At 40.2% G+C, this 54,399-nt stretch overlaps 2 protein-coding genes across 3 annotated transcripts; one reads left to right on the top strand and one right to left on the bottom strand.

Annotated features, from left to right (window-relative positions):
* The first annotated feature begins 3,998 nt into the window (after window positions 1-3,998).
* Window positions 3,999-6,385, top strand: LOC143022005 (uncharacterized). The gene is made up of 3 exons (XM_076179938.1): window positions 3,999-4,117; window positions 4,810-5,881; window positions 6,080-6,385. Exons 1-3 carry the CDS (start codon window positions 3,999-4,001, stop codon window positions 6,383-6,385), a joined length of 1,497 nt encoding a protein of 498 aa, XP_076036053.1.
* A 6,614-nt stretch (window positions 6,386-12,999) lies between these two features.
* On the bottom strand, window positions 13,000-50,616 carry LOC143021827 (uncharacterized). 2 transcript variants are annotated; one of them, XM_076179593.1, is made up of 6 exons: window positions 50,474-50,616; window positions 46,133-46,258; window positions 43,303-43,468; window positions 27,429-27,649; window positions 15,560-15,797; window positions 13,000-13,674 (listed from the first exon to the last, which is right to left on the bottom strand). In XM_076179593.1, the coding sequence occupies exons 2-6, from the start codon at window positions 46,240-46,242 to the stop codon at window positions 13,426-13,428; spliced, it is 984 nt and encodes a 327-aa protein (XP_076035708.1). In that variant the 5' UTR covers window positions 46,243-46,258; window positions 50,474-50,616; the 3' UTR covers window positions 13,000-13,425. The 2 variants fall into 2 exon arrangements, with proteins under 2 accessions (XP_076035708.1, XP_076035709.1); XM_076179594.1 differs by lacking the exon at window positions 50,474-50,616 and adding an exon at window positions 50,072-50,090.
* Between the last annotated feature and the right edge of the window lie 3,783 nt (window positions 50,617-54,399).

The following is a 54,399-nucleotide window of genomic DNA, read 5'->3' as shown; positions in this document are numbered from 1 at the left end:
CACCCATTCCATCCCTGAATAGACTCCATACCCCTCCACCCTCCCTCTTATCTGAGCACCTCCTGAATGACGGGTGATCCCTGCACCTTGTCCACTGCCCTGGGTCAGAAGCAGTGTCGCAAGACACAGCACATCTACAGCAAGGCCGCTTCATTAAATCGGCGACCCCCCCTCTCCATCCCCCCCATTCCATAAAATGAGAGGACGGGGAGAAATCCCTTTGGGCTGCGTCAAATTTTGCTCACACATACTACCTCACCCCCCATCCCCCCGTCCATTCCACCTCATGCAATCACAAAATCATCCATATACAACCATTCTACATTCACCTCTGTCTTCTGTCCTCTCCCGTCCTTCCTCAACTGACATTCCCCTCTTCCCCAAAGCCCCCTTCACCCCATCCATCCACCTCATCCTAGGACGTCCCCTCATGTTCACTCCCTCCACATCTGCCTTCCACACCTTTTTTACTAGTCTTTCTTCACTCATTCTTTCCATGTGTCCAAACCATCCTAATATTCTTTCATCAACCCTATCTCCCAGCTCCTTTTCCACCTCTGTTATCCTCCTCACCTCCTCATTTCTCACTCTATCTAGCCTAGTAACCCCCATCATACTTCTCAGACACCTCATCTCAAATACATTCAAACTCCTTCTCTCTTCTTCTTTTATATTCCATGTTTCTGCCACATACAGTGCTGTTGGCACAATCACTCCTTCATACAGTCTCCTCTTCGCATCCATTCCCAAATGTCTATCCCTCATTACACTTTTTAATCCACCAAGGCATTTACTCGCTTCTCTCAATCTACATTCTATCTCCACTTTCACTCTACCTTTTCCTGCCACATTTGCACCCAAGTATCTAAAACTATCCACTTCCTCCAGTCGCTCTCCCTTAATGCTCACTTCCAGTCTACTGCCACTTCCACCTCTTGTACATCTCATCACCTTACTTTTACCCACATTCATCTTCAGCTTTCTTCTATCACATACTCTCCCAAACTCTGCCACCAACTTCCTCGATCCTTCCTCCGATCCTGCCACAAGTGCAGTGTCGTCCGCAAACAACAGCTGGCTCACCTCCCACTTTTCTCCATTTTCTTTAACCATCTCCAATCCCTTGCCCACTACCCTTGCATTTACCTCTCGCACCACCCCATCCATGTATAAGTTGAACAGCCAGGGCGACATAACGCATCCTTGACGAAGTCCCACCTTTACCTCGAACCACTCACTCTCTCCATTTCTAATCATGACACAAGCTCTACTACTCTCATAAAAACTCTTGACAGCTCCTAGAAGCTTTCCTCCTATCCCGTATATCTGCATAACCTCCCAAAGTGCCTTCCTGTCTACCCTATCATAAGCCTTTTCCAGATCCATAAAAGTCCAAAAAACATCCTTCCCCTTTTCTATAGCTTTCTCACATATCTGTCTTACCACAAAGATCTGATCTACACAACCTCTACCTGTCCTAAATCCACACTGTTCCTCACCAATTACTCCTGTTCCTCTCCTAATCCTCTCAATCAAGATCCTCCCATAAACCTTCCCAACTACACTTAACAAGCTAATCCCTCTGAAACTACTACATTCACACTTGTCCCCTTTTCCCTTGTAAAGAGGAACTATACAGGCACTCCTCCAGTCCTCCGGCACTCTACCCTCTCTCCAGCAAACATTAAATAACCTCACCAACCAGTCCACCATCACTGTACCTCCCTTTTTCAGACATTCTGCATGGCATCCATCCAGACCAGGTGCCTTACCTGCTTTCATCATCTTAACAACTGCCTTCACCTCATCCTTCCTTATTTCTCCTCCATTCTCCTCAGTCATCACTCTCATTTTCTTCGCAATATCCCACTGCAGCTATCTTTCCTCCCCTATCCTCCTTCACATTTAGCAACTCTCTAAAATATTCTGCCCATCTTCCCCTTACTGCCTTCTCTTCCATTATCATCTCTCCATCTGCACCTTTTACCTTTTCTTCTCTACTTGATTCGCCTCCTCTTCCTCTCTTAATTTCTTTCCAAAACATCTTTTTATTACTTTCAAAAATTTCTGTCAAACTCTTACCTCATTTCACATCTGCTCTCCTCTTTGCAACCTTTACCTTTTGCTTTACTTCTCTTTTCTTTTCTTTGTACCTCTCATATGACTCCCTCGTCCTATTTTGTAACCAATCTGTGAAAGCTCGCTTCTTCTCTTCTACAACCTTCTTTGTTTCCTCATCCCACCATTCACTACCCTTTCTTCTATTTCCCCCTGTCCTTCTTGTTCCACACACCATCCTTGCACACTTTATGACTCCCTCCGTGAACCATCCCCATTCCTCCTCCACACCCAGCTCTACTCTACCCTTTACTCCCTCCCACTCCTCCTTCAGCTTCTTTCCGTACTCCTTTTCCTTTCCATTCAAAGATATCACTCTAAGCACCTCCCTACCTTTTGTCCCTTTCCTCTTTCTCCATCTATCCTCCACTCTCAACTTACCTTCCACCAAAAAATGATCTGATATTCCCCCACCCTCTCCCCTTAGCACATGTACATCCTTAACTCTTCCTATCATAATCCTATTTACCACTACATAATCCATTAGCTCTCTATCTACCACCCTTCCCTCCACCACCCTCTCCCATGTGTACTTATGCTTGACTTTCTTCCGAAACACTGTATTTGCTATCATCAACTCTCTTTCTAGACACATTTCCACCATCAACTCTCCACTACGATTTTTTCCTGGAACTCCACATTTCCCAACCACTCCATCGATTGGACCATATCCTACCCTAGCATTAAGGTCTCCCAGTACTATTACATTGACATTTCTTCCTAAATCCTCTATGCACTCATTTAGATCTATCCAAAAGGCCTCCCTTTCTTCTACACTCTTCTCACTGCCAGGCCCATATGCACTTACAAAGACCCACATCTCCTTCCCGAGTTTCACCTTCATCCACATTATCCTTGAGGAAACCTCCTTCCACTCCACTACCCGTTTACCTATCTCTTCACTTACTAGAATAGCCACCCCTTCCCTCCCTCGCCCTCTCTTCACTCCTGATAACCTCCCACTTACACTCCCAAACTTACACTCACCCTTCACTCTCAACTTAGTTTCACTCAAAGCCAACACATTCATCTTTCTTCTCACAAACATACTACCTATCTCTTCCCTTTTACTCTCATCTGTACCACATCTACGCACATTAAAAGACCCAAACCTTAGGGTGCTGGTCCGAGAACTTCCAGACCCTCTTATGCCTTCTCTTTTTCTTTTAGGAATATCCCCTGTGGGGCTACAAGGAGAAGGATGCCTAGTCCCAATCCCCGTCCCTTTCTTCTCGCCTCTTACGATCCAAGTGGGAATACTTGGTGGCAGTATTCTTTTCCCCCACCACAGGGAATTCCCCCCATCACAGAAAAAGAATACTCAGAGAAATGGTACAGGACAGCAACAAGGGGTTGGAGGACAGCATAGCGGAGGGACAGTCGTAGTATAATAGTGTCATCATTTCTCTATGAACAAAGTTTTCCTCCATCATAGACAAAATGATGTATGGCTCTGGTCCGTAGGGGCGCCCCATATAGAGCCACAATAACAAGCAGTCAATACCCCAGACGGGTATATATATATATATATATATATATATACATACATATATATATATAAACATATATATATATATATATATACATTATATTATATATATATATTTCGCAAAAAAACACTCGGGAAACAAGACACTATGATCCGAACGTTTTCGTCTATTCAGACATTTTCAAGGAATACAGAATGACAATGGGTAAGAATATATATACAGAAAAGTAGTAGACAAGACGGGAACATGTGAGGTCACACAAGACAATTTTTCACCAAAGTGTGTCAGAGTGGGGACACCGTGAGCTGCTACATAATCAAAAATTTTCTTTACAATGAAATTATCAAGTGTTTATAAGCCTAAACTTACGTTCATAAAGTTATCAAAAGAATGTTTAATGAAACTGGGTTCAATAATGTTTCTATCCAATATAGAACTGCAAGAGACAACTACAGCCCCATCAAGAACAGACACTCATGCCGCGATGGACGCTCAGGCCATAGTAATTGGTAATTTGTAGTAATCCTCTCCCAGGGTTACTGATACCCTCTCCCAGTATTTATGGGTTACCTTTCCCAGTGTGATATGTACCTTCTTTCAGTTCTAGGCCACAGCACGGTCAAGTCTATATGATCTCTCCCAGTATTCATATGTACCTTCTGTCACGTATCCCGATGTCACGTGGTTTTCTTTTGTAGTGATGGTCAATCGTCGGCCAGCACTCCCCCCCCCCCCTCCCTTTCGGCCACCTGTCAGCTGTGTAGTCTGACACACAGGGTTAGGGGCGTTCTTTTGTTAAGGCCTTGCGCTCAGGTCAAAGTAGCCGTGACCGTTAGTCTTTTTGCCAAGTTGTATCATTTTATTACTTTGTGGTTATATTTCTTTCTTTGTAGTTTACAATGTTTAATTTATAACGTAACCTGATTTCTTGCAACTGGTCCTTTTTGAATCTCAGATACCATTTGTCAAGATGTACGCTGCGTCGTACGGATGTATTTGAAATTTTATTTGAATGATGTTCGTATGGCAGCAGTTATCAATTGTCGGCCGGACATGTGTGCTTCGCGCAATGTCAAGTTGCCACATTTGTAGTTTTTCTTTCTTGTAACCCTTTCTACTATGTTGTGATTAGTATTAAGGTTTTTATTTTTGTTACGTGCATTTCTTGTGTGTGTAATTTTAAGTTTTGTAACTGGGTTAGGCTTGTTAGCTACCAGTTGAAGTGGGATAGAAAAACAGTTCCCATTGACCTTTCGGCCTCTGGCTCCAGTGACCATCAGGTCAATTGGCGAGCCTATATAGAGAGGGTCAACCCGTTGGTCCCCCAAGGCTCCGTCGTTGCCCCCCTCCTCTTCACTTTGCTACTAGCGGGAGTGGGGAAGGGGGTACGAAGCGACACAGTCGTCACAGCCTACGCGGACGACATAGCCCTCTGGAGGAAGTCGAGGCACCGACGGCCACAACAGAGCTCGGCGAACCACCAGGCGGAAGTAAGGACATTCCAAAAACAGGTGGACGTAGTCGTGAATCACCTCTCAAATCTTGGCTTCACCCTCTCTGCGACCAAGACGGTATACATGCCCGTCCACGGCATAGGCCTAAACCGAAGACAGTACCCGGAGTGGAACCAAGTCACGGTCTGCGGGATGGCTGTAAAACCCTCAGCCTCCGTCTGCTACCTCGGGGTCATCTTCCAATGCGACGGACGATGGAACAAACACCTGCAACAAGTCTGTCTCAGTGCCCGATGGGCCCTCAATCCCATCAGGGCCATCCGTCGGGAGAAATGGGGCCAACGCAGGGAAACTCTGATTCCTATCATACAAAACCTAATGCGCTCCCGCCTCCTCTTCGGCGCTCCTGCCCTCCACGACCTCCCCAAGACGGCTGTGGAAAAAATAGCACAGGGTGTACCTCAAGCCCAAGTGTACAATGAAGCCGGCCTCCTACCACTGTGGCACCGCCTAAAGAGGGACGCGTGTACCTATCTCCTCAGCTCCGCGAGAGTTCCAAACTCCACCGACGAGGAGATGTATGAGATATGGAACTCAGCCTCCACCCCCGTACCCATCCATGGCCTTCCCGTCTCAGTGAGGGAACTCTGCAAGACGGCCAAAATACAACCTGACGAGCGCCGTCAAATAGCCCAATGCCAAGTAGACCCTTTCCCCCCGTGGGCCCTTACTCCCCCTGAGGTAGAGCTAGACCTCCCAGGACTTAGCCGCCTAGACGACCCCCACATGCTAGCAGCATGTGCAAGGGAGATGATTACTGTAAAGTACCCCCATTATTTTCTGGCATACACGGACGGATCGGTACGAATCGACGGCCGCACAGGAGCAGGTATCTACTTGCAGGACACCAGGGAAACCTTCTCTTTGAAGCTCCCCCCCCCCCACCATCCTCACGGCCGAGCTCATTGCCATCCGTGAGGCAATGCGAAAAATTATCGCCCTACCTCATCCGCTAAGCAAGCAACGGTGTTCTCGGACTCGATATCCAGTCTAGCAGCCATCCAAAATGCAAGCTGCCCGTCACGGCCCGACATCCTTAAAGACGTCCTGAGCCTCTCAACCGAGGCCGACAGACTGGGCGTCCTCTTCCGATTGCAATGGATCCCCTCGCATGTGGGCCTCCACGGTAATGAGATGGCAGACAATGCTGCCAAGCTAGGTGCTTCATCACCTGAAGACGGGGTCATCCCACTCCAGCCCTCAGCAAATGACATCTTCCGAAGGATTGACCTTGCTGCCTGGGACCTTTGGAAGCTCCCTTAAGAACATGTACATTCAAAACTTTCTTCTCTTCTCCTGGTGACCACTATATAGTCCATTACAGCCCTATCTACCACCCTTCCATCGAGCACCCTTTCCCGTGTGTACTTATGCTTAACTTTCATATATATATATATATACAGCCACTATCCGAGTTACGACCTAGATAGGTTCCGACCAACCAGTCGTAAGTCGGATCCTATTCAAGATGGCCGACACGAGGGTTCTACTCTAGGATACATGATATCAATCTGTTGCGTTTTTAAGTAACTTTTTCTATTGAATACTATTAAATACAAGCTGTTTACTGTTTATCAATGCTTTTTAGTTTAATTTTTAAGTTTTTTAAATTGTAGTTTCATTTTAATAATTTTTTCTTAATTCTTCAATTGTTGTATGTACTCTAAATATATGTGAATTTCAAGATCTATTTTTCTCATCCATTTCAATCCATTCTAAGTGTGAGATGTAGGTATAGCAACGACTGCAACAGCACTGTAGGAGAGAAGCCAAACGCAGAGTATGGGATCCAATGTATTTAACGTTGCGCCCAGCAGGGCTTCTCCCGAAATAACATAGTGGACGTTTTTAAGGCTATTGACCCATAAGGGGGTCATTAAGCCTGGTGTGAAGTTGTTCAGTCTCTACCTTTTTTTTTTATTTTTTTTAAACACCAGTTTCATGTTCGTTTCTCCCCGCAAGCTCAGGTTATATAAGGAGTCAGATGTTTGTCCACTATGTTATTTCTGAAGAAGCCCTGGTGGGCGAAACGTTAAATACATTGGATCCCATACTCTGCGTTTGGCTTCTCTCCTACAGTTGTATACAGTATTGTTTTCAGTTGCTTAGTTATTAATATGATATGGTAAGTTAAAGAAAGAAAATACTTATTATAGTGTATTCATATTAGTAAACTCATAATAGGCATCAGCTAGACGTGGTCATAAGTACGTAAATATCCTTCATCCATAATTTATCAAACTCTTTCACAAATGCCTTAGCTGCAGGTGCATCACTGCTAGCAGCCTTACCTTTCGACAACACGTGGTGAACCTGGTAACGCTCTCGAAAGCAACGAAACCACCCAGCACTCACTATGATCTCATGTGAAGCGTATTCTTCACCTGCACGTTCTTTCAACATGTGAAATTAACTTGTAGCCTTACTTTGCACTGCTTGCAACGTCACTCTCACATTTCTTTGCCTATTATCTTCTAACCACGTGTATAGCAACTCTTCCATCTCTGCCATAACTGCCGTACGCGATGCCGGTTGCCATAACTATCTTACGTGCTGTGCTGCCAGACATGTATAGTAAACTCATAATAGGCATCTGCTAGATGTGGTCGTAAGTACGGGTGGTCGTAACTCGCGTACGTCGTAACTCAGATAGTGACTGTATATATATATATATATATATATATATATGTATATCAGCATATTCTGGCAGTCAAATTTCTTGTAGACATGTCATGTTAAAGACCAAGGCTAAGTCAGTTTCAACAATCTCCTTGTTTTTTTTTCCATTTGTCTTATATACTTTCTATATTCCAGGGGTAGATTAAACACAAGTCTACCAAGATCTATGGTATATTAACACTAGTTATATAAATACAAAGGCAAGCTTTCGGTTGTTACATATAACCATCTTCAGGTGAATAAATTGACAGGAAAAGGTCCATATAAAATATATTAAGGTTTTTTGAGTTCACAGGGCTTTTATAGTTCAAACTGAGGTTTAACTAGGAGAGGTTTGGGTCAAATCAAAGGACTAGGAAGGGGGGAGTTACAAGGATCTAGGATAGGCTACCATCAGTTATGTGCCATATTGTCCTGGAGTTTTTTGCCCAGGTGCAATGGAATCTTCATTATGTGCCACATTGTCCAGAGGATTTTGTCCAGGTGTGATGGATTGTGTATATATGTATATGGTGAAGGTGGGTGAAACTAGTCAGAAATAAACTTGGACTCTGATTTATGTCTTCCTCACCCACCTTCACCAACCTGTCACAATGCCTCAACATATATATATATATATATATATACACACATATACATATATATATATATACACATACATACATATGGGGAGGAGGTATTCATGAAAGGTGTAGCTAACTCATGAACAAATAGATGTAGCTCATGAAACTCTGTACAACCTCGGAACCAGGATGTATGAATTGGAGGTGAAAATAGAATCGTTTAAAAGACAATGGTAAGCAATATGTTCACAAATTTTAGTGTAGCCCACTAAATGTAGGAATGTTTAATGATAACTAAGAGAAAATAGTTGACATGATGAAAAGAAGAAAAATAGATATGCACTGATTATCAGAATCTTACTTGGGAGTGAAGGAGTTGGGGAAATATATGGGAGATATGAATTTTTTTTTTTTTTTTTTTTCAGGTTTGCAGGGCTGTCACCAGCTTGGACCTCTATCTTGTGGGGGGCGTCTGGAACAATTCACACATGAAACAGGTGTCCACGTGATACCACTGTTAGAAGTGGCGGTGCTTAGATGAGATTAGAAAGAAAGGTCACCCCTCAACCTTGGGTGGTGCCCAGGGGAGGTTGTGCCCCCAAGAAACTTAGGATTGTCTTGGAAGGGAAGATGGTGAGGTGCTGTGCCATCCCTGATGCCAGAGTGAGTGGTGGGCTCTGACCTGGGCAAAAAATGAAAGTGGCTAGCTACATTATAGCAAGTAGTGGTGGAGGGGTTGTTGCACTGTGGCCCCACAGAGTGAGGGGAGAAAAAAGAAAAAAAAGTTTTGAAGATATAATTGCACAAATGAGGGAAGTGGTCATTCTCTTGGGATCATTGGATATGAGAAAACCTTCAGAACCAGATGGGATCTCAAACAGGATACTTAAAGAATGTAGGGAACAACTAGCAGACAAGATTCACAGTCTTATTACAAGCTCATTGAAAAAAGGCATAGTGCTGCTTGATTGGAAAAGGGCAAATGTGGTGCCAATTCACAAAGGTGGAAACAAGGAGACACCACTAAATCATAGGTTAGTGGACTGTAGATTGCGAGAAGCAAGTAAATGCCTTGGGGGATTAGAAAGTGTAATGAGAAATAGACATTTGGGAATGGACTCTAAGAGGAGATTGTATGAAGGGGTGATTGTGCCAACAGCACTCTATGGGGCAGACTTGAAACATAAGAGAGGAAGAGTTCAAATGTGTTTGAGATGATATGTCTGAGAAGTATGATAGAGGTTACAAGGTTGGATAGGGTGAAAAATGTGGTGAGGAGGAGTCCAGAGGTGGAAAAAGGAGATAGGGTTGATGAATGTGTATTTGGATGGCTTGGACTCGTCGAAAGAGTGAGTGAAGAAAGATTAGTAAAAGTGTGGAAGGCACAAGGGGATGGAGTGAACATGAGGGGGTGATTGAGGATGAGATGGACAGATGGGGTGAAAGGAGCATTGAGTAAGAAGAGGATGTCTGTTGAGGAAGGAAGGGAGAAGGTCAAAGAGTGGAGAATGGCTGTGTATAGATGATAGTGTGATGCATGGAAGGGAGTGGGCAGGGGATGGGGGGGGGGTTAGGGAGTGGTTACGTGTGAATATTTTGATGCAGCCCAAAGAGATTTCATTTTGTCTTCAATGTTTCTGCATGAGGGGATGGAGAGTGGGGGGGTCCCCGATTAAATGTAGCAGCCTTGCTATGGATGTGCTGTCTTGCTGCATTGCTTCTGGCCCCCCAGGGCAATGGGCGAGATGCAGGGATGACCCATCATCCAGGAGGAGCCAAGATGAGAGGGAGGGAAGGAGGGGTGGTGGATGGGAGTGGAATGGGTGGGGATGAAATGGCTGGAAGTAGAATTATGTCTTTTGAGTTTCGCTACCTTCCTGGTATGGGGGGAAAAGCCCTTGGTATATATATATATATCACTGACCAGCACAATAGTGAAATTAAGTGAAAGGATTGTGAGAGATCGATGGATCAAATATTTTGAAAAGATGAACATTCTGACAGTCAGTATGGCTTCAGATCTTGAAGTGGTGTATATCAAATGTAGGGCTATAAAAAAACTAAAATAAAAAATATTAGCTACAGGTAGAGCCCCCAAGGAAGAAATGGCACAAAACCTCTGCATCATTTGAGGAGCACAAAGTGAAGGGACACAACTATCTCCATGCCAAGTCAAAGTCAGAGGTAACATGGAGTAAGAATAGCACATGGAAGTAGTGCCATGACACTTACAAGTACATATGTAACCAAGCAAGAAATAGATAGGTAGCTGATGAGATATTGTATGCCTTATTCATAAAAAAAGTGAATGTGTGAAGACAGACATATAGGAATAGACAATTTTTATACATATAGAAATTTATGGCATCTGTGGCAAGTAGCACCGGCGAGTGTCAATATATTTAGAGGGTTGCATGCCATTTTCTCTCTCTCATGCCCTTGCTCTCATCTTAATTATGTAGATGTACATACATACATATATTGATTTTCCCCCTTACAAGGGAGGTAGCCAAAAACAATGGCATAAAATCCACTCCCACTCATTCCATCCCAACATACTCCACTCCCATTCAACCTCCTCCCTCCATCTTATCTTGACTCCTCCTGGATGACAGGTAATCTCTGCATCTCACCCATTTCCCTGGGTCAGAAGCAATGTAGCAAAACACACTACATCCACAGCAAGGCCACAACATTTAATCAGGAACCCCCCCTCTCCATCCCCTCATGCAGGAAAAGAGAAGACGGGGAGAAATCCCTTTGGACTGCATCAAAATATCATTCACACATACTCCCTAACCCCTCCCTTCCATACATCACAGCATCATCCATACACAACCATTCTCCACTCACCCCTATCTTCTGTAACATCTTTTTTTCTTTGCCTTTGTTTCACCCTGGTTGATAAAGGAATCATCCAAAAAAAGTAAGGGAAAGTTAGACACAACCTAGTGTGAACTGATGAGATTGTTCAAATCTTGGCCAGATCAGGACAGTCAATCTAAAGCATGCTAGATTCGTGATGATGTGACTTAGAAATTATACTCACCCTTAAATGATTGATTGTTTGTTTTGAATTTGTTTGAATTTGGCCCATTCACATAAGGGCTTGTTTGTTCATCACTCTGTCAATGTATGTGATGTGAAGCATTATTCTGTAAACTGAATCTAAGTAACTTTAAGATTCTTTCTCAGCTCCAAGGAAAGCATCAATGTCTCGCATCCATATGACAAGGTTGGTCATACAAAACCTTTGAGTTAATGCATTTTAATAGATACCGATCAATTTCTGTTATTGATGATTGTCTTCATTTCTATGTGTCTTTTGATAAAAATATTTGGCAATGAAATTCTTTTTTACATCTTGCATTAGAGGTGATGAAAGCTCTGAGGTAATTAAGAGCAGACTTGTTCAAACATAATGTTTCCCTGTTTCACTTGGAAATACATTTGATTTTGAAGCAACCAGGCACTTCCAATGTTTTGCTGGTGACAAGATAACCATGGCATTTACTGATTAACATAGAGATGTTGAAGAGTTTTTGGAGATCTTCCCTTGAAGTTGCAATGAAAATGGCATCATTAGCATAGCAAAGACACACCACTGAGAACAATATCTTTTGGCATATCTTCCAGCTCTCTAATAAACATTTCCAAGTACAAATTGAACAAGTCCGGAGATATGATGCAGCAGCCCTGCCAGAATCTGCTCTCAACTTGAAACCAAGTGTTGTTTCCACAAGGCAATCAAGAGTGCAACATGTTGATTGTTGTACACCAGAATGATGATTCACACATCTTTGTCATAAATCTAAAACTCTATATAACATTTTAAAAAGTTCAGGCCAACAGCCCATATTAATCCACTACAAACACAGAATCTGCCTGGCAACAGACAGCAAATGCCCCACATGTAGCCACCACAAGATAATATACCCTTGATACTACACTTTCCTACATGCACTCTTTCAAGACAGGGACACCAAATCTTTTCACCGAGTGACTTACAGGTTGAACCAATGACCATAGGTTTCCTGGGAGTCACAGCTCTCCTGCAAGAAAGTGCCATGACAAAGGATTGATTGATATATTACAAAATGTGAAATTACTGGTCAAAACTTCCATAAATATATCCATTTCACTCATTCACTAGTCCTGTCATCTTCTGAAGGAAGGACTGACAATGAGTACCTGCATGAAGTGGTCCTGCAGGATGGGCATTGGAGACATTCATTTCCCAGTCAGCCATCTTTAATGAACCCCATCAACTTCCTCACCTCCAATTAGAGATGCAGACACTTGGTCTTCAGAGTGAGTCAAGGACCTTTCTATTTCTAACTTCAACAGCATTTCTTCCACCTTTGAATATTAAGAAAGGTGATCATCAGCAACTGGTCCCCTCCTCCTACCTTCAGCAATTGACACAGAAACAGTCCTACACTAAAACAGTGAAGACACAAGTCCAAAATTTCTAGAGAGATCTATATGAGGTCCTTGAGACCATTACCAACTGCTGTGGGGCTCTGTCTGGGTTTCCAATCAGTTTAACTAAAGGCAACAGTTTAATTCTTCTGAGAAAAAAAAAATGTATATATATAAAATAAAATAAATGTTTTTTGACATAGAATCCACGAGTTAAAAGAAGCCAAATAATATTTTATTACGATATTCTGCTGCATACAAACAGTATAAAAAGTACACACATATAAATAGGTCAACCTTTCAAAGAGGTTTAAGAGTACAAAAATGTGAAGATGTAATAGCTAATCTCTCAGACTTCTATTTGCAAACACATTCTGAAAACATATGTAAAGATATTACACATGGAGTCAAGCTCTAAACAATACAAATGTTATCTCTCAGTTCACTTGTGAAGTGGTCAGAGCTAACAAATTTGTATTTGTATTAATACAGAATGCATACAGCTAGTATCTACTAGAGTTGTAAACTGCCTACAAAACATTATAGTAGACAACCTAATTCTATAACAAAAATCTGTACAGTTGAAGATGACATATATGTAATGTACTTATATACAATGAGGATACACAGAACCTCTAGTTAGCTAAGAAAGTCAACTACTTCATCTAATTCTCTCTGTTTTGCCTGCTTATGAGCCCATCGCTCTTCTGCTAGCTTCTGGGTGATTTTCCACTTCTCATGAAAAATTTGCTGTCCACATGTGTGACACTTCTTGCCACCTTGGAACGGAGGTGTTTTGATGTATTTATCAAGGCAGGCATTGTGATAGATGTGGCCACATAATATACGTTCAACATGTTTTGGGGACGATTCATCATGGTGTATATTCTGGAAGCAAAGAAATTTAATGAGGTGAAAGGAATAACATGAAATTTTCTCGAAACATGAAGATATAGACAATGGCAAGTGAGAAAACTAATAACTGTATAACTACAAAATAATGCTATGGTAAATGAGGAAAATAATAATTGTATCATGACAAAATAGTGTAAAACTTTACCCTAGACTACTATGTGAATATCACAGTGAAAAGTAAGAGCTACTCATTTCTCTGGGGAACAATTCATTTAAGTCTTCACCTGAGACAACAAGTAAGGCACCAGAGTTAGATGGCTGTCATGTGGAGTGTCTGAAGAAGGGAGCTCGAGTGACGGTGGACTGGCTGGTGAGGCTGTTTAAGGTTTGTCTAATGAAGGGTAGAGTGTCGGAGGACTGGAGGAGTGCATATATAGTTTTGGTTTACAGGGGGAAAGGGGGCAAATGTGAGTGTACAAGTTTCAAAAGGATTAGTTTGTTGAGTGTAGTTGGGAAAGACTACGGAAGGGTTTTGATTGAGAGGATTAGGAGAGGGACAAAGGGAGTAAATGGTGAGGACCACAGTGGGTTTAGGAAAGGCAGGGGTTGCATGGATCAGATTTTCATGGTAAGACAGATATGTGACAAAGCTTTAGGAAAGGGTAAGGAAGTTTTTTGGGCCTTTATGCATCTGGAAAAGGCTTATGACAGGGTAAATAGGAAGGCACTGTGGGGTTTTGCAGATATATGAGACTGGAGGTAGTCAAGTTTTTACAAGAGTAGTAGAGTCTGTGTTAGAATTAGAAATGGAGAGGGTGAGTGGTTTGAGATAAAGGCAGAACTTTGCACAGGATGTGTCATGTTGCCATGGCTGTTCAATATGTAAATGGATGGGGTGGTGCAAGAGGTAAATGCAAGGGTAATAGGCAAGGGATTGGATATGGTTAAAGAAAATGAAGAAAAGTGGGAGGGAAGCCAGCTGTTGTTTGTTGATGACAATGCACTAATGGCAGGATCAGAGGTGGATTAAGAAAGTTAGTGACGGAGTTTGGGAAGGTGTGCAATTGGAGAAAGTTGAGGGTAAATGTGGGTAAAAGTAAGGTGATGAGATGTACAAGGGGAGAGGATGGCAGGAGTTTGGAAGTGAGTTTTAAAGGAGAGAAGCTGGAGGAAGTGGATAGCTTCAGACACTTAGGGTTGCATCTGGTAGGAAAGGGAGGAGTGGAGGTGGATTGTAGATTGAGATAAGCAAGTAAGTGCCTTGGGGGATTAAAAAAGTGTAATGAGAAATAGACATTTGGGAATGGATGCTAAGAGGAGATTGTGCCAACAGCACTGTGCAGGGTAGAGACATGGAACGTGAGTCATAGCCACCTGCAGGTGCTGACCCAAGGGACGGCTAGTGAATTGTGCAAAGTCTATCAGCAGAAATAAACACAACAGTAAGACACAGTTTAAATATCTGCTACAGAAATCCAGAATGCCTCAGATCCCAAGAAATCTAACATATAAAGTTGCATATTACACCAGATGACCATCTCAAGTTGAACAATTCTATATTAACCAACTGCTGCTAATCAAGGTTTGTCTTGGCACCACTTATTTTCTTATGTTGAATCACATTAAAGCAAAATCATTAACCTTTTCAATACGAGTTGAATATTCATGCATAAGGTGTCTGAGGTACAATGATTTGATGATACATCATAATACACATGTCAAAAGATATACAGTTACAGTTTTCTCTTTCACCCAGAATATGGATAACCACAGAAAATAGATATAATCAGAACACCAATGCCAGCATCCTCCTATACCCGCTCATGCCTCAGGGTGCTGACATGGGGCATCCTCATATGGAAGGGGTTAAGACTACATACAATTAAAAACCTAAAAGAAAGTGCATACAAATACTTACTCTAGCATCTTCTGGAAAGGCCTTCTCCCCACAGACTTTGCAAGTCTGTCTAGGAAATGCGTGTGCTTCTTTAATAAGAAAGGAAACAACTGGTTCCATTGATGGTTTTAACACAAATGGTGGATCTTTTGGTTTCTTTTTGAGTGGTGGTTCAATACATCGTCTTGCAATTTCAACGGATTGTGCTGTAAACCACCGCTGGAATACTGCTGGAAAATTACTTTCCTTAGCTTCAATACTGTAAAATAAGATATATTATATTTATGAGAATGCAGATTATTAATCTTGTCTTAAAAATTCTACTGCAAGCAAATCATGTCATATTCAAAGCATATCAATGATACTGGACTTTATTGAGCACACACATATACTATAACTCAGGGGGCCCCAGTGGAGATCCATCTCAACTGTGTCAATAATAGATGGAATAACTTCAAACACACCAATACACAAAAAATTGGAGCTGTAACCAATACAAGACAGCCTTCAATCACACAAACACATCAAAATATAAACACACACTAAATATACTGAAGATAAACATAAACTGACTCACTAATAAACACACAGAATTACTCCACTTTCCACATGAAAACACAACATATACATTGCATTCATACAAGAAACAAAACTGATGCCACAAATAACATTTCCCTCATTCACAGATTACACAACAATAAGACAACACAAGTGATCAAGGTGGATTCATAACATTAGTACTAGTCCTCCTTGATATACAATTGGTATGTGTTCTTAAAATCCCAACTGGAAGATTATAAATTAATTTTAAAAAATTAAAGGTTAAATAGAGATATGTTCTGGGCCTTGTCTGGACCCCTCAAAACCCCCACAACTCCCTCACCCCTTATTTTTTGTTTTAACATACTCAAGCAATAAACACATGCAAACATCTATATATGCATATATGTAAATAACATGTAATAATGACAAAGAAGGTTATCAAAACTAATTTCATTACACTATGTCACTATTGAGTTGTTTATTCAAGTCACTTCCCCTAGGCTGGAGGACAAAGTGCCCAGTGCAGTCCAATTAGAGGCTAAGGGTCAGCAAAGCCTAAGGACTCTGTGTTCTCTATCTTCATCTGATACAGCAGGGTCAAGAATGCAAGATGGGGTGATGGAAAGGTGTAGGCAGACAAGGTCGAGGCATGATAAGTGTGGTGTTGCAGACTGATGATCTGGGGTGACTGTGTCAGGTGTGACTAGGCCGGAAGAGGTGGATGAAGCAGAAGAGGTTGATGGGCAGGAAAGGAAGCTTGATATTACTGGGTATGTGGCTTTTCTCTTTTTTATTCTCGTAAATGTCTCTGTAGGTTTTCATGCATTTCATTTGTTGTGCCCACTTGCCATTTCTTGCTGGATTGGGGTTACATTCCACAACTGTTTCTAAGAAATCATCCACTCCAAACAATACTTTTAGGAATATTTTTACAACAAGGCCACATTGTGCTTCTTCTAGTTCCTCTTCTGTCTCATTTAGAACTCTCCCCTGCTCAAGTTCCATGAGTGCCTCATTTGTTAGAGGAGCATCATGGCTGTTTAATAATTCTTGGATGTTAGTATCATCAACCTCCATAAACCCAGCAAGATAGTTAGGTCTTACTATGTCCTGACATCACCAAAGCCTTCAAAATTATGCTGAATACATTCAGGCCACACTTTTCTCCAGGAAGCATATACGGTCTTTTCAATGATTCTCCCAATGATGCTGCAATGTTGTCAATGACTTTCTTTATATCTTAACCAATATTGTTTAACTGAAAGTCTGTCTGGTGTTGATCATATCCAGCAGTTGTTTCATACTACACTACTCATAGTATGCTCTGAAAATAAATACAACTCCTTGGTCCATGGGCTGGTTGAGAGCAGTGGTGCTAGGTAGGCACCAGAAAGAAAACCTTAATATTTTCTGTCCAATGTGGCTGGGAGCATTATCAAGAATAAAAAAGAATCTGCTGGTGAAATTTTCTTCGCCTGAATAGTCCTAGATAATGGGTCATTGACCACTTAACATTGGTTTAAGGTAGTCACCGTCCATTTCTTCCAGTTTGACTTCCAAAAAACAAGCAACAAGTCCTTTATGAGGTTCTTCAGTGCTCAAGAGTTTTCTAAATGATATATCATCATTGAACTTGAACTTCAGATGACCTGCAACATTACCACCCAAACCTTACAGGGTAACCACCATGCCCATGTACAGCTAAGCATTTTTTCTTTTGTAAAGTTATTAATCTTCATGAGAATCATGTTTAAAACAAACATCTTTTCTCAAAAGTAGTTTTTGAGGGACTTTTTGACATAAATGTTTGCTGTCTGCTAATTTGCATTCTAAAACCCAGCATACAGCACCATCTCTTAGTATTAGTTCTGATGAAGTCATGATGGACACCAACTCAAGCTATCTCAATTAACAATGAAGTCCTGTATCGAAACAGATGATTCCTTCAGCGATGTTGAGGGTTTTTCATCATCTTTTGAGAGTAGTCTTGACCCTCTAAATATCTGTGACAAGGGGCAAAATGTGTGGATAGATGGTATCATTATGGGCTACTATTTGGAACCAAAATATCTCCCTGAAGAAGTTTTCATATTGGTGCATCATTGGTACTTACCTGTGGCCATGTTAGTTCTTCAATGCTATCTTTGGACATTCAATATTTTTGCAGTGTGATCCTAAATAATCCTGTATCACACTGACACTATACCTCCTAGATGCCACAAGCTTTGTAAAGAATGATATCTACAATGTAATACAAATATTTTTTCATCTCAGCCCTAGTGTGCCAGTAAAAAGGTTAATTATGGTGATTTGTTACTAAAGATAAAAATAATTATTTTTTACACAAATTAGATTGTTTACACATTGTATAAAAACGAAAGCTTTACTATAAGTATTACAAAGAACATACCAATCCATTCCAGCAAATAACAAGTGTTTTTGGCATTTATTCCTATACTGCACACCTTAACTACTGCCTTGTCTTATTTTCCCCTTTTGTTATATCTATTCTATGTAATTTCTTTGTTATTCACTTACCATTTCTCCTGGTCTTATTTTTCTAACTTTATTTATCTGATAAACTTAGTTAAAATTTCCAAAAACAATATCTCTTATAATTCAATATACATACATACATATACCAAAGGCTTTTCCCCCTACATGGAAGGTAGCCAAAAAGAAAAAGGCATAGAAACCACTCCCACCCATTCCATTTCCTATATATTCCACTCCCCTCCACCCTCCTCCCTCCCTCTTATCTTGGCACCTCCTGGGTGACGGGTCATCCCTGCATCCTGTCCACTGCAAGCACATCCACAGCAAGGCCACTTCATAAAATTCGGCAACCCCCCCCCCCCCCCGCTCCGTCCCCTCATGCAGAAAAGAAGGAGAGGACAGGGAGAAATCCCTTCAGGTTGCACCAAATTTTTTCTCATACTGTACATACTTCCTCAACCCCCATCCCCCACCCACTCCCCCTCATGCATCACAGCATCATCTATACACAACCCCTCTCCATTCACCCCTATCTTCTGTCCTCTCCCGTCCTTCCTCCACAGACATTGCTCTCTTTTGCAATGCCCCTTTCACCCCATCCATCCATCTCATCCTATGACGCCCCCTCATATTCACTCCTTCCACACTTCTTTTACTAATCTTTCTTCACTCATTCTTTCCATGTGTCCAAACCATCCTAATACTCTTTCATCAACCCTATCTCCCAGTTCCCTTTCCACCCCTGTTCTCCTCCTCTCCTCCTCATTTCTCACTCTATCTAGCCTAGTAACCCCTATCATACTTCTCAGACATTTCATCTCAAACACATTCAAACTCCTTCTCTCTTCCTCTCTCACGTTCCATGTTTCTGCCCCGTACAATGCTGTTGGCACAATCACTCCTTCACATAACCTCCTCTTAGCACCCATTCCCAGATGTCTATTTCTCATTACACTTTTCAATCCACCAAGGCATTTACTCGCTTCTCTCAATCTACATTCTATCTCCACCCTCACTCCTCCCTTTCCTGCCACATTTGCACCCAAGTATCTAAAACTATCCACTTCCTCCAGTCTTTCACCCTTAATGCTCACTTCCAGCCTGCTGTCACTCTCTCCCCTTGTACATCTCATCACCTTACTTTTACCCACATTTATCTTCAGCTTCCTTCTTTCACACACCTTCTCAAACTCTGTCACTAACTTCTTCAATCCCTCCTCTGATCCTGCTACAAGCGCAGTGTTGTCAGCAAACAACTGGCTCACCTCCCACTTTTCTCCATTTTCTTTAATCACCTCCAACCCCTGACCCACTACCCTTGCATTCACCTCTAATATCACCCCATCCATGTAAAGATTGAACAGCCAGGGCGACATAACACATCCCTGATGAAGTCCCACCTTTACCTCAAACCATTCGCTCTCTCCATTTCCAATCCTAACACAAGCTCTACCACTCTCATACAAACTCTTGACTGCTCTTAACAGCTTTCCTCCTATCCCATATATCTTCACTACCTCCCACAGTGCCTTCCTGTCTACCCTGTCATAAGCCTTTTCCAGATCCATAAAAGCCCAAAAAACATCCTTACCCTTTCCTATAGCTTCCTCACATATCTGTCTTACCACAAAGATCTGATCTACACAACCCCTACCTGTCCTAAACCCACACTGTTCCTCACCAATTACTCCCTCTGTTCCTCTCCTAATCCTCTCAATCAAGACCCTCCCATAAGCCTTCCCAACAACACTCAACAAGCAGGGGCATTCCTTGGGGAGACGGGACTGCTCGGACAGACAGTCTAGGGAATGCAACAACAACAACAGCACTCAGCAAGCTGATCCCTCTGAAACCACTACACTCACACTTGTCCCCCTTTCTCTTGTAAAGGGGAACTATACAGGCACTCCTCCAGTCCTCCGGCACTCTATACTCTCTCAAACAAACATTAAACAACCTCACCAGCCAGTCCACCATAACTGTACCTCCTTTCTTCAGACATTCTGCATGGCATCCATCCAGACCAGGTGCCTTACCTGCTCTCATCATCTTAACAGCTGCTTTCACTTCATCCTTCCCTATTTCTCCTCCATTTTCCTCACTCATCACTCTCATTTTCTTAGCGCTTCCCACTGCAACTACCTTTCCCTCCCTATCCTCCTTCACATTTAGCAACTCCCTAAAATACTCTGCCCACCTTTCTCTCACTGCCTTCTCTTCCATTATCATCTCTCCATCTGCACCTTTTACCTTTTCTTCTCTACTTGATTCGCCTCCTTTTTCTCTTTTAATTTCCTTCCAAAACATCTTTTTATTGCTTTCAAAATTTTCTGTCATACTCTTACCCCATTTAACATAATGCTTTAAAAAGTCCATTTAGTATTAATGTAAGAGAATCTAGCCTCATCATTTCGCTCCTTGTGTATGTCTTATACTGTTATCATAAACTTTCTTCTCCTGTCTTTCTCTCCGAGTTCTATATGTTAATATATTAATATTCTTTGCCTCTTTTCTTTTGTACCTAATTGTGCATTTTCCTCACTAGTTCTTTCTTCATTTTCACAATTCCTAAATTTGATATGAAATAGCCTGCAGCACTTAATATGATTCATCAAATACAATGACAATGCATGAAGAAGAACAGAATCTCTGATGTCACTGAAAAGCAGATGTTGCCATGGGTAGGTTTTACAAGAATGGCTGGCTGTAACAGACAAATTTTTTGCAGCAGACAACAGAATTTCAAATTGCAATAAATATAATATGAAAGAGTTTTTGTGTAATCTATTTTGCCATTATTGACTTTGATAAATACTAGAAACATGCTCTGGTAAAATTAGACACCTATATTTTCTATGATTGTTACACTTTAAATTCTGGTGCTGCTGCTTCTTCTTTTGCAATGAAAGTCATCCTGGCTGCCATTTTCTTCTAATAGAGTCCTGTTTCATAGTAGTTTTACTTGATTAATGCTGTAGCCCCTTTAGACAACAGGCAGCAAATGAACATCAATATGTATGCAGCTGGCTGTGGAGCAAAATCATAGTTGTGAACCATACCCATTATTTACTGGTCAATGGGTAGGAGTTCAGGGTCACTGTAACTGTGAAACACCACTGTTAGGCAGCTGGCCTTGGCAGTGAACACATGGCAGCTCACAATGGCTTGTAGCCCCACCATGGCCCAGTCTTGCATACCCAGTATTGATCCCCTAACTAAAAGTGGCAGTTTTGCCGACAAGATTGACGAGATAAACACCATATGAGGCTCCGTCCTCATATGGTGTTTATCTCGTCAATCCCCTAGCTACTAAGAGATACACCTCTAAGCACAATAAGTGGTAAATCAGTGCACAGAATGAGTGGTCTTGTGTTCCTAAAAGTAGCATACAGGAGCCAATCAGTGCAGGTCATGACCTGACCTGGCAGTATATAAAGGCTGCTGCTGGAACCTGTCAGTCAACATCTCTCCCTCCCTCTCTCTCCACTCAATGCCATGGACACTGCCAGAGTCAGCACCTTGGACTCAATGGAGAACATCTCTCCCACTGTCTCCACTCAACACTTCAGAACCTAGACTAACCGTCTTGAAGCCCCAAAGGACAAGTAATACCACCTCTCCCAGGAACCATCTTTCTTGCCTTGTCATCATCCTGAAGGAGAATTATCACCTGGAACATCTCCACCTTCCCCCAGCTGCCAATGCATGGATCGAGCCTGGCATTCCAATACCTCTGAAGCTACCAGCCTCTCCCTTTGCAGAATCTTCTTTGCTCTTGGTGCCACAACCTAAATCATGGTCCTGTGGACTGCCCTTTATGAAGAAGATCCCCTTCACTTATATAACAAACTTGTTCTTCCCCTCCAGAGTTTGCCTTCCAGCCAGGCCCAGACCAAGCATTGCCACCCTCCAACAAAACACGAAACATAATCAATCACAGACGCCTTTGTTGAAATAACCACAATCCAAATACAAATAAAAAACAACCTACAGTACAATATCACATATACATATTCCTCCAACTACACCAACCCCAAGAGGTTACATCCTACATGTCCAACCTCTCAATTGAATAACCCGTATCCATATACCATTACTAACAATACCGATTGGTCACACACCAAGACACATATTCCCCAACATACATGAAGGCACTTTAATATATGACACTTGCCTTCCTTGTCTCTTGTCTCTTTGCTATTATTGTTTACCATCTCCATCATCTCCAATGTCACATCACTCCCCTTGGTATTTAACTACTTTCGTCTTTCAAGATATGAAATCCTTCTCTAACACCGATGGGAATTGCCCGACAAGATATTAATTTAAGTTCTTTGTCAAATCAGAGGAGGAAAATTCTGAACAATTAACGAAAGATATTTTGTTACTAAACCTACTCAACTCATGCTCAAAATGTTACATCTAGTCATATGATTAAATTCAATTCATCAGTCAAAAAAAAAAAAAAAAAAAAAAAAAAAAAAAAAAAAAAAAAAAAAAAAATACTATTACCTAGGAGGTATGTGAGAACAAAGGAGATCAATTGGAGGTTTCTTAGACTTAGGAGTAGTTCACTTCAGCTGCCTGTCGACTTCATTCACTTGACGATCCTCTGTCAGGGGTGGTGATAAGATCAGCAAGGGGCCGATATTGGATAGGAATATGAAGATTCCTTTCAGCTAGGGGCATTGACCACAATTAGCAAGGGGTCAATATAGGATGGGAACACAAATATTCCTTTCAGCTAGAGGGGCATCAAACACAATCAGCAAGGGGGTAATACAGGATGGGAACATAATTCCTTCTCTTCCTGGCATCTAGTTTCTTTCTCCTCTTGCATGTCCTTTGATGTTGTTGATATATTAGTATGTGCGTGATGTCACAAAAGAAAAGCTGGTAGCTTGTTGCCATGCCATGAATCCGACTAGGATGTGAATGCTTGGGACACTGTAATAAGTTTGGCTGGTTGTCTGAAACGTACTCTCCTTCCCTTTACGCTTACCTTCATTTTGTACTTATGCATACATGCAATTGTAAACTACATATCAAATACATCAAAAGCAACAGGGACTGAACATAATGTAAATGTAAAATACACATACAAATGTATAAACAGTGTGATACATACATATACCAAGGCTTTTTCCCCATTACAAGGGAGGTAGCCAAAAATGAAAAGGCATAAGATCATTCCCACCCATTCCATCCCTGAATACACTCCACACCCCTCCACCCTCCCTCATATCTTAGCACTTCCTGGATGACGGGTCATCCCTGCACCTTGTCCACTGCCCTGGGTCAGAAGCAGTGTCGCAAGACACAGCACATCCACAGCAAGGCCGCTTCATTAAATCGGCGACCCCCCCTCTCCATCCTCCCATGCATAAAAGGAGAAGACGGGGAGAAATCCCTTCGGGCTGCGTCAAATTTTGCTCACACATACTACCTCACCCCCCATCTCCCCACCCATTCCACCTCATGCATCACAACATCATCCATATACAACCATTCTCGATTCACCCCTGTCTTCTGTCCTCTCCCGTCCTTCCTCAACAGACATTCCCCTCTACCCCAAAGCCCCCTTCACCCCATCCATCCACCTCATCCTAGGACGTCCCCTCATGTTCACTCCCTCCACATCTGCCTTCCATACCTCTTTTACTAGTCTTTCTTCATTCATTCTTTCCATGTGTCCAAACCATCCTAACACTCTTTCATCGACCCTATCTCCCAACTACCTTTCCACTCCTGTTCTCCTCCTCACCTCCTCATTTCTCACTCTATCTAGCCTAGTAACCCCCATCATACTTCTCAGACACCTCATCTCAAACACATTCAAACTCCTTCTCTCTTCTTCTCTTATGTTCCATGTTTCTGCCCCATACAGTGCTGTTGGCACAATCACTCCTTCATACAGTCTCCTCTTAGCATCCATTCCCAAATGTCTATTCCTCATTACACTCTTCAATCCACCAAGGCATTTACTCGCTTCCCTCAATCTACATTCTACCTCCACCTTCACTCCACCTTTTCCTGCCACATTTGCACCCAAGTATCTAAAACTATCCACTTCCTCCAGTCGCTCTCCCTTAATGCTCACTTCCAGTCTACTGCCACTTTCACCCTTTGTACATCTCATCACCTTACTTTTACCCACATTTATCTTTAGCTTTCTTCTATCACATACTCTCCCAAACTCTGTCACCAACTTCCTCAGTCCCTCCTCCGATCCTCCCACAAGCGCTGTGTCGTCAGCAAACAACAGCTGGCTCACCCCCCACTTTTCTCCATTTTATTTAACCATCTCCAATCCCTGACCCACTACCCTTGCATTTACCTCTCGCACTACCCCATCCATGTATAAGTTGAACAGCCAGGGCGACATAACGCATCCTTGACGAAGTCCCACCTTTACCTTGAACCACTCACTCTCTCCATTTCTAATCCTGACACAAGCTCTACTACTCTCATAAAAACTCTTGACATCTCCTAGAAGCTTTCCTCCTATCCCATATATCTGCATAACCTCCCACAGTGTGATATAATACAATATTTTCATATAATCACCCCAGGGTGTGATATCGGATCACTGCCTGTGCATATGTGTAGTTATGTACACATACTGGGAGGAATGTTTACACACCAGTGGGAAAATTATGTAAACACTTATGTTTACATCTTTTTTATGAGATTTTTTTATGAAATTTCTTAATACAAAAATTGCCTTGGAGAATTATATCATATTAACACATTATCCCATCCTCAAGTATCCAGAAACTCAGTGTTCAAATATTCCAGATATGGGAGGGATTACTGTACTTCAATGGACTCCAACAGACATTGATCATCAAAGGATTCGAGATCTCAATCACTAAAGGACTATGGTGGATCTCAATTATTGAAGGACTCCAACATGCCTTGATAAGTGATGGGCTCCGTTGGGTCTTTATCATCAAAAAGGACTTGCGGATCTCAGTCACTGAATGATTCGGGAGGATCTTGATCATCAAAGAACGCTGGTGGACCTCAAGCACTGATGGACTCCAGTTGGCCCTGAATAATAGAAGGGTTCCAGCAGACCTCGATCACAGTGGGACTTCAGTGAAACTTGATCATTGGGCTCCAACAAACCTTGATCATCAAAGCATTCCAACAGACCTCAATGATCAAGGGACTCCAACTGACCTCAATAACTGAAGGACTACGACACAAATTGATCCTAGAAAGACTGACAGACCTTGATCACTGAAGGACAAGCAAAACTTCCTCATCGAAGGACTCTTTGGGCAAAAAATTTGAGTGTAGGACAACTTTCATCATTGCTAGAGTTTTCATGCCTGTCTTGGATATTTGTCAAGACTCATCCATTTGTCTGGCAAATTGAATAGAGTATCAACTATATGGGAATAGAACAAATTGATGGTTTACTGTACAGATACTGTCTTAAAATACCAAAGTATATTACAGCAAGCTTTTCTTGCTTTTTTGTTATTGTGATTGATGTATGCTATCATTATGTTTATTATCCTCAACAGATTACTTTGATAATGGTGTACGGTGCTTGACAAAATACTGTCCACCTGGAGTAAGGTTGACAGTACTTCTGTCGAATCTGGAAAGACCTATACAAGTGGCATGGTTTCGCACCAGAAATTCTGTCTGCCTACAGTGATTGGGGAAAGGGATGGAGCTTATCAGTGAACCAAGAATTAACCAAGCCAGTCATTGTCTTGTTGGCGAGGAGGGAGGTTATATGCCATGACCCCCTCCGTTCAGGACCCCCCCTTCCTCTCCAACACGACAACCACAGCTTCTGAGCCACCCTGTGTTACCAATATGAGTGATACTAAGGATCTGAGTGCAAAAACCACAGCCCAAATAGTTGCCCTCAAGTTGGCTGGCAAACGAAGAAAATTGCTGAATAGGTTGGTGTGTGTGCTTTTACCATCCACTGCTGGGTTCCCAGATTTACCCATGAGGGATGCAGCCAGACTCTCACCATTGCTGCTCAGAGGTCTGGGAGGCCCCAAAAGGCTGGGGGATTGGGCAGAAACTATGGTGAAACATGAACTAGAGTCTATTCCAAGTGTGACAACCAGACACGCAAAGGAAAAGAATGCAGAACTCTTTTGGAGAGTGTTCAGTGGGAACCATCACCCACTGTATTGCTGACTTAGGGTAGATGAGCCACTGCCCGGTGAAGAAGCCTCTTCTGACCTTTAAGTAGAGGCAATTTCCATCATTTGCTGGTCAGATTTCTTGAGGGCAACTATCTGAGCTATTGTTTCTGCACTCAGCTCTTTAGTATTGCTCATATTGGTAACATAGGGTGGCTCAGAAGATGTTGTGGTCAGGTTCAAAAGGGGGCCCTGGATGGAGGGGTTACAGCACACAACCTCCCTCCTCACCAACAAGACAATGAGTGACATGATTAATTCTTGGCTCGCTGATAAACTTCACCCCCCTTCCCTACTCACTGTAGGTGGACAGAATTTTTGGTGTGAAACCATGCCACTCATATGGCTCATTCCAGATTTGACAAAAGTACTGTCTGCCTCACCCTGACTAGAGAGTACTTTTGTTGAGCACTGTATATAGGTAGAAAATGGGTAAGTGATGACTTCTGGAGAAAAAAAAAAAAAAAAAAAAAAAAAAAAAAACAGACTGCTCTCTTATTACATATAGTCTTTTGCCACAAGTAACCAATTCAGCATAGCGATGGATTTGCTGAATAAATTCATACATCTGATGGTAGAACTGTAAGCTCCCAACTTAATATAGGTGCTGAATGTTTAAGGTAACCTTTTACTAAAATAATATATTAAAAAATACCATTAACTCCTTTACTTACCCAACTTGTTTCTCTGGATAATTTTCAGGAATGAAGATACTGTACTTTATAAAGTAGGAACCCTCATTAACTTTAAGAAGTAGAGAAGATGTCTTCTGACGCAATTTGAGCTCATCACTACCTTCAATCCAGGTCTTCCTTATATTTGTGATTTCTTCAGAGCAACAACACAGAGGATTCTCATCAATAAAATTACTGACAAGTTTTATTATCTGTAGTATCTGAAAAATGGAAAAAATTACACATGAACTCAAGATGCATATGAATACATGGGGTTAACCAAACTTAATAAAAGACTAATTAAGTCATTAGAAAACAAGCTGTGAAAAGGGTATACTGTAATTGAAAAAAAATAAAGAACCAAAACTTTTCTACAGATTTATCAATAGAAAATTAAAACACAGATCACGAAACAAGTATTTGATGGTAAACCCTACAAGAGGCTATAACTCAGGCTGAGATCCTAAGCCTTGTTTTTCATTCAGGTTTTACAACTGAAGAACACCATGCGGAAGACGTGGGGCAAGTCTAGAACTGACTGGCTAGAAAACAAACCAGCAGAAGTAAAAGAAATACTTAACTATTAGGAAGCACTTGGTGTGAGAAAAGCACTTGGACCAGATAGAATTCCAAACTGGATATTAAAGGAATGTAGAGACCAATTGGCTGATAGAATACACACTAATCAAAATGCTCACTGATGGAAGTAGTACCCAAGATTGCAAATTGGCAAACATAGTCCCAGTTCACAAGGAAGGAAACAAAAAGGACCCCTTAAATCAACCAGTATTGTTAACCAGCATATCTAAACTATTAGAGTGGTGAGAAATGGATGGATCACACACACACACACACACACACACACACACACTTTCAACGAACGGACGGCTTGACGAACGCTCTGAAGAAAAGTGCAGATTGAGGATACCAACGCAAAGAGAAGTGCCTTTTTGTATTTGCAGGGGGGGAATTGCTCGTGAGGTAGTGGGAAAGTAAGGAAAGAGGAGAGGGGGAGGGATTACTGGGGAAATGGAAGATAATGAGGATGTGGAGGACTTGGCCCAGGCAGACGGGCGGAAGATCAACATGAAACGACCACCGGATGACGAAATGGCAAATAAAAATGTAAAGATTAGAAGTATAGAGAGGAGAAATACAGTAGAAAGTGACGAGAATATGTTCCAGGGATTTAAAGAGGGTGGGGGGGACACAACCCCCCCCAGACTGATAAGACTAGAGGAGAGAGTTGATAAGGTGATCGAGGACTTGGAACGTAAGTTAGGTAATGTAGGCTCCATTCTACAAAGAATTGAAAGATTGGAACAACTAGAGAAGGCTAACAGAAACTTAACTGAAGAAGTAGAGGACCTAAAAAGACAGTTAGGAAATGTAAAGGAGGAGAATGAGAAATTGAAGAAGAATAGTAATGAAAACAGTGAGAAAATAGCTACAGAAGCTAAAAATTGGAGAATAACTCAAGAAGGGAATAAGGTTTCATTCACTGACATAGTCAAACAGCAATTGAAAGAACATAATGAAGACTCAGTTATTAAAGTGATGAGACAGAAGGAGAATATAGTAAGAGAATTAGCTGACAAAAAGAAATGTATAATTATATTAGGAATGGAAGAGAAACATAACCCAGATAGAACCGCAAGAATCAAGGAGGAAAATGAAAGGGTAAGCAGTTTATTAAAATTAGTCCAGGAAGATGAACCAGAAATTATAAAGGAAATTGAGGAAAAATTCAGACTCGGAAAATATAGTACAGATAAGACCAGACCAATTAAGATTAAATTCAGGTCACAAACAACGGCAGAGAAAATTCTATCCAAGACAGGGAAACTAGCAACAAATGATCAATATAAAAAGGTATGGATAAAAAGAGAAATGAATAAGGAGGAAAGAGAGGCAGAAAAGCAGAAAAGAATTGAAGCTAAGGCAAAAAACGAGGAAAGAACGGAGTCAGAGAAAGAGAGATTCTATTGGAGAGTAGTGAACATGAAAATAAAGCAGTTCGACATACTAAAGAAAAACATAAGGGAAACAGAGAACACAATGGAAGTGGCAGAAAACTAAGAGTGTCTTACACAAATATAGATGGATTGATAACAGGATTGAATGAACTGAATGATTATTTGAAAGAAAAAGAACCGGACATAATGGGAATTGTAGAAACAAAATTAAAAGGCCCACTACCACCCAACAGTGTAGGACATGATACATACAATTATTGGATTAGAAACAGAGAGAAAAAACAAGGGGGTGGAGTTATGTTCCTGACAAAGAAGGATATAAACGTGAAAGGTGTCATATATGGAAAGAATACAGTAGAGATGATTATGATAGAAGTGGAAGACCGAGATAAGAAGAGCAGAAAATTTGTGATCAACTATGTGCCTCCGAAAACAGCCTCATGGGAGGAGAATGAACATAAAAGTATGTTAGAGGACACAAAGATAGCATTAACTAAAATAATGGAAGACGGAGGAAGAATAGTTATGATGGGCGACTTTAATTGCAAAGAAATCTGCTGGGAAGAAATGACAGTAAAGAGTGGTGATGACTCATGGGGAAATGCTCTACTTGAGATGATTACTGACCATTCAATGACACAATGGATACAAGAGAACACTAGATATAGAAATGAAGAAGAACCATCGAGGCTAGACTTAATAATTACATCTGAACCTAGAATAGTGGACAAGATTGAATATAAAACACCAATAGGTAAAAGTGACCACATATTGATTGAACTGGAACTTAATGAAGAAAAATATATGAAAAGAAATGAACAATATAGAAAAGGAAGAATGATGTATGAAAAAACAAACTTTGATAAAATAAGAGAATTCTTCCAACAAGAAAACTGGGAAGAAATATACAAAGAAGAAACATCAGTGGAAGAGAAATGGAATATTTTGACAAAAATTTACAAAGAAGGAGTGGAAAAGTATGTCCCAAGACAAAAACAAGAAAAAGAATATGTAAAATGCTGGTACAACAAAAGTTGTAGGGAGTTAAAAGACAAAAGAGACAAAGCCTGGACCGGATGGAAAAAAGACAGAAGACCTGAAAAATGGAAAATATATACTGGTTATAGAAATGAATATGTACAAAAGTGCAGAGAGGAAAAAAGAAAATATGAAAAAGATGTTATAGAAAAGTGTAAAGATCAACCAAAACTATTCTACAGATTTGTAAACAATAAACTGAAAAACAAACAAGACTTGGAGAAATTAAGACAAGGGGGAGTTGAATACACTGAGGAAATGGAAATGGCAGAAATTATGAACAAACATTTTAAATCAGTGTTTACAAGGGAAAATATACAACCTGAAGAGATTGAGTGGAAGGAAAAAGTCCCCCCTATGGAAGAAATAGAAGTAACGAAGAATGAAATATTGACACACTTGGGTAATTTTGATGTCAGAAAATCGCATGGGCCAGATGAAATAGCAAACTGGATTCTGAAAGAATGTAGGAATGAACTGGCAGACAAAATACATAGCATAATAAGCAGTTCCTTAAAAGAAGGAAAAGTTCCAGAAGATTGGAAAAAAGCAAATATAGTACCTATATATAAAGGAGGAAATAAAGAAGAACCTACCAACTATAGACCAGTCTCTCTAACAAGTACAATAGCAAAAATATGTGAAAGAATTATCAAAAGTAGATGGGTAAAATACTTGGAAAAAAACAACGTACTAAATCCAAGGCAATTTGGATTCAGACAAGGACGATCATGCGTCACCAATTTAATATGTTTCTATTCAAGGCTAATAGATATAATACAAGAAAGAGATGGATGGGCTGATTGTGCATTTCTAGACCTAAAAAAAAGCTTTTGACAAAGTACCACATAAGAAGTTGCTTAAGAAATTAGAATATGAAGGAGGAATACAAGGTAAATTGCTAAATTGGATGGAAGACTTTTTGCAAGAAAGAAAAATGCGAGTAGTGATAAGAGATCAGCACTCAAAATGGAATGAAGTAATAAGCGGTGTCCCGCAGGGAACAGTTCTGGCCCCAATAATGTTTGCTATATATATTAATGATATGGATGAAGGAATTGAAAGCTATATGAGCTTCTTTGCAGATGATGCAAAATTACTGAAAAGAGTGAAAACTGAAGAAGATTGTGAATCACTACAGAGAGATCTAAATAAAGTACAAGAATGGAGTAGGAAGTGGGAGATGGAGTTCAATACAAAAAAGTGTAGTATAATGGAATTTGGAAAAAGCAAAAACAGAATAACAGGATCATATAATTTGGGAGAAGAAGGAATAAAAAGAGTAGAAAATGAGAGGGACCTGGGAGTCATTGTTATGAATAATATGTCACCTGAGAAACATATAAATAAGATTTTTGGAGAAACTTATAATTTAATAAGAACAATCAAAGTGGCATTTACATACCTGGATGAAGAAATGGTGAGGAAAATCCTAGTCACCCTGATAAGACCAAGATTAGAATATGCAGCAACGATATGGTCACCAAGTACAAAAAAATGTATAAAAAAACTTGAAAGAATACAAAGAGCAATTACTAAACTGGCACCAACACTCTCAAAACTATCATATGAAGAGAGACTACAAAAACTTAAACTACAGACACTAGAGCAAAGAAGAGAGAGAGGAGATTTGATAGCTATTTACAGAATCATGAAAGGCATAGAAATTACTGATAGAGAGAATCTGATCAAATGGGATGACAGAAATACAAGAGGACACGGAAAGAAAATAAAAAAAGACAACTATAGAAGAGATTTGAAAAAGAACAGCTTTCCTCACAGAGCAATAGACAGTTGGAACAAGTTAGATGAGAAAGTGGTGTGTGCAAAAACAATACATGAATTTAAAAATAGTTTAGATAAAATGAGATATGAAGACGGGACCTCACGAGCATAGCTCCCCTTCCCGTAAAATACAACTAGGTACAACTAGGTAAATACACACTTTCGTCGGATGGACGGCGAAGATTGGAGTTCTGAAGAAAAAGTGAAATTTTCGTGGATCTCAATGCAGAGGAAGTACCTTATTGTATTTACAGGGAAGGGGAAAGCTCGTGGTGTAGTGGGAAAGTGAGGAAAAAGGAGAAGGGGAGGGATTACTGAGGGAAATGGAAGGAAATGAGGAAGGGGAGGACTTGGTCCAGGAGGCCAGGCGTCTTGTAAACAAGAGAAGGACCGATGATTTTGGTGAAAGGATTAACAAAAATGTAAAGATTAGAAATATACATAAGAGCAGCACAATGGAAGATGAGGATAATAATTTCCAGGGATTTAATGAGGGGGGGCGGATACCAACCTCCCCCGATTAGCAAGAGTAGAGGAAAAACTTGAACAAATGACCGAACATTGGGAGAATAGGTTCGGTAACATAGCAAAGATTGCGCAGAAAGTTGAAAAATTAGAAGACTAGAGAAGGTGAACAAAAACCTTAACTAAAGAAATAGAAGAATTAAAAAGATAGTTAAAAGAAGTAAATGAGGAGAATGAAGAATTAAAGAGTAATAATAAAGACAATAAAGAGGCCATAGCAAAAGAAGCACAGGGTTGGAAAAAAAAATCAAAGAAAACAGTAAAGTTGCATTTACTGACATAATTAAACAGCGAATAAATGAACAAACTGAATACTCAGTTATTAAAGTGACGAGACAGAAGGAGAATATAGCAAGAGACTTAGCAGATAAAAAGAAATGTATAATTATATTAGGAATGGAAGAGAAACATAACCTAAATAGAACCACAAGAATCAATGAGGAAAAAGAAAAAGTAAGCAGTTTACTAGAATTAGTTCAGGAAGATGAACCTGAAATCATGAAACAAATTGAAGAGATGTATAGACTTGGAAAGTATAGTACAGATAAGACCAGACCAATTAAGATTAAATTCAGGTCAGAAACGACGGCAGAGAATATCTTATCAAAAACAGGGAAACTAGCAGCAAGTGAACAATATAAATAGGTAAATGAATAAAGAGGAAAGAGAGGAGGAAAAAATTAAAAGACATGAAGCTAAGGAAAAAACGAGAACAGAACAGTCAGAAAAAGATAAATTATATTGGAGAGTAGTGAATATGAAAGTAAGGAAATACGACATACTAGAGAAAAACAAAAGGGAAACTGAGAATATAATGGAAGTGGCAGAAAACTAAGAGTGTCTTACACAAATATAGATGGATTAATAACAGGATTGAATGAGCTGAATGATTATCTGAAGGAAAAAGAACCGGACATAATGGGAATTGTAGAAACGAAATTAAAAGGTCCACTACCACCCAACAGTGTAGGACATGATGCATATAATTATTGGATTAGAAACAGAGAGGCATAAGTACCCCGTCTGGGGTATTGGCTGCTTGTTATTGTGGCAAAGTAGCATGCAGTCGATACTTTAGGGTCTATATGGGGCGCCCCTACGGACCAGAGCCACACATCATTTTGTCTATGATAGAAGAAATTCTGTTCATAGAGAAATGATGACACTTTTATACTACGACTGTCCCTCCGTTATGCTGTCCCCCAACCCCTTGTTGCTGTCCTGTACCATTTCTCTGAGTATTCTCTTTCTGATTGGGGGAATTCCCTGTGGTGGGGGAAAAGAATACTGCCACCAAGTTTTCCCACTTGGATTGTAAGAGGCGAGAAGAAAGGGACGGGGAGAGGGACTAGGCATCCTTCTCCCTGTAGCCCCAAGGGGCAATTACCTAAAATGAAAAGAAAAGGCATAAGGGGTGCTGGCGGGCCTCGGGCCAGCACCCTAAGGTTTGGGTCTTTCAATGTGCGTGGATGTGGTACAGATGAGAGTAAAAGGGAAGAGATAGGTAGTATGTTTGTGAGAAGAAAGTTGGATGTGTTGGCTTTGAGTGAAACTAAGTTGAAAGGGAAGGGTGAGTGTATGTTTGGGAGTGTAAGTGGGAGATTATCAGGAGTGAAGAGAGGGCGAGGGAGGGAAGGGGTGGCTATTCTAGTAAGTGAGGAGATAGGTAAACGGGTAGTGGAGTGGAAGGAGGTTTCCTCAAGGATAATGTGGATGAAGGTGAAACTGGGAAAGGAGATGTGGGTCTTTGTAAGTGCATATGGGCCGGGCAGTGAGAAGAGCATGGAAGAAAGGGAGGCCTTTTGGATAGATTTAAATGAGTGCATAGAGGGTTTAGGAAGAAATGTCAATGTAATAGTACTGGGAGACCTTAATGCTAGAGTGGGAAACGGTCCAATCGATGGAGTGGTTGGGAAGTGTGGAGTTCCAGGAAAGAATCGTAGTGGAGAGTTGATGGTGGAAATGTGTCTAGAAAGAGAGTTGATGATAGCAAATACAGTGTTTTGGAAGAAAGTCAAGCATAAGTACACATGGGAGAGGGTGGTGGAGGGAAGGGTGGTAGATAGAGCGCTAATGGATTATGTAGTGGTAAATAGGATTATGATAGGAAGAGTTAAGGATGTACATGTGCTAAGGGGAGAGGGTGGGGGAATATCAGATCATTTTTTGGTGGAAGGTAAGTTGAGAGTGGAGGGTAGATGGAGAAGGAGGAAAGGGACAAAAGGTAGGGAGGTTCTTAGAGTGAACTCCTTGAATGAAAAGGAAAAGGAGAAGGAGTACGAAAAGAAGCTGAAGGAGGAGTGGGAGGGAGTTAAGGATAGAGCAGAGATGGGTGTGGAGGAGGAATGGGGATGGTTCAAGGAGGGAGTCTTAAAGTGTGCAAGGATGGTGTGTGGAACAAGAAGGACAGGGGGAAATAGAAGAAAGGGTAGTGAATGGTGGGATGAGGAAACAAAGAAGGTTGTAGAAGAGAAGAAGCGAGCATTCACAGATTGGTTACAAAAGAGGACAGGGGAGTCATATGAGACGTACAAAGAAAAGAAAAGAGAAGTAAAGCAAAAGGTAAAGGAGGCAAAGAGGAGAGCAGATGTGAAATGGGGTAGGAGTATGACAGAAAACTTTGAAAGTAATAAAAAGATGTTTTGGAAAGAAATTAAGAGAGGAAGAGGAGGCGAATCAAGTAGGGAAGAAAAGGTAAAAGGTACAGATGGAGAGTTGATAATGGAAGAGACGGCAGTGAGGGGAAGATGGGCAGAATATTTTAGGGAGTTGCTGAATGTGAAGGAGGATAGGGAGGGAAAGATAGCTGCAGTGGGAAATACGAAGAAAATGAGAGTGATGAGTGAGGAGAATGGAGGAGAAATAAGGAAGGATGAGGTGAAGGCAGTTGTAAAGATGATGAAAGCAGGTAAGGCACCTGGTCTGGATGGATGTCATGCAGAATGTCTGAAAAAGGGAGGTTCAGTGATGGTGGACTGGTTGGTGAGATTATTTAATGTTTGCTGGAGAGAGGGTAGAGTACCGGAGGACTGGAGTAGTGCCTGTATAGTTCCTCTGTACAAGGGAAAAGGGGACAAGTGTGAATGTAGTAGTTTCAGAGGGATTAGCCTGTTGAGTGTAGTAGGGAAGGCTTATGGGAGAATCTTAATTGAGAGGATTAGGAGAGGAACAGAAGGAGTAATTGGTGAGGAACAGTGTGGATTTAGGACGGGTAGAGGTTGTGTAGATCAGATCTTTGTGGTAAGACAGATATGTGAGAAAGCTATAGGAAAGGGGAAGGATGTTTTTTGGGCTTTTATGGATCTGGAAAAGGCTTATGATAGGGTAGACAGAAAGGCACTGTGGGAGGTTATGCAGATTTATGGGATAGGAGGAAAGCTTTTGGGAGCTGTCAAGAGTTTTTATGTGAGTAGTAGAGCATGTGTTAGGATTGGAAATGGAGAGAGTGAGTGGTTTGAAGTAAAGGTGGGACTTCGTCAAGGATGCGTTATGTCGCCCTGGCTGTTCAACTTATACATGGATGGGGTGGTGCGAGAGGTGAATGCTAGGGTAGTGAGTCAGGGATTGGAGATGGTTAAAGAAAATGGAGAAAAGTGGGAGGTGAGCCAGCTGTTGTTTGCGGACGACACTGCGCTTGTGGCAGGGTCAGAGGAGGGATTGAGGAAGCTGGTGGCAGAGTTTGGGAGAGTATGTGATAGAAGAAAGCTAAAGATAAATGTGGGTAAAAGTAAGGTGATGAGATGTACAAGGGGTGAAAGTGGCAGTAGACTGGAAGTGAACATTAAGGGGAGAGCGACTGGAGGAAGTGGATAGTTTTAGATACTTGGGTGCAAGTGTAGCAGGAAAAGGTGGAGTGAAGGTGGAGGTAGAATGTAGATTGAGAGAAGCGAGTAAATGCCTTGGTGGTTTGAAGAGTGTAATGAGGAATAGACATTTGGGAATGGATGCGAAGAGGAGACTGTATGAAGGAGTGATTGTGCCAACAGCACTGTATGGGGCAGAAACGTGGAACATAAGAGAAGAAGAGAGAGAAGGAGTTTGAATGTGTTTGAGATGAGGTGTCTGAGAAGTATGGTGGGGGTTACTAGGCTAGATAGAGTGAGAAATGAGGAAGTGAGGAGGAGAACAGGGGTGAAAAAGGATTTGGGAGATAGGGTTGATGAAAGAATATTAGGATGGTTTGGACACATGGAAAGAATGAGTGAAGAAAGACTAGTAAAAGAGGTATGGAAGGCAGATGTGGAGGGAGTGAACATGAGGGGACGTCCTAGGATGAGGTGGATGGATGGGGTGAAGGGGGCTTTGGGGAAGAGGGGAATGTCTGTTGAAGAAGGAAGGGAGAGGACGGAAGACAGAGGTGAGTGGAGAATGGTTGTATATGGATGATGTTGTGACTGCATGAGGAGGAATGGGCGGGGGGGTGGGGGGTGGGGTAGTATGTGTGAGTAATTTTTGACGCAGCCCGAAGGGATTTCTCCCCGTCCTCTCCTTATATGCAAAGGGGGACGGAGAGGGGGGGTCGCCGATTAAATGAAGCGGCCTTGCTGTGGATGTACTGTGTCTTGCGACACTGCTTCTGACCCAGGGCGGTGGGCAGGGTGCAGGGATGACCCGTCATCCAGGAGGTGCTCAGATGAGAGGAAGGGTGGGAGGGGTGTGGAGTGTATTTAGGGATGAAATGGGTGGGAGTGTTTTTATGCCTTTCCCTTTTTGGCTACCTCCCTTGGAAGGGGGAAAAAGCCTTGGTATATGTATGTAGAAACAGAGAGACAGAACAAGAGGGTGGAGTTATGTTCCTGACTAAGAAGGATATAAACGTGAAAGGTGTCACATATGGAAAGAATACAGTAGAGATGATTATGATCGAAGTGGAAGACAGAGATAAGAAGAGCAGAAAGTTTGTGATAAATTATGTGCCTCCAAAAACAGCATCGTGGGAAGAGATGAACATAAAAGTATGTTAGAAGACACAAAGATAACATTAAATAAGATAATGGAAGATGGAGGATGAATAGTTATGATGAGCGACTTTAATTGCAAAGAAGTCTGCTGGGAAGAGATGACAGTAAAGGGTGGAGACGGCTCATGGGGAAATGTTCTACTCAAGATGATTATTGACCATACAGGAGAACACTAGGTATAGAAATGAAGAAGAACCATCGAAACTAGACCTAATAATCACATCTGAACCTAGAATAGTGGACAAGATTGAATATAAAACACCAATAAGTAAAAGTGACCACATATTGATCGAACTGGAACTAAATGAGGAAAAACACATGAAAAGAAATGAACAATATAGAAAAGGAAGAATGATGTATGAAAAAACTTTGATAAAATAAGAGAATTCTTTCAAAAAGAAAACTGGGAAGGAATATACAAAGAAGAAACAACAGTGGAGGAGAAATGGAATATTTTGACAAAAATTTATAAAAAAGGAGTGGAAAAGTATATCCCAAGACAAAAACAAGAAAAAGAATATGTAAAGTGCTGGCACAATAAAAGTTGTTGGGAGTTAAAAGACAAAAGAGATAAATCTTGGACCAAATGTATGAAAGACAAAAGACCTGAAAATGGAAAATATATACTTGTTAAAGAAATGAATATGTACAAGTGTGCAGAGAGGAAAAGAGAAAATATGAAAAAGATGTCATAGAAAAATGTAAAGATCAACCAAAATAATTTTACAGATTTGTAAACAACTGAAAAACAAACAAGATTTGGAGAAATTAAGACAAGGAGTTGAATACACAGAGGAAATAGAAATGGCAGAAATTATGAACAAGCATTTTAAATCAGTGTTTACAAGGGAGAACATACAACCTGAAGAGATTGAATGGAAAGAGAAAGTCCCCCCTATGAAAGAAATAGAAGTAACAAAGAATGAAATAATGAAACACTTGAGTAATCTTGATGTCAGAAAATCGCATGGACCAGATGAAATAGCAAACTGGATTCTGAAAGAATGCAGGAATGAACTGGCAGACAAAATACATAGCATAATAAACAGTTCCTTGAAAGAAGGAAAAGTTCCAAAAGATTGGAAAAAAGCAAATATAGTACCAGTATATAAAGGAGGAAATAAAGAATACCCTACAAACTATAGACCAGTCTCTCTAATAAGTACAATAGCAAATATTTGTGAAAGAATTGTCAAAAGTAGATGGGTAAAATATTTAGAAAAAAAAAAACGTACTAAATCCAAGGCAATTTGGATTCAGACAAGGAAGATCATGCATCACCAATTTAATATGTTTCTATTCAAGGCTAATAGATATAATACAAGAAAGAGATGGATGGGCTGATTGTGCATTTCTAGACCTAAAAAAGCTTTTGACAAAGTACCACATAAGAAGTTGCTTAAGAAATTGGAAACCAAAAGAGGAATACAGGGCAAACTGCTTAAATGGATGGAAGACTTTTTGCAAGAAAGAAAAATGAGAGTAGTGATAAGACAAACACTCAAATTGGGATGAAGTAATAAGTGGAACAATTTTGGCCCCAATAATGTTTGCTATATATATTAATGATATGGATGAAGAAATTGAAAGTTATATGAGCTTCTTTGCAGATGATGCAAAACTATTAAAAAAAGTGAACACGGAAGAAGATTGTGAATCACTACAGAGTGATCTAAATAAAGTCTGGGAATGGAATAGGAAGTGGGAGATGGAGTTCAATACTCAAAAGTGTAGTATAATGGAATTTGGAAAAAGCAAAAACAGAATAACAGGATCATATAAATTGGGAGAAGAATAAAAAAAGTTGAAAATGAGAAGGACCTGGGAGTCATTGTTATGAATAATATGTCACCTGAGAAACAAATAAATAAGATTTTTGGTGAAACTTATAATTCAATAAGAACAATCAAAGTGGCATTTACATACCTGGATGAAGAAATGATGAAAATACTAATCACTCTGATAAGACCAAGATTGGAATATGCAGCAACGATGTGGTCACCAAGCAGAATTTTTTTTATAAAAAAAACTTGAAAGAATACAAAAAGCAATTACAAAATGGGACCTTTCGCAGTGAGTGATTTGATACCAGACACCACCAGATTTTGTAATTCTTGCCGGAAAATAAATACTTTTTTGGGCAAGTTTTATAAGCTTACAGAGGTGTATCATTGTACAATATTATTGTGTCTGAAATTTAAGTAAATTAATTTCATGATTGCAAACGGCATATAGCATCGTTTGAGGCTCTATTTATAATTACAGATAATATTCGTAAAACAGCCTATAATTGTATCAAGCCAAGCAATTTGTCATTTTCTACCGACTTCAATGGACGTATACTGATATATACTTTCATTTGAATGCACAAAGCAATAGGCAAATCCATGTAATGTATAGAAAATATAATTTTGCATCGAAGACTTAATTTTTCCGGTACGATTAACATTTGTCTTTCTCTTACTTTTTCTTGAACATGACTTGCAGTCTGCCACGGCACACATAAAATTAGTCATATTTGTTTGAAAATAGCTCCCAGCAGATCTAAGAGGCTATTCTTTACACAAACGTCGCTCACTTCATACATCCGCCACCACTGTTTTCTTTTATCTCACTGATTATCTTCATATACAGGACGTGACAGTGATATCCATTATTTTTCAACACTCTCAGATAAAATGCACAAACCGAAATCAACATCCTCTTATTTTTACTGCTCATACTTACTTCAGTAAAAATAATTACCTATTTTTAGTTTTTCCTTATAATTAACTTAATAAAGCCTTATCACACACCAGTAAGTAAAAATAATAACATTAAGAGTCATGTTTTTAATTTTAGATACATTTATGCAGCAATTTATGTCGTATCTTTTTTTAAATATCGGTTTCCAAATTAGCTAAGTCACCCCTTTGCCTCGTGAAATCCAAGACAATTGAAAATTCAAGCGCTAATAGGAATCTACGAGCCTGACTGTGAAAGGTCCCATTGGCACCAACACTCTCAAAACTATCATATGAAGAGAGACTAGCAAAACTTGAGGTACAGACACTAGAGCAAAGAAGAGAGAGAGGAGATCTGATAGCTATTTACAGAATCATGAAAGGCATAGAAATTATTGATAGAGAGGATCTAATAAAATGGGATGATAGAAATACAAGAGGACACAGAAAGAAAATCAAGAAAGACAGCTATAGATCTGAAAAAGAACAGCTTTCCTCACAGAGTAATAGACAGTTGGAACAAGTTAGATGAGAAAGTATATATATATACATACACTGTGCCAACACATAGTGTGTGCAAAAACAATACATGAATTTAAAAATAGTTTAGATAAAATGAGATATGAAGACGGGACATGAGCATAGCTCCCCTTCCCATAAAATACAACTAGCTAAATACACACACACACACACACACACACATATGTATATATATATATATATATATAATATATATATATATAATGTATATATATATAAATATATATATAATGTATATGCAGAGTCCACTAGGAAAAGGAAATACACACGGAGTCTGAGCACTTTCGTGATATATTCACATTATCAAGGAGTACATTTTTCTGTACTCCTTGATAATGTGAATATATCACGAAAGCGCTCGGACTCCGTGTGTTTTTCCTTTTCCTAGTGGACTCTGCATATTTGTGATTCATGTGTGACTTGTGAAATTTGTGCATATATATATATTCATGTTGGATCTGATCACTACTAAACTATCTTAAGCTGGATAATGAGATATAGGACCATAAAAATATGAAAACTACAATCAATTACCAGTTACAGTCTGGATGAAAATTGCTGCATCGTACAGCAGAGGAGTACAAAACTGAAGCCAATAGTATCAAGAGGTCAAGGGTAGCGACATCAATAGGGAAGTAGTGTCATCACAAATAGTTCTTGGCAAGATTCAGATAGGTGGCAAATTATAATTTGTAAACCTTCTTCACACAAAAATAAAGAAGGAGAAGGATTGTGTGAAGCCAGGTAAACAGGACTATAGACTAGGCCTATAGATATAGGAAAATGGGACCTGCCATTGGCACTTGGAAGTGCCCCACATATAAAAAGAGGGTTGCATGCTGTAATACACACTTTCATACCCTCATTCAAACCCTTTGTATCATGTAAGTCCACTCTGTAAATATTTTGTATCGTGTAAGTAAGTAAAGTAGTTATATTTTTGCATTCATCTTTATTTCACATTCAGTGAAAGAAAGAAATGTTCCTGATTAAAGGCAAAGCTCGCTGGCAGTTGGATTGGTAAAACTGTTCAAATCATGGCCAGGTTTGAAGCAGGCACCAAAAACAACACAAAATCATGACAACCATAAATGATGTAAAATCCAAATGGGGGAATGTTATTGGTGGAGTGCCCCAGGGCAGTTTTGGGTCCCTTATTGTTCATTATGTATATAAACAACTTGGACATTGGGATTAGTAGTGATTTTTATTAAGTTTGTGGATGACACTAAAATAGGGTGCCAAATTACATCAGAAGATGCCAAGATACTGTAGGTGGAGGATCTTAATAAATTGTTCACATGGTCAATGAAATGGCAAATGGACTTCAACCTCTCAAAGTGCAGTCTGTTAAACGTAGGGTTACACCTATTTAGAGAAAACTGAGTGTGAGAGAATCTTGGGAATTCTAGTGAGTCCTGCAATAGAGCCAGGAAAAGAACTAACAGAGCATTAGGTTTCATTGCTAGGATGGTTACAAATAAGAGTGCAGAGGTAGTTATAAAACTCTTTCTGGCATTAGTTAGACCCATCCTTGACTATGTGGTACAATTTTTGTCTCCGTCCTATAGAATGAATATCAATTCACTAGAATCAGTACAGAGGAAAATGACCAAAATGATACAAGGGCTAAAAAATTTACATTATGAGGACAAGCTTAGGCACCTTAATTTACACTCTTTGGAAAGATGCAGTGTGTGGGGTGACCTAATAGAGATGCTCAAGTGGATCAAGGGCATTAACAAGGGGGATACAGACAAGGTCATCATATTAAGACAATAGGGCAGGAGTTGCAGTAATGAATTAAAATTGGACAAATTTAGAGTTAAGAAAGAAACGGACAAGAACTGGGTTACTAATGGTGTGGTCAATGAATGAATTAGACTTAGTAACCATGTAGTAAGCGCTGAAACTATCAGTTGTTTTAGGAGAAGGCTAGACAGATTTAAGGATGGGGATGATAGGTGGTAACAGACATGGAAGTACCAAGTGCAGACCTTATAGTCTCTTGCAGTCTCCATCATTCTTATGTTCTTAAGTTGGGTGTGTATTTTATGTTGTGGAAATCTGTCTGCCCTTTGGATACTTTTTGTCCATCTGAGTGTGCAACAAACCCTTAATTGGATAGTATTTAGTCCAGTGTGTCCTGACACCTACATCAGTGCTATTTTGGGTAACAAAACAAATTGAAATAGCCCTTATAAAGAACATCAAAGTGTTTTTACTTATAATACAAGTTACAACAACTACCAAAGGTTTGTGTGCAATATCTAACTTTTTGAGAACCCTGAGAACACAAGCTGCTCAGAAGGTCAACACTTCTAACCTGTGGTTTTCCTAGCCGTTTCTTTGCTTCCTCATCACAAATTTTTACAAGTCCATCTAACAGTTTTTGGGATATATGATGACTCTTCAGCTCTGTGAGGATTGGATACTTTGGATATTCATCTGGAAACTGGAAGCAGCAGACAATCTGTTTGTATTTAGTACGCCTGTAAGAAAAAATATAATATAAAATAAAAAGTAAATAAATCAATCAATCATAGCCTCTGAGCTATTACAATGAATACAGTGTGGCAGTAAAACACCTACAAGATAGCTTCCAACAAGTCAGTAACTTCTACAACTCAGCTAAGCTATATTTATTAAGAAGAAATAGAGGGAAAAGTTCTATGCATTGCCCAACTGTCAATTAGTTACAGCCACCTTCAGAGAGGCAGTCTGCGTCTTGTTAAAATACATCAATAGGCGTTATTACTATTAGAAAAGTGAACCCAACAGTGATCTTGAGCCTCCTCAACACCTCCAAAAGACCTTCTTTATACTTGGAAAACATCCTACAACTGTATAAAAGATTATCATCCTAATCATTCAATACTTTTCTCTCTTGTGATGGATAAGTGGAAATCCTTTCTCAGAACTCAACAGAATAGCTAATGTGTCAAGGCATGCACTTGTATTATGCCAACTTGTAGGGGTTTTACTTTTATCTTATTTTGAATTTATTTTTCTGTAAATTATAACAAGTATTCAAGTATTCATAGAACCAAAATGAAAACAGATCTCTTTCCTTTCTATACATACATACATACATATACCAAAGGCTTTTTCCCCCTACATGGGGGAAAAACCTCAGATCTCTTCTGCTGAAGATCCATGGCTCCCAGGTAGACTTGTACACATTATACACATGTAATTCAACTATCATCAAAAATATTCTTTCATTTACTTTCAGCTTTAAGTCCCCCCCTTCACTTGGGGAAATCACACTACAAAAGAATCTTTAAGAGACCCATGCATCTTATCTATGCCAGTAATACTTGCCAGTATTATACATCTGTAGTTACATGTGCCCTTATTACCTTTTGCATAAATAAGTTCAACATTTGCCAGTTTTCATTTCCCTTTTTGGGGTTACGATGAAGAAGACCTTCATACACAGTTGCTGGCATTGCTGGGGAGATAACAGCCATGGGCAGATTGAAAGATCCAATATAGTCCGAGACTTGACAGCCAATGCAAGTCCCTCTCATCATCTTCCCCCCTACCTCCACTCAGAGGAGCATTCCCAAGAGGCCACAACTTGGCCTCCAATACGAGCTCACTAATTGACTATTACTCAATTCCTGCCTATCTATCTTCACTACAGAAGAACCTTGAAACTATGGGCATTGAAGCAAGGTATTTCAGTAACTACAGACAAATTGTGGTGAAGAAAGATTTGGACCCTGGATCAAAATGGGGGGGGGGGGGCTAACCTGAATTTTGTAAATATTGATGATGCTTTTAAAGTGATGTACTCTGTAGCACAAATACAATATTTTTTCAATATAAATCAAAGTATATGTTCTCACTTTAGCTTTTTTTCAGAATATTAAGCAAAAGTAATACTTAATCTTACAATGGAAACTAATAATCATCTATAAGCGAGCCATAAAAATCACCCTTAACTACGCCTCCACAGTATGGTTCCCAACCATCATCAAATTGAACAAAAACAATCTACAAACATTACTCAATATTCCACCAATAACCCCCAGATAGAAACCCCACAGAGAAAACCCTCTCACACATGACAAGAACCATGCTGCCATGCCTGCACTTCGGGCACCAATCCAACGCCAAGGCAGCACCTAAGGGCACCATCCAACACCAAGGCAGCACCAACACAGAATAGGCCTGGCCACATTCAAACTGCCCCCAGATGTAACCACTACACAGAGGGCACAAAACACTTGGTGCAACAATATATCTTCCCTGAGTGACTTATGGTCCTGCCAAGAGGCTGTTGCCAATTACCTCAAGGCCACAAGACTTGTGCAAGAGAAACCATGGGCAACAGATGGATTGATTGATGTCTTCCAATCATCCTTTTAGGCACCAAAATATAATCTATCAATGCCCCCTCTACCTTTCTACCAAGCACCCTGGCCCACATATACTTATTTACATATTTCTTCTTGAACACTTCTATAATTTCCATTTCAATGCACATCTACACCTCTCCACTTTTGTTCCTGACACACCACGGCTCCCTATGACTCCATCCACTGGCTCCTCTCCTACTCTAGCTTTTGGTCCCCTAACACCACTAATTCACATTCCTCCAAAAACTATCCACACTCATTCAAATAATTTTTAAATGTTTCTATCTCTTCTTCACCTTTCTTACCACCAAAACCATATGCACTCACAAACATCCATATCTTCCAATCCAATCATATTTTCACCCATATCCTCAATCACACTTTCTTTCATTACTTACCCACAGTGACACTTCTTCCCTCCTTCACCCTCTTGCCCCTCCACAAACACCCTACTTTGTACACTCCAAAACTCAAACTCACCTTACCCTTTCAGTTTTGTTTCACTTAATGCTAATACATCTGTCTTCTTATAAACATCCTATCAATCTCCTCCCTTTTGCTTTTATTTATACCACATCCATTCATATACCTTCTTACTGGGATTCTGGTATAAATATTCCTTGCAGACCCTCTGTTCCTTGATTCTTCATAGGATAAAAATATACTCCATCCCATTTAGACATTTTCTTTGACATGCATAGAAACAAGATGGTGGCATTATTTTCCTCTTCACCATAATGGGAAAATTTCTATTAATCCTTCCTAACAACTGTTTGACATGATACTTACTGAATGTTGATGCGTACCATTGCAGCTACACAAGTCTCCAAAGTGCAGTTTGAAATAACACGCTCCACACATTTCTTTAGCTCCTCCAGCTCATTTTCACGTACACCCATTATATAAGAAAGTTATCTGGAAACAATACACATTTAATGTTTCCAAAATATAAGATGACCTAACAAAAATAGGCTAACACAGTAACTACAAAACCAAATGCAAAAACACTCCAACTTACCACAAGCTTGAAGCATGACTGACAAAACAGAATGTCTGCATCCTTTCAAATTCCTCTATGTTGCTTACCCCGGACTAAAATGACTAAAAATTACTCACTAACCAGATTAAACAGTAAACTTCTCTCACTAGACAAAAAACCTAAAATATTTTGTTTCACACTTGATGCAGTAGATAAGAGTAGATGAGCCAATAGTAGGGGCATATGGGCTGTTAGATATGAATTGAAATGGGGAGATGTTGAAGATGTGTTTAGAAAGGGAGTTGTTGTTGTCATTCCCTAGACTGTATAGTTGCACAGTCCCATCTCCATGAGGAATGCCATGGTTGGAATGGAGTTTTCTCACAAATCCCTTATTGAGTGTATACCGTGTTGTTGGCATGCATGACTGTGTACAATGCAGTCTTCCATAATGTGTCCAATACTATTGGGTGAAGCACTACTTCCTGGACAATTATCTGTGATGCAGCCATCCAGTAACATCCAATAGCTTAGAAGGGCTGGATGGTGTCCACACTACAGCCTGGCCAGGTGGACTCTGTCCTCTTGGGGTAGAGAGGATTCAGAGGAATGGATATCAGTGGGTCTGGCATGCAGCAATGTGTTATCTTTCAGTTTGTTGATGGGGCAGTGAGCAATATAATCATGGATATGCTTCTGGAGGCAGGTGTCTGGTGGTTGTGGAGGAAGAGAAGAGAGTATTTATGTGTGATAGGTTTTCTTAATGCATGTGGGTATTCTGACATGTAGTATAGTGAGTGGGTTGTATTTGTGGAGGCTGTGGCAAGTGTTTATATGCCTCTTATATCAAGGTGATCCTTGACTTTGAGGACTATTGCTTCATGGTGTAGGTGTTGTATTTATACAGCCTGTAATTGTCTTTAGGGCTTTATTCTGTATAGGGGTGTTATGGTGTGTCTTAGTGAGATTAGAGTCCCATGTAAGGCTTGGATAATTCATCACTGAACATATATATTGTTTGTATACTGTAGTGGTAGTTTCTTTGTTTTGTCCAAATGTTGTAATTGAGTCTAGGTGTGCATTTTGTCTTTAAGTTTGTGATGTGTTGTTTGAATGACATGGATGTATTGTATGTTACACCAAGAATCTTGGGTGTGTATGTGTATGAGGGTTTTGTTGATAAAGAGGCATGGTATGCATTTACATATTTGTAGTATACAGGAAAGGATCAATGCTTGTTGGGTTCTGTCTTCTACTCTCCAATTTTATCATCCCTAGCTTCAAATTCATGTAGAGTACAAAGTTGCAAAGTAGATCGAGGGAAACATATGAGAGGTACAGAAAAGAGTGAAAAGAAGCAAAACACAAGATGAGGGAGACAAAGAGGAGAGCAGATTTAAAGTGGGGCAGGTTCTTAATGGAGAATAAAAAAAAATAATAATAAATGAATCAATACAAAGATGTTTTAGACAAACTGAAAAGAGTGAGGGGTAAAGTTAAGCAGAAAGGAAAAGGTGCAAACAAAGAGATATCAATGGAAAAGAAGACAGTAAAGGGATGAGAAGTTCAGTATTTCAAACATTTGTTGAATGACAAGGTTGTTAGATGGGGTGTTGTGGAGTGTAACAAAGGAACAAACAATTATAGTAGATTGGCTTATGACTTTGCTTTATGTGTGCCTATGAGAGGGAAGTATGTATAGATCCATAATACAAAGGGAAAGAGGACATATAAATGAAGCAGCAATGTGTTATGAGGGATCAATATGTTAAGTATAATATATGGGAGGATATTATATAAGAATATTAGGAGGGGAACAGAGGGAGTAATTGGGGAGAACAAATTTTTCATAGGCAGTCACTGAAGCAGCTAGTGATGGAGTATGGGAAGGTATGCAATGGCAGAAAGTTGAAAGTAAATGTAAGCAAGAGAAAAGTCATGAGATGTACTGGATGTGAGGGTGGCAGCAAGTTGGAGATAAGTTTCAAAGGAGGAAGATAGTTGTGTGTACTGTCATAGAGATGGTGCACACTTTGCGACACATAAGTGATAGTAACTGGAAATCAAGGATAAAAACATATGTTGGAGCTACACATGAATATGAGGGTAGGCATGATGAATTGGTGAGAAGATGGGAACAAATAGGTGTTTTACCTTTCTTGTACACTACAATTAGCTAACTACCCAAAAATATAATTTTCTCAATCTGTCCCTAAGATGGTAGGAGGGGCAGGGGAGAAGGTTGAATCGTTAGTTTGCAGTTAAACAGTATCAGCATAATCACAATCATATCAAAAGCTATTAAACAACATTAGTTTAATTTTTAAATACCATGTCTTCATGTTAGTAAAAATTTATCCAGAATTTAAATCTAAATTGTAGTTAATTTTGTAAATTATGGTCAATCAACATTACATGTTTTTTCTTAGCAGAAAACAATAACAGAAAACATTGCTGAAAGCAATACATAAATCCACAACAACTCCTTGAGATGCCATCTTTGTTTAGATAGATTCAGAGGTTGAAGATGACAATGACAACCCTGATGACTTCTAGAATTACAGGTATTGCATTACTAAATGCAGATTAGGTTAGGTAGGTAGGGTAGGCTAGGCTAGGTTAGGTTAGGTTAGGTTAGTTGGTAGGTTAGGTTAGAATAGACAAATTTATCATACTTTAATTTCTTCAACCTAAGCATCTACCAAAACAAAGATGGTGTCTCAAGCAGTTGCAGTGGCTATGTCTGTATCACAAAGGATTACAAAGGCGGAGCATGCTGACATGAGACCTTTTGGTCTATAACTAGGTCAGATGCAAAAAAGAATATATATAATAATGATAAAAATAAATAAATAAAATAAAATAAAAATAATAATAATATAAATAATAATAAATTAAATAAATGCATATAGTTAAATAAACAAATAGGCATATAGTAAATAATAATACAGATAAATAATAATAAATGAAAATCAAGCAAATAATAAACAAACAGACAAATAATAACAAACAAATAAAATATCATAAAATAAAAGGGTCATTAGAGCATCTTGCTTAGATGATTATCTAAACGAATCTTAAAGCTCTGAACTGAACTACATTGCACTGCCTCTGCAGGAAGTCAATTCCATTCATTAACTACACGGTTGGTGAAGTTGTTTCTACCCACTTCCAAATTAAATCTATTTCCTGAGAGTTAGAAACCATTATTTCTTGTCTGATTCTTAGTATTAAATTTTGTCACTTTTGATGTTGTCAATCCCCTTTAGAATCTTAAAGACCTGTATCTAGTCACCTCTGAGTCTATGCTTTTTTAGGGAAAACAGATTCATATGTTTTAGTCGACTTTCGTATGATTTATTTTTGATATTTGGAATCAGTTTTGTGGCTCGCAGTTGTCCTTTTTCCAATCTGTCAATGTCTTCAATGAGATTCGGTGACCAAACGGAAACAGCATATTCCAAATGTGGACAAACTTTTTCTGTTATTGACTTCCACCAAGGAAAATATATACCGGTATTATGTTCATGTATTCTAATTTACAAAGTTAATGTTACATTTTCTATTGCTATATCACATATGTGTACATTTATAAATATTTACCAACAGGAAAGAATATAATATTCCTGGAGGTCGTGAGTTATATTATTATATTTTTACCAAATAAATTAACACTATTTGTACTACAGTTTTTGGGAGTATAAATCAAACTACATTCTTTACACAAGGCGCTAAAATGTAAATCCCACCTTGGGGAAGAAGAAACTGCTGAAAGCAGAAAGGTGATCTGTGTATAAGTATTATAATTATAATTATTATGAATTTATGACCACTGTCTCGCCCTTTCTTCATTCTTCAGCGCTGAAGTGGTGACGAATGCCAGAGACAGTGGTCGTGATTTACGGATCACCTTTCAACAGTTTCTCTTCGCCGAATTTTACTTTATTTTACGAATGTGTTAGAACATTTAATTTATAAAGAACTATGCTGACTGGATAAGTGAGAAACACTGTCAACGACTGATTATACCATAAGAAATAATGTTTCTCACTCGATAAATTCTATCCCAACCTCTAACAGACATAAATAACTAAAGTCAAGGAAATTCATTCTTGTTTTCACTTCTATTATTCACATCTTTAATAACTCACCAGCAGCTGGACAGCTCACTGATTCCTCTTATGTGTGTCACATTTGTTTACAATATTTATTTTCGACGTCTATAGGGATATTAAATACAATACAAGGGACCTATTTGAAAAATACGCATGTCATTATAAAGATAAATAATCCTCTTAAAATTCTAAGATTCGTTAACTAATATTTATATATCAAATTTATAGAATTCGTGTCTATAAATCTTTAGATATATATTGTGGAGAATATTATGACTTCCGACAGACTTTCTAATCCCTTTCAATATGTAATCCTGACGACGTACACTTAATTTAAGTGATCGTCCTACCTATTTAATACTGTGATACTCCCGTGAAATTACAACGTTCATAGAAGCAGAAAACTACATAACTGTGATAGGCAGGGACTCATCAACCCTGAAAAGTACAAATCACAACACAAAGCATTATGTGTCTTTGAATATTGTAATCATGATTTCAGTTCTAATATTTTGTTTTTAGTATTCCATAAATTTATATTACAGTACTATAATTTACCGTACCCTTGGGCCACTTGGTGATTTTCTTCGCGTTTGTTCCGGTGGTGGTGATTTGTGCGTCAACTTCGGGCGTAGTGTGGGGAATAGACATGGAAATGAGGGAAGGATAAAGGTATATGTTGAGGGGAGACTGGTTCTCTCATAGAATGCGTCCCCTCTGTTTTATTACAAGCTTCGTCGTATTTACACTTCACACTCAGGATTATATGAGGTCTGTGATTGGGGTAAATTTTATATCACTCCCCATAACACTTTTGGTCAGTTTCAAACCATGTCTCGAACTACGTGAAATGTGGTCTGAATGAATTGTCCGATACACGCCTCCCTCTCACTTTTCAGGGTGACGAACTCACCTGGGTGCCCATCTGTCTGTCGATCAGCATCTGGTGTCACAATTTTTTAAATTGTGACACCCAGCTCGTTGTCTCCCTTCCCATTTTCTCGTCTGTTTTCTCTCCGTATCAGCCCTAAATTCCCCATACTCGGGGGAATTTCCAGTCCTTAAGACTTCTAGTAGCAACATCCTGTCTTTTCTCCTCCTCGATATCCTCTTTATTTGTCATGTCATTTTTGACAACCAATTCAATGCCTTAACGAAGGGAGAGACTTCTAATATCTAGAAACACCCCCCCCCCTTTTTGATTTGTGTTCTCGGAGCCATGCTCAACGGTTCGCACTCACACAAAGCACTCAAACACACCCCCTTCCCGCCCCTGCGCGCTGCCACATATTTGATTAAGCTAGGCAATTAGAATTATTAGGACTGTGTTTAACCCGCTCGTGAACAGTGTCTACCTCAAAGAACACTTGGAACTGTGTCACCCTCCCGCATGAACATTATTCGTAGTACCCTTCGCAACTAGGGACGGAGACATAGTACTATTGGCAACGTCGGAAGCCGGCTAGCGGACATCGTGACCTGACCTGTCGCAGGACACAGGCAGTCTAAGCATCGAGTTCGAAAAAGGAGGTCAGACCGCTCGATCTCGGAAGAATAAGCGCGTCCTTTCCTCCCTCAAGTGACTGTTGGGGATTTATATCCTCTTGAATAAATCGAGTGTCGATTATTTGGGTATAAACCCCTCAAGCAAAAACTGAGTGTAGTGCGATTGACCGGGAAAAGTACGCCGACGAAGTGACTTACAACCCCCATCACAGAGCGCCCAGGCCGTCCACTCCCCACCCCCACCAAACGAAGTGGCGCCGATCGAAGCTCAGCAGGAGATCATGCTAATTGAAGACGTCTCCACAAGCAAGACAATTATAAGTACACATTAAATAACAATTTCTTAAGCTAGGAACGCGCGCAGGGAATAGATAGGATGTATGTATGTATGTGAACCCAACTGTTAAAACCCTTATTTAATGTCAAGTAGCTTAATTTTAGTGTTTAATTATTCAATTCATTAAAACTCACAATAGGAGTTCTGGGTTTCATTAGCCTAGGACGGTTCTCTTTATGAGTTGTCCCCACACCCCTCTTTGATTTACGTACATACACGCTTGCTGTGAGGAAGCAAGCGTGGTCCCGTGTGGTAATGCGAATTTCCTGGCCTTCGGTTCCCCACTGAGATTATCCTCCTCCTCCATTCTTCACTCCCTTGAGGTACGTATTTCCCCACGTTCCCTCAACCACCTCCTCCTCCTTCCACTGTCCAGGAAATTTGTAATACGACACGAATAGTGGTCCTTCGAACCGGATATTCATTCCATTACCTATGTACAGAACTCGTAAATTAATGCGACTTCACTAGTTCAATAATCAGTATGACAACTCATGAAGTAGATCACAACATGTTTCCCTGCGCATAGGTTAGCAACTCAATGCACTGTACAGGAGTCACTCCTGCTCGTTAAGGCACGCACTAGGTCAACCATGATATAGTAATTTTATGTCACATTAATTTACCCTCTCTACTTTTACCTTTCTCTTGTGCAACATTTCGCCCCCTAAGTAGAATTAGATTGTGCTGAAATTACACTGGTCCCTTTTTCACGGGTAATTCCGCCCGGCCTCTTCATTCAGCGGCATCCTCAGCCGCACATCGTAATTTTAAGTTCAGCCATTTTCGGCTTAATTTAGTTTCGGCTCGGCCCAGCCTTCCAAAGCGGCGTTATAGTTAAGCCCCCCTTTTGGCGCCATCCGCCACCACGTGCTTGTGTTAAGCCTAGCCGTTACCGTTACGGATGACCTGACGCTAACGGCTCGCATCGGCCCGGATTCAAGCGGCCTTATTTTTAAACTTTCGCGGTTTCACGCGAGTATCCTCTCTCCCACCTCCTTTGTCAGACCAGCTCGTATGACAGCACAATCTTCTGTAGTCACCCCCTTCGATTCTCCATTTTCGTCGTGCGATTCTTTCGCTCGACTCTGCATCGTTCTTTAGAGAGAGAGCGGACACCCCCCCCTCTCGGCTTATGATTCAGTGACCGCAAGCATACTCAGACGGCGGCCACCATGTCTTATTACAGCCCTAACGAAGACGCAATTACGAACGCAACACTGACCGAGCTCATTGCCATCACGCAGAATTTCCTTGACGCTGTCACGGAATATGCTGAAGCGTACGGGACTATCAACGTTGAGAGCCTGAGTCCCAGTGCGGCTACGGAAATTCTTCAAGAAGGTCAAGACCATCACCAAACATGGCGGTTATTGGAGCCCGCCTGGGCCCGTAACACTCCAAATGATCAGCTCACAAAACTAGAACAGGAACTGAGACCCCTCAAGAAGGTCCTATTAAACCTAAAAGTCCGAGCAGATGCGCGAGTGAACGGCGCAAATACCGCCGTTCAAGCGTCAAACAGCCAGCTTAATCAAAGCCCACTTGTCACATACATAAGGGAAGAAAATCATACCCCCTCTTTCGATGGGGATCTGGAAATGTTCTCCAGCTGGTGGAGCATTTTCAAGACAATTGTTCACGAAAGCAATAGGTACACAGAGGGAGAAAAGTTCAGCGCTCTCATGCGCTCTCTAACGGGGCGTGCCAAGCGTCTTGTTGGATACCCCGTGTTCAACAACACCGCGTATGAACACACCATCCGACGGCTGCATGATGCCTACGACAAGCCCTTGGCAGTACGAAGAAGTCTGAAGGAACGCCTCGTCGCCATTCCCGCACCTACGGACGAATGTGAGGACTTGTCGAGGTTCCACGCCGATTGGGATGAGTTGGGCGAAAGGTACAGGAACGCAGTAGGACAAGCCCTCTCCGATGAATTTGTAGAGGATGTCCTAGTGCCGAAACTACCCCGACAGGTTCTTTCATCAATATACCTGTTCAAAGGCACTTCTGAACTAAGTGCACCAGAGCTTCAATCAGCACTCAAAGTTTACTCGGGTGCCATCACGGGCAGTCGACTCCATACCCCGGTGTTGGTACGCCCAGTTGCCGCAGC

This window comes from Oratosquilla oratoria, chromosome 43, assembly GCF_046742065.1.
Source record: "Oratosquilla oratoria isolate Oo_2021 chromosome 43, ASM4674206v1, whole genome shotgun sequence".
NCBI lineage: Eukaryota > Metazoa > Arthropoda > Malacostraca > Stomatopoda > Squillidae > Oratosquilla > Oratosquilla oratoria.
Note: the sequence above shows the minus strand (reverse complement) of the source record. Positions and strands in the feature narration are given on the sequence as shown.

Coding starts and splice junctions, on each gene's coding strand:
- LOC143021827 (XM_076179593.1), bottom strand. CDS start 46,242: ATGGGTGTACGTGAAAATGAGCTGGAGGAGCTAAAGAAATGTGTGGAG. Junction 43,469..46,132: donor ATGGTACGCATCAACATTCA/GTAAGTATCATG, acceptor TTTTTCTTACAG/GCGTACTAAATACAAACAGA. Junction 27,650..43,302: donor AACGGCTAGGAAAACCACAG/GTTAGAAGTGTT, acceptor TCCATTTTTCAG/ATACTACAGATAATAAAACT.
- LOC143022005 (XM_076179938.1), top strand. CDS start 3,999: ATGTTTAATGAAACTGGGTTCAATAATGTTTCTATCCAATATAGAACT. Junction 4,118..4,809: donor CGCTCAGGCCATAGTAATTG/GTAATTTGTAGT, acceptor TAACTGGGTTAG/GCTTGTTAGCTACCAGTTGA. Junction 5,882..6,079: donor GTGCAAGGGAGATGATTACT/GTAAAGTACCCC, acceptor TCATCCGCTAAG/CAAGCAACGGTGTTCTCGGA.